The sequence below is a fragment of the Miscanthus floridulus genome, chromosome 18, assembly GCF_019320115.1.
Source record: "Miscanthus floridulus cultivar M001 chromosome 18, ASM1932011v1, whole genome shotgun sequence".
Taxonomy (NCBI): Eukaryota; Viridiplantae; Streptophyta; class Magnoliopsida; order Poales; family Poaceae; genus Miscanthus; species Miscanthus floridulus.
This window is the reverse complement of record NC_089597.1, coordinates 19,855,316-19,924,606: the sequence shown is the minus strand read 5'-3', so window position 1 is coordinate 19,924,606 and position 69,291 is coordinate 19,855,316. Positions and strand designations below refer to the sequence as shown.

Below are 69,291 nucleotides of genomic sequence, written 5' to 3'. Positions count from 1 at the left end.
AGCGACAATGATGATGACAACAAGAAGAACAAGAAGGACAAGAAGGAAAAGAAAGAGAAAAGGACAAGATGACCTTCAAGAAGAAGAAGGGTGGTTCATATATGGTCACTTGGGATAGTGATGCTTCCTCAAGTGATGATGATGATAGTGATGATGACAAGACCACCAAGAAAAAGGCACTTGCAAGCATTACAATCAATGAGAAGCCTTCTCTCTTTGACACTCCATCATGCTTCATGGCTAAGGCCACTAAGGTACAAATTTGTGATGATGGAAGTGATGAGGAACATGATAATGAAAATGAAAATGAAAGTGATAGTGATGATGATGAACCTATTAAGGATGAACTATTTGACATGCTAGATGATGCTAAAGAACACTTTTACATCAAGAGAAGGGAATCCAAAGCTTGCATAAGGAACTAAAAGCTCTTAAGCAAGCCTTTGATGAGCTCAATGCATCTTATGAGAGGCTAGAGGAAGCCCATAAGAAGCTTGGCAAGGCTCACAAAAAGCTTGAAAAGGCTCATTCCTCCTTGCTTGATGAGCAAAATAAAAAGAAACATGTTGAAACTTGCAATGTAGGCTTAACTTATGATATAATTGATGAATCATTATCTATGCCTATCATTGTTGCTCCCGCTAACCCTTCTTGTAGTACTTCTACTTCCATCTCATCTAGTAGTGATGGTTTCACTTGAGATGCCTCACTAATGGTTGAGAATGAGAACCTCAAGAAGGAGGTCAATAAACTCACTCACACCTTGGCTAAGGCCTATGGTGGTGATGACCGCTTGCTTATGTGCTTGGTAGCTAAAGAGCTTCTCTCTACAAAGAGGGATTGAGCTATATCCCCAAGAAAGACAAGACGGCCTTTGCTCCTCACAAGACTAGTTTGTGAAGAACAATGGTCGGTTTTGCACTAGTTGCAAGCAAGTTGGTTATAAAGAGCATGAGTGCAAGAACAAGAGCAAAAATGCTAATGTATCCTCAATTAAGATTAATTCTTTCTATGTGCTTACTAAGGGTACAAATAGTGTGAAGGCTAAGTTCATTGGTAAACCATGGATGGGCTCAAAGAAGAAAGCCATTTGGGTACCAAAGAGCTTAGTGACTAACCTTCAAGGACCCAAGCAAGTTTGGGTACCTAAAAAGAATTGATCTTCTTTTGTAGGTCAATTACAAAGCCGGACGAAGGCATTGGGTTCTTGATAGTGGGTGCACTCAACACATGACCGGTGATGCAAGAATGTTCAACTCAATCAACACCAATGGAAATGATGGTTATGATAGCATCACATTTAGTGACAATGGAAAAGGCAAGGTCAAAGGGCTTGGTAAGATTGCAATATCCAATGACATGAGCATATCCAATGTGTTGATAGTAGAGAGCTTGAACTTCAATTTGCTATCCGTGGCTCAATTATGTGATCTTGGATTCAAATGCATATTTAGGGTAGATGATGTAGAGATCATAAGCGTAGATGGCTCTAATTTGATCTTCAAAGGATTTAGATATGAGAATCTATACTTGGTTGATTTCAATGCTAGTGAAGCTAAATTATCTACATGCTTGTTCACTAAGTCTAGCATGGGTTGGTTATGGCATAGAAGGCTTCGTCATGTTGGAATGAAACAATTGAATAGATTGGTTAAGCATGATTTGGTTAGAGGCTTGAAAGATATTGTGTTTGAAAAGGATAAGCTTTGTAGCTCTTGTCAAGCCGGCAAACAAGTTGGAAACACCCATCCTAAGAAAAGCATTATGAGCACTAGTAAAGCATTTGAGTTATTGCATATGGACTTGTTTGGGCCAACACAATACACTAGCATTGGTGGAAATAAATATGGCTTTATGATAGTGGATGATTATACTAGATACATATGGGTATTCTTTCTAGTGGATAAAAGTGATGTGTTTACAACATTTAAATCATTTGTCAAGGGCATTCACAATGAGTTTGAAACAACCATCAAGAGAGTTAGAAGTGACAATGGTAGTGAGTTCAAGAACACTAGAATTGATGAGTTGTGTGATGAATTTAGAATTAGACATCAATTCTTGGCCAAGTACACTCCACAATCAAATGGCCTTGTTGAGAGGAAGAATAGAACACTCATTGATATAGCAAGGTCTATACTTAGTGAGTACAATGTGAGTCAATCTTTTTGGGCCGAAGCTATAAACACGGCTTGCTATTGTAGCAACCGCCTCTATTGTCACCCATTGAAAGAGAAGACACCATATGAGCTCTTGAATGGTAGAAAGCCCAACATTGCATATTTTCAGGTCTTTGGTTGTAAATGCTATATCTTGAAGAAAGGCACTAGATTGGGCAAGTTTGACAAGAAATGTGATGAATGATTCCTACTTGGTTACTCCACTACAAGCAAAGCATATAGAGTTTGGAATTTGGATAGTGGTACTCTTGAGGAAGTTATGATGTTGAATTTGATGAAACCAAGGGTTCACAAGTAGAGAATGAGAACTTAGAAGATGTTAGAGGCATTCAACTTTCAAATGCCATGAAGAACATAAATATTGGTGAATTGAGGCCTAGGCAAGTGAATGATGATGAAGATGATCAAGTACAAGTGCTCTCTAACTCAAATATGTAAGATGATACAAATCAAGCTAGTACAAGTGGCACTCATGACAATGAACAACATCAAGTGGCTAGTACATCATCTCAACCCAATGATCAAGCAAGTGTAAGCAATCAAGTTCTAATACTCCAACCAACCAATATTGTAAGGGATCATCCATTGGACACTATAATTAGTGATATTTCTAAAGGTGTACAAACAAGATCAAGATTGGCTTCATTTTGTGAACATTTCTCATTTGTATTATCCATTGAACCAAAGAAGATAGATGAAGTATTGAAGGATGTTGATTGGGTGAATGCTATGCATAAGAATTGAACAACTTTACAAGAAATCAAGTATGGGAATTAGTAGAGAGACCAAAGGGACACAATGTGATTGGAACTAAATGGGTCTTTAGAAACAAGCAAGATCAAGATGGGATAGTAGTAAGGAACAAAGCAAGATTGGTAGCACAAGGATATACACAAGTTGAAGGTCTTGACTTTGGAGAAACATATGCCCCGGTTACTAGATTGGAAGCAATTAGAATCTTGCTAGCCTATGCTTGTGCCCACAACATCAAACTCTATCAAATGGGATGTCAAGAGTGTATTTCTCAATGGGTACATCAATGAAGAAGTATATGTTGAGCAACCTCCCGGTTTTAAAGATGACAAGAAGCCCGACCATGGGTATAAGTTGAAGAAGGCATTGTATGGCTTGAAGCAAGCACCTAGAGCATGGTATGAGAGATTGAGGGACTTCCTACTCTCTAAAGGGTTCATGATGGGCAAGGTTGACACCACTCTTTTCATCAAGAAGATTGGAAAAGATTTATTTATGTTGCAAATCTATGTTGATGACATCATATTTGGATCAACCAATCAAGACTTTTATGATGAGTTTGGAAATATGATGACTAATGAGTTTGAGATGTCCATGATTGGAGAGTTAAGTTACTTCCTTGGTCTTCAAATCAAGCAATTGAAAAATAGTACATTTGTGAGTCAAGGCAAGTATATCAAGGACATGATCAAGAAGTTTGGCATGAATGATAGTAAATCCATTAGCACGCCAATGGGAACAAATGGCAACTTGGATAGTGATGCAAGTGGCAATATGGTGGATTAAAAATTGTATCGGTCTATGATTGGAAGCCTACTTATGTGACCGCATCAAGGCCAAATGTCATGTTTAGTGTATGCATGTGTACAAAATTTTAAGCCTCACCAAGAGAAAGTCATTTGAATGCTACAAAGAGAATATTGAGGTACTTGAAGCATACACCAAATGTTGGTTTGTGGTATCCCAAAGGAGCAAAGTTTGAGCTAGTTGGTTACTCCGACTCGGATTATGCAGGATGCAAGGTTGAAAGGAAGAGCACCTCGGGCACATGTCAATTGTTGGGAAGATCACTTGTTTCATAGTCATCAAAGAAGTAAAATAGTGTTGCATTATCAACCGCCGAAGCCGAATACATATCCGCCGGTAGTTGTTGTGCACAAATACTTTAGATGAAGGCCACTTTGAGTGACTTTGGAATCAAGTTCAAGAAAGTGCTATTGCTATGTGACAATGAGAGTGCAATCAAGTTGACCAACAATCCAATTCAACATGCAAGAACAAAGCACATTGATGTCCGCCACCATTTCATAAGAGATCACCAACAAAAAGGGGACATTCGCATTGAGAGTGTAGGCACCGAAGATCAACTTGCCGATATATTCACCAAGCCATTGGATGAGAAAAGGTTTTGCAAGCTAAGGAATGAGTTGAACATATTGAATTTCTCAAATATGTGTTGATGCACCCCCCCACTCATATGACATGCCTCTCCTTCGAACAACCCAAGGTAAAAGTTGATTGGCATTGCATACATCCTTGCTAAGGACATGTTTAGTGCATCTAGACATCTTTCATATTCAATAGGCTCATTCATGAAAATCAAATGAATTTGATGATTGTATGGTACCACTATTGCTTCTATGCTTATTTTGATCTAGTGGTAGTATATGACATGTTTATGGGTTTGTAAACCTAGTGTTTAATCTAGAAAATGAGCTATAAGTGTTTAACTCAACATGGTACAAGATAACCCTTATTTGGAGGTGTGAAGAAGCTTGTCCTTGGATAAACCGAGTTAAATATCTTTGGCAAATGATGTAGATTGAACTAAATTTGGGAAAATGATCCTCACCCCATTGATTGACATTGATAATCTCAACCTATCTACTTTTTGAACCTTTGTGGTCATTGATGACAAAGGGGGAGAAAAACAAAGATATTAGTGATATTAGTACATGGGGAGAAAAACAAAGATATTAGTGATATTAGTACATGGGGAGAAAAACAAAGATATTAGTGTACTAAGATAATGAAAAGACAACAAAGGGGGAGAACTTGGCATAGGGGGAGATATATGACAAAGGAAAGGGATCAATTAAAATTTTGAGCACACAAGTAGGGGGAGCAAGCTCATGAACTTGTATGATACATTTGAATGTGCATTTCATATGTTTGCTTGCATGGCACAGGTTTTAAATTTTAATATTCATGCTTGTGTGGTGTATGCTAGTTGTAGGTTTGAAAGATGAAATGAAAATCTAGCATGCATAGGTTATCTAGTGATTTCATTTCCAAGTGTTTCCAAGTGGTATTGAGCTAACCATGGTGCTAAGGATGGTATAATGGTGCACTACGATTGGTATCACGCTTGAAAGGTCCATCTTTTATACCTTAGCATCATTGGGTAGACATTGTCTCCTATATTTCCTATCTAAGCATATGTGTAAGCTACAATCCAAACTCTTAGCACATATGAAGAGGGAGCAATTGCTACCATTTGGGGTTCATGAAACTTGTCCATATTCTTTTACACATGGTAAATATGCTTGGGCAAGCAACATGGATTCAATCAAATTTTAATTCATATCTTTATGAAAGGGTTGTCATCAATTACCAAAAAGGGGGAGATTGAAAGCTCTAGTTTGGTTTTGGTGAATTGATGAAACCCTAAGTGCTAACCTAGTTTATCAAGTGATTATGAGATAGGTAGCACATTCCAAGTGATGAAGCAAATAAAGATCATGACATGATGATGGTGATGCCATGGTGATGATCAAGCGCTTGGACTTGAAAAGAAGAAAGAGGAAAACAAAAGGCTCAAGGCAAAGGTAAAAATAGTAGGAGCTATTTTATTTTGGTGATCAAGACACTTAGAGAGTATGATCACATTTAGGTTTGATAGCCGTACTATTAAGATGGGTGAAACTCGTATCGAAATGCGGTTATCAAAGTGCCACTAGATGCTCTAACTCATTACATATGCATTTAGGATCTAGTGGAGTGTTACACCCTTGAAAATGTTTGTGAAAATATGCTAACACATGTGCACAAGGTGATACACTTGGTGGTTGGCACATTTGAGCAAGGGTTAGGAACTTCACCGATGGAGTGTCCGCCCGTAGAGTGTGGACAGTCCGACGGTGCCACCGACGCCCTAGACAGAAAAGACGGAGGTCACTGTAAGTGACCGGACTCTGGCCTCGGTTGGACCGCCGCGTTCGGTCAGTAGAAGCTGCAAAGACGCTAGTGTCGGTCTCTGACCGGATGCTGGGTCACTTAGTGACCGGACGCTGGAGGGGTGCGTCCAGTCCTGCTGACGTGGCAATGCACAGGGGAGTCACTGTGTGACCGAACGCTGGGTGTGTCCGGTCGAGCATGACCGGACGCGTCCGGTCATGAAAAGTCTTCTCTGGATGCTTACTGGAAATGACCGGATGCTGGGGTTCAGTGTCCGGTCACTTTGAGCTGCTGCGTCCTGTCGTCACTTGCCCGTTGAGATCGGGCGATCAATATTTGAAGAGAGGGGACACATGGCACGCACCACGTGATCGGACGCTGAGGTCCAGCGTCCGGTCAATATGACCGGAGCGTTCGGTCACCCCGCATTGTGCCCAGTGAAGGAGTACAACGGCTCTATTTCATGGGGGCTTCTATTTAAGCCCCATGGCCAGCTCAAGCTCACACCTTTAGCCATTTGCATTGACATAGCAACCTTGTGAGCTTAGCCAAAGCCCTCTCACTCATCTCCATCATAGATTCATCATCTTTGTAAGATTGGGAGAGAATCCAAGTGCATTGCTTGAGTGTTTGCATCTAGAGGCACTTGGTGTTCGTGTTTCGCTACGGGATTCGCTTGTTACTCTTGGTGGTTGCCGCCACCTAGACAGCTTGGAGCAGCAAGGATCGTCGAGCAGAGGTTGGTGATTATCTCAAGCTCCGATCGTGGTGATTGTGAGGGGTTCTTGACCTTTCCCCGATGGAGAGCCAAAAGGTACTCTAGTGGATTGCTCGTGGCTTATGTGATCCTCATCTTATGTTGGTTGTGTGGCACTCTATTGAGGGTTTGGCGTGTGATGCCAATTAGCACATGAACCTCTAAGTGAGTGAATCGCCACAACGAGGAGTAGCTTACCGACAAGCAAGTGAACCTCGGTAAAAATCATTATGTTCATCATTTAATTCCAAGGTGATTGGTCTTCATTGATATTGATTCTTATGATTGATTGGTTCACTCCTTGACACGGCGGTATAAACAAATTGCTCACTCTTTTTATATTACCGCAAACTAGTTGTCAAACTCTTTAGTGTAGCTAGTTGTGAGAGCTTGTTAGTTTGGTTAGTGTGGCTCTTTAGTTAGCCTTTGAGAGCACACTAACTTAGTGTAGTGACATAGCTATTGTGTAGATAGAAACTATATACACTAGAATTGTGGTAGGTGGCTTGCAATATAAGTTGGCTAGCGTAACACTTGCTTCGCCTCATAATTGTCTAACCGGTTTGTTAAGTGTTGTTGTAGAATTTTTTATTAGGCTATTCACCCCCCCCTCTAGCCATTAGGACCTTTCAAGTGGTATCAGAGCCGATGTCACCATGATTTGAGGCTTAACAACCTTCGGTGTAAAAATGGCTCAAATCAACAACATCAAGAAGCCACCCCAATTTGATGGCACAAATTATCCATATTGGAAATCAAAGATGACCACACATATCAAGTCAATTAATAGAAAAGTGTGGAAGGTGGTAGAAACCAAAATTGAGATTGGTGATCCGGAGAATCCCACCATGGCCGAAGAAGTACTTCTGCGAAACAATGACTCAAGCCCTCGCAGTGCTCTTCGCCCGCGTCTACTACCTACCCGCTTCGACCTTCGGTGGCCGTGTTTCATGACAAGATGGGCCCATCGAGGAATCGACGTAAGGATCTACTCTAGAGGTTTAGGCAAGGATAGCATACAGAAACCATCACTCAAGCCCTCGCACTAGCAGATGAAGGTGGTCATTCTATTGTAACGTGAAATTTGGTTGCTTATTTGATGGTGCAGTAGGGCATTGGTTTGATGTCACCGGATTTGGCTAAGAAATCCATTCGATCCATAGTCATCTGCTACGAGTTCACCTCATAACTTGCCCCCCAACAGTGTGGAGACTGTGGCATCTCACGGGCAACACTCTTAGCACTAAAGCTCTAGGACCAAGCCAAGAAAGAGTTAGAGAGAGGAAGAGACATACCTGATGTTGAGTGTGTGTACCCTTACTCCACCATGTCATTGTCACAGCGAATGGTCGCTCAAAGGACCCAACGAATTACTGATGCGAAGCGGCGCATCATGTCAGATTTATCATACATTGAGGTCAACAGATAAGATTGGGTGTTTGCCAAGGTGCTAAAAAAGCTTGGCAACCCCAAGGTTCAAGCTGTAGCAATTCTTAAGGCTAGTGGAATGTTAGTTGATGAACTGAAGTCTACCTGGGTAAAGCTCCTGCATGCCTAGCTTGCTCTTGATCTTCTTCGTGGCAATCGCTTGAATGGCCATAGTAAGGATTCTGTTTTGCGATCTGCACTAAGCACTCTTGATGAACTATCAAGTGCATATCCCAAGTCATTGGTTGTTGGTCTGCATTGTTCGAAGTTACTGGTTATGCTTGGGCACCTCGATACCGCTGAGAAGGAATGCTGCAGGGCACTCCACATTGATAAACCTAATGACCCAAGGGACCACGACACCCCCCTTGGGGTTCACCAAGGGTTGGAAGTATGATGATAGAGTATCACTAATGATGTACTCAATGTCGTGGTGATCATGGTGCATGAAAGGTTCAATGCTCTAACCGAAGAACAAAAGGCATATTTTCTTTCAGTAGAAGTGGACAAACTCTTGGAACTCTATGAGGATGACATGGGGAAAAGTCTATTAGCATCCATGAGGCAATCTGCTATTACAAGGCTCAGGCACACTTACCTTGGGATTTTTGGAGGTGTCCATTTGAGAGTGACTCATGTCGGCACATCATAGCTTCAAATGTTATACCATATCTATGATCATATTATTGTTGATGAGATCGTGCACAGTGTTGTTCTCGCACGACTGATGTCATGCCAATTCATTCTAGATTTTAATAATCCTTGTGAGGCTTTGTATCTTGCCAGAGATGACAAAGGCTGCGATAGACTGTGTTACACTAGTTTAGATGCTTTATTTGTTCAGATCAATTAAGTGCTTACCGGAAGAAAAAAGAAAACTATTTGCCAACTTCCTTCACTCGCCATCTTTCAAGAATGTGTTTCTCGATTTTAACTTGAGGTTAATATATGTTTTGCAATTCTTTCATGGCTTTCATTTTGGTAGTTGATTAATTACAATCACCAGATTAATACTTAAGGTTTTTTCGTTGCAGGACTTACATGCCTCAAATGCTCTCAAGAAAGCGTGGCTTTAGCTTTTGCAAAGTTTCGCTATTGATAAATGTGAATCAATGATGGTACTGGTTGCCACAACAAAATGGGTATGGTTACTCCGCTTTTAGTTTACTTTTACTCCACTTTTAGTTTACTGTAATCATATGCTTAGCCAATCGTGGAATCACATACTGTAGTTTATCTACTTACATCTCTATTGGTGTTCAACACCAAGCAAGAGAGGAGAGACGAGAGCATAAGAGGGAAGATCAAGTGAATAATGAGCCAAATCTATGAGGGAGCCAGCCCCTTCTCCCCCTCTCCCCCTTTTATGGGAAGGTGGGAGGGGAGGTTTTCATTATTTCCCCTAGTGGGGCTTGTATTTTACAAAAAAAATATAGCGGCTACAATAGGGCTACAAATGGGCCCTAAGTATTACCTTACAAGCCCAGAGCTATGTAACTGGGCCCTGTAAAACACTAATGGGGTCCCTAACATATAACACACCACAACAGTAGCACCTCAGCTATTCGGTTTTGATCAAAAGTACAACTACAAGACCCAATAGTTGAATACAACCAACTATGGCCTAATTACAACTCAGTTCCGACACACAGCTCTTGTCTATAAAGAGATATTCTATGGATGATTTATCTTTAGCTAGTCTTCAGTGTTAACCTTCACTCGAACCATCGTGACTCTGTCTTTGGCAGCTTGCTCCTTCGTATGGCCTTGAGCCCTTAATACCTTCTTTTCATAACCGAGCCTTCGCCGAAGACATAGATGTAGTCGAGGTAGGCGAAGAAGTCGATGTAGGCATGGTAGTCGTAGATGATCATGACATGTCTTCAAGCTTTCACTCATGGGCGCCAAGCAAGGCTTTTGTCTTCGGGCATACGGCTAGTCCAATGTGCCCTTTTCCAGACCCTCTTGGCTGGCGCTTGTGATAAATTCTTTGCATGCTTGAAGTAGATGACGTCGTAGGAGTGGTTGATGTCACAAAATGTCATAGGTGGAGATCCCCTCACTCAATTGACGGTGTGAAGGTGGTGTTGACTATGGTGAAAGCTGATTGGCGAAGCCCCCTTGCTCTGAAGTGTTGACTAAGGTGTAGTGCCAATGATGTGAAATAGTAGAAAGACCACTTGCCAAAATGTTGGACAAAGGCATAATCGATGACGGCCAAAGTTGGGAAAAAACCCCCGCCATAACTCGCAAAGTCTGAACAGTGGGTCACTAAGTTTCAATAGCGAAGTGGGCGATGCGATAAGCGGAGAGCGAATGATGGGATATGTTGTTGTAGTGATTAGTATGATTGCATTGGTGTCTATCATATTTTATGGGTGGGGGCGAGGGGTGAGAGATAAATCTAGAAAGATAAGCAATGTGTTGACGTTTCGTACCAGGTACCGTATCAACTAGTAAATTTAGCGTCATGTGTGGGCTTCACATGGCTTAGCACTCAGAGACTCTAGATTTATATTGTTCAGGCAATGTGTCCCACATCCAATGGTGGATGTTCGATTGTGTTCCTAAGCATGAGGGCTCGATGTTTTGTAGTAGGGTTTACAAACCAGTGGAGAAACAGAGAGGGAGAGTGACTCTAAGAAAAATCGAGAGAGTCAAGATAGAGACAAGAAGGACCCCTGTTGCCGTTTATATAACTGCGGGAGCAGGGTTACAAGGGGGAGAGAGAGAAACAACGAGAGAAATCTTCACATGGTCGTGGATCCTAGGGAATGGCATGAGTTACTTCATGGTACATTCCTTCATGGGAGTCCTTGTACCCACGACGATGTGTTGGACAACATATGGCTTTGGAAGTCTCCTCAGCCAGGCTTGCTGGTTTGAAAAGCGAGAAGCTACACTGGTCTGACCATGCTGAATAGGTGGGATAGTTTCACTACAGTAGGAGGGATGTAACTACATGTAAAGTCAACACGGTGGATGACTTCCTTACTGGTGCTGGAACGCACATAATGCATCCATGACATGACACTGGACACCTAGTGGGAACTACATACTTGGAGAAGCTCGGTAGAGGCAATAACGTCAGTGAGGATGATGTGCTCGGATGGAGGGGATCCTAAGGGCTTCGTGGATGGTGCTAAGCACAAGGCCTCAAACACCGGAGAGCGAATGACCTAGTAGGGACATGGCGTCGAACAGTTGGTGTGTGCCACGAACTCAGTAGTTTTCATAAGGTTGGTGATGGCTGTATTTGGTGGTGATGCAAAGGTCGACAAAGCCGTGGAGGATGCTGTTGTCACGGAAGACATGGGCAGCGCAAAGGAGGATGTCGGCGGCTTTGCTTGTGCTTGAGGTAGCGTCAACGTTGGCTGGGTTGTCATCTGCGCTTGGGGTAGTATCTGCAGCAACATAAGTCATTGCAGAAGATGAAATCACAATCCTGATAGTGTGTTTGACCTCACTAAATTCCAACGGATTGGAGCTGAGCTGTCATCAATGGCATGTTATATTGGAGATAGTGAATGTCACGAGGGAGTTCTGAAAGTGCTCTAGTGTCTCTTTCATGGCAGGAATTGCTTTAGTGTTTCATGGCAATTTATACAGTACCTCAGAGTTAAAAATGGACCATCTATTTAGTTTGATCCAGAGGGTAAGGATAAGTTATTACCTCCCAGGAATCGGAAGACATCGATCTATCCTATCGAGTTGAAAGTGTCCTGATATTTATTCTAGAATCAATATACTATTGACACTAGTAGAGAAATAAGTTGTAGTCTCGGTTGAAACTGGGACTACGAATCCGGGACTAAAGGTCCTGGCATTTAGTCCCGGGTCACATAACCGAGAATAAAGGTCCATCCTCAGGAGAAAAATAAACGAAATTGTAGGGAGACCTCTCTTGCGATGTGTGAGATTCGAACCCAGGACCTCTTTCCTCGCACATAAACTCTTTACCAATTCAGTTGTACACCACATGTGACAGGGTCCTGGACACTCTCCTTTTGAATTGATCTGTGGGGTACCTTTAGTCCCGGATGGGAGACCTTTAATCCGGGTTGGTGACACCAACCGGGACTAAAATGTCACCCTTTAGTCCCGGTTGGTATTACCAGCCGGGACTAAAGGTTGAAGGACCTTTAGTCCGGGTTGGTAACACCAACCGGGACTAAAGGTCGACCTTTAGTCCGGGTTGGTAACACCAACTGGGACTAAAGGTGGCCTGCTGCGAAAGCGTGCCAGGACAGGGGCCTTTAGCCTCTGTTGGTAGCTCCAATCGGGACTAATTCTTTCTTTACTCCTGGACACAAAAAATACCGAGACTAAAGCCTAAAATCAAAACAGATGAAAGATCATTTCTCTACTAATGTGATCCTTTCATCCTAAATTTTATAGTATCCACATCCCATATAAATGTTCCGTACGGTCCTCCATAAAATTTCATATTATTTTGATTCTACGATAGTTGACACTATAAAATAATTAATTTTTAAATGAATCTATTATATAAAATACTATTTCAAGACAAGAAACATTTTTTTTACAGCAAGACAAGAAACATTGAGTAACAAGAAGAGTTGCACTTAAATGTAGTAAAGGCCAATTAAACAAATCAAAATTAGGTTTAAATATTTACAGCATATTACAAATCTTTATGTACAACATATATCTATAAAATCCGGTAGAATCTTAATACGATGATTTGACGTATGGTCAGATACGGCCAGGGACAAATGATTCTAACTAGAATCCTGATTCCAAGAGCAGCTCCAACAATCGACTTTTAAGCTAGCTCTAAGCATTTTTCTCATATTTTAATAGATGAGAGAAAAACTCTTGATCAAGAGCTAAGCTCTTTTATACATTTCAAAGTTATGTGAGAATGTTATGTTGGGCTATCCATGTTAAAAACTATGTGCTAAAAGTTAGCACGTATTATTGGAGAAGTTGGCTTAGAGTTAGTAACTAGCTCTAACCATTGCGGGTGCCAAACAAACCTGGCTATCACTGCTACCACAACTTGCTTTAATGTGGGAAAATTAGTGATACCTCTATCCACAAAATTATGCAATTCTAGTTATATCTTTAATAAAACTATCTAAAATTTGACCAAATTTGTGAAAAATAACATGAATATCTTTTCCATCGTATAAGTGCATTATGAAAATATACTTATTTGATACTATAAATATTGATAAGTTTTTGATAAATTTGCCCAAACTCAAGATAGTTTGACTCAGCACTATCCTATAATTGTATTTTTTTTTTCCAATGGTCATACACATCAACAATATATACACATAACATATGTATAGATTTCAGATAGATGTTACTAATTGCGTAACATTAGATCCTTGGAGGTAGAATTTTGCGGTAGCATGTACACACGAATGTATGTATTTACAGACTTGTACTGTAGCACCGTAAAGTATATATATAGTTGTATGCAGAAATAAAGCTGCTGGACCGCCGGGGCCATGCCGGCCGGATCGGGTCTGGAGTGTGTAGTGTAGCCATGGAATGGAAACCTCGCCTTTGTGGGGGCCAGCCGGGACAGCGGCGAATCTAGACTAAACTGCTGTCGGGGTCGTACAGATTCATAAACTCAATTTGATAGGTCGTAGCTGGCCGGAATACGCGAGGTTCCACTGATTCGTACAAAGTTATCGGGGCATGACCCCGACACATATGCACTGGCTTCGCCACTGGCCGGGGAACGATCGAGCTACTAGCTTGTAGCTAGCGAACTAGGCGGCGTTGCCGAGGTTCTCGAAGCTCCAATCCCGGCGCATGCCGACGCTGCGCCGGAGCCGCGGGCCCTGGATGAGCTGCGACACCTTCAACTCATCCACCGTCGACTTGCACTTGCGCACCATCTTCTTATTATTACTCCTGATGCTGCTGCTGCTGCCGCCATTGCTGTCGCTCCTCATCATGGTCACGATGGCGCTGTCGTCGTCCTTGCCGTTATTGGAATCATCCTCATCCTCCGCTTCTTCGTCGTCGACGGTTGCTAGCGTCCGCAGCGGCGCGTACCGCGGCTGCGCGAACCCGTCGGAAGCCACGCCACGCTGCAGCGCCGTGCAGCAGGTGGCCGTCTGCGGCTGCGGGACGTCGTAGGGGTCCACCACCGCGTCTCCGGCGACGACGGCCCCGCGGCGGGGCACTTGCAGGCTGGTCAGGTGCGACGACGATAGGTTGCTCATTCTTCGACGATCTTATTGGATAGTCAATAATCTCCTTATTGTTCACTGCCTCTCCTATGTTTTAATTAATAAGCATGGCACCAGAAATCAAGCAGAGGCCAGGTTAATTTTGGTTCAACTCCTTTTATTGGCATCCCACCAAAAGTGCTAGATCTTAAATAGACATCCTTAAAATAGCTAGGTATGCTGTTTTCAATGCAATTCAGGTGATATGTGCTATGAAAAAGAAAACGAAAGCATAAACAAATTTTGACCCATTTTTTAAACGTGCAATGACTTTCGCACTTTAGTCATACATGCACGTAGCCACGTACAGTAGCTTCGTTCCACTAAAAATGCTAGCTCCTGAATAGACTCTTATAGAGCCTCTTTATATCTTTTCTAATCGATATGAATAGAAATTTCAGTAAAAAATTATCCTCCAACAGTTTTTAATGAAAAAAGTCCATATTACCCTCTCTAAATTTGGCCTATGTCCAAATAAACCATAAACTAATATTTGGTTCAATTTACTCCCTCCAACTATTTAAGTTGGTCCAACTAACACCTTAAAGAGATTATTCTTTTTTTGTTTCTCTATGTACCAATTATATTTTAGTTTGAAATTTTGTGAGGTGATAGAGGACATTGTATTTTGTGTTAGAAAAATGCACTATGAATTTTTCATCATATGTTTTCTACGATATTGTATCTCTAGTGTTAATTTATTATTAAATTTCCTAAGCTATCAAAATAGTGGCAAAAAGTTAAGATATATTTTACTAACATAACTTATGATGTTCTCTGTCAAATCACAAAAGTTGATATTAAGACTCAACTAATACGTGGAAAAACAAAACTAGCAAATCATGTTAAGGGGTAAACTAGACCAACTGAAATAGTTGGAGGAAGTAAATTGAACCAAATGTAAGTTTAGGGAGTAATCTGGACATATGCCAAACTTGAGGGGAGTAATTTGAACTTTTTCCTTTTTTTAATTGGCTCTCCAAATATTATCATAATCTATATTTTGGATTTCTGGCTAGCAAAAGATGGATGACGGAAATGACTCTCTAGATTATTGCGCACAAGTTATTGGAGGATGAAAGAACACATAGGCCTCGTTCCCTTCGCTGAAAAAACAAGCCGAAACATTGTTCCGGCTAATTTGTTGTGAGAGAAAAACACGGTTCCGAATGAAAAAATAAGTTGAAAAGTATGAATTATAAGACAAGCAAACATGACCATAGAGAACAATTTTTATTCAATTGACTGTTTAAGAGCAACTCCAAGAGAGTCTTATATCCTTCTTAATCGATAGGAGGCATGTGAAGCAATAGATGGAGCGTCTGGAAAAGCAGGGCAGTCAAGCGGCGCAACAAGGAAAAGGAATGGAACGGAGGAGCTGCCTGGTTTTTCCTGCAGGGTGCAGTGCGTTTCGCCGCTGCAGGGTGCAACTAACTAGGCGACAAGCTGACAATCCTACCCGTTCCTGCGTCCATCGCGGCCGTACATCATATCAGGCTGCGCGTCCCGCGCTCGCGCCGCAGACGGCGCCGATATTCCGCCTTGCCGGGGCCGCCGCAACCCAGCCTGGTGCCCTCCAAGCTAGGCGCTTCGGTGGCCACATCCAACTTCCCCTTCAGTAGTCCAGTAGATAAGCCTAGCGCAGTCAGTCGAGCGGCGCGGGACGCGGTGGCCACGTGCGAGGCTGCGACGGCGAGGAGCTGTCTTGTCCATTGGGGCTGTGCGCGAGGCCAGCCACGCAGCGGCGGCGTTAAGCGGCGCAGGACACCGGCGGCGGCAAGAACGGTCGAGGCGCGGGCAGGTAATGCCCGTCCTCTTCCCAAGTTCGAGTCGCTGTCATGGCCGTCGACGTCCACTCCTGCATCCAACTCCTCCGCTCCTGTGGCGCGGCCGCCGGCCGGCAGCTCCACCAGCTCCTCCTCAAATCCGGCCACGTCCCATCCTCCCTCCCACCCACCAACTCCGTCCTCCTCATGTACGTGCGCGGCTCTCCGCTCCAATCCCGCGACGTCCGCCGCCTGTTCGACGAAATGCCCACGAAGAACTGCTTCTCCTACAACTCCCTCATCACCGCCCTCTTCAAATCCGGAGACCACCACGCGGCGCTCCGCGTGTTCCGCTCCATGCCTGACAGGAACACCTTCTCCTGGAATGCGGTGATAACTGGCTTGGCTGGTGTTGGGGATCTTGTCACTGCGCGCGACTTGCTGGAAGAAATGCCCGTGAAGGATGCTGTGGCTTGCCACGCTGTCTTGCATAGGTATGTCCGCTGTGGCCGAGTGGATGAGGCATTTGCTCTGCTCAAGAGGATAGGTTCGCAGTGCAATCCAGATGTGATCTCGCCATGGAATGATCCCTTCGTGCTTACCACAGTGGTTGGCGCCTGTGCTGATCGGATGAAGTATGAGATTGGGAGGCAAGCTCATGCCCGGTTGGTGGTTGCCGAGACAGAAATCGATTCGGTATTGGCTTGCGCATTGATTGACATGTATTGCAAGTGTGGGGATTTGGACTCTGCTCACCTTGTTCTTGATAGGTTAAAGCATGTCGATGAAGTTTCACTGTCCACACTGGTCTATGGATATGCATCTTATGGACACTTGCACAAGGCATTATGCCTTTTTGACAAGGTGGAGAACCCCAGCATTGCTCTATGGAATTCTCTTATCAGTGGTTGTGTCCCTGCCTATCACGGAGATAGTGCTTTTGTTCCTTTTGTCAGGATGTTGCGGTCAGACATGTTGCCTAATTCTTCAATTTATGCCATTGTTCTGAATATGTGTGGATTTTTAGGCATGCTGAAACCTGGGCAGCAGACGCATGCTTGTGCTTTAAAGAGTGGGGCTGTCAATGACTTGATAGCAGCAAGTGCTCTCATTGACTTCTACTCGAAATGCAGCCTCTGGGCAGATGCCTGCAAAGCTTTCGGTGAACTTAAGCATCATGACACCATTGTGCTCAACTCAATGATCACTGTATACTCAAACTGTGGCCAAACAGATGAGGCTAGAATAGTTTTTGATATGATCCCTAGCAAGAGTGTCATCTCATGGAATTCTATGATTGTCGGGTTCAGCCAAAACGGGCATGCTCTTAATGCAATGGAGCTGTTCTGTGAGATGCATCGGCTTGGTTTGCAGCTTGACAATGTAGCTATATCCAGTGTTCTGAGTGCATCAGGCAGCATCTGCTCTATAAGTTTTGGGGAGCAGATTTTTGCTCTTGCTATTGCACTTGGCCTGCAGTCTGACCATATTGTAGCCTCCTCGCTCATTGACCTGTACTGCAAATGTGGCAACTTGGCCAATGGATGCAGGATCTTCAGTGGTATTGACAATCCAGACGAAGTCTTGTGGAACTCAATGCTTATAGGTTATGCTTCTAACGGGTATGGACTTGAGGCACTGAAACTTCTAAATTTAATGCAAAGTAGGGGTCTGAAGCCAAGTGAACGGACATTTGTTGGTGTCCTTTCTGCATGCTGCCATTCTGGGCTTGTGGAAGAGGGACTGAGATGGTTTTACCGGATGAAGGAAGATTTTGGTGTGAGTCCATCAGCTGAGCATTATGCGTGTGTGACTGACCTGTTGGTCCGAGCAGGTCGACTGGATGAAGCAGTTGAGTTCATAGAGAACATGCCTTTCAAAGCTGATTCAATTTGTTGGACTTCTATTATTGGAGCATGCAAAGCCCAGGGCAATGGGACTCTGTTGCACAAGGTTGCAAACAAATTGATGGAAACAGAAGTGTCACCACATTCTAGTTTGTATGTGCAGCTGTCGAGCACACTTGCAGCTCTTGGGGATTGGGACAAATCAGCAGAGATTAGGAGTATGATGCATGACAGAAGAATTTCGAAGAACGCTGGCTGCAGTTGGATTGACAGGGCATAGAGGAAATTGCCAATGTCACATCCCACAGGCATCTCGGTCCCTTTCCTATGGGCCCTTCCCTATTGGCTTTGGTTTCTTCGATTTGTTCTTCTGCTAATCAGGAAGTGGTAACAAATAACGATCCTGCTATATATGCTTTTGATCATAGCTTTATATCTGACCTTTTGCTTCTTTTTTCATTTTGTTATGTTGCAGTGACATATGAGTTACTAAACTTTCAGAGGTACATTACCCCTCCCGCTGATCTCACCCTCCGTTACTGATCTGGTCTAGTCTAAGTTGATCTAAAACCAATCACCAGCTTTGGCAGCACAACTTTCAGTGGTACATTACCAGCTTTGGACATATCATATTGTATCATTTCTAAGTTGATCTAAAACCAATCACCAGTAGTCGTATTTTGTTTAGATAGCCATCTAGACATGGTCAGAACATTAAAAGAATTATCTGTTTGCATTCAGAAAATCTGTAGATCTGAAGAAAAGTAACGACAATCTCTGAAGTTGAACAAAGAACCTGGTCTAGACCAGGTAAGCTGTACTTTGAAGAGCACTCTTTTCATTTTGGTGGACCCAGCAAATGCTAAGTATGGATGTTCTCCATCGTTTTTCCTTTGGTCTTTTAGCTGGACCATAGTAGTTCGACAAGGATTGGAAATTATGTTACATCTCTAATTATTTGCTTGTATTGTACTGTCATAATTTTGAGCATATACTTCTTTCTATCATATTTTATTACAGTGAAATTAGACCATTAACTTTCAAAATTATTTCTGCAATCTGCGTAGGAGAGGAAACAGAATATCTTACTAGCAACACAGATAGAACCTACCCAGCTGCCTGGAGTTCTGTATAGTCGAACTGTTACCAGATAGTGACCTATATGATGGTATTGATGCAATGATGAAGTGTATTGCTGGGTACTGATGGATATCACAATACAACTTCATACTGAGGAACACTTGTACAGCGTCATGTTTGATATTGTTTGCTCGAAATATTCAGTGTTATAGAAAGGGTCATATGCCCTGTCTACTTCTTATGCATGCGCAAAGGAGGCTCTTGTGTTTACTCAATCACAGTTCTACAATTCTATTTGGGTCATGGATGCTTCAGAAGAGTTGTTTTGTGGAATATGTTATTTGTGAATAACATAGAGGTCTCGATCCACTCTGCAGAAGAGTTGTTCTGTGAACAATTCAGCCATTTATGTGAACGTGAATCCAAGTTTTTTGTTCAGGATCAAGCAAATAGACCAGGATGCTCGCCGTACTACGCCGTCCCCCCCTCATAAGAGACGCAAGCCACATGGGACTATGGGAGACGTCAAATGAAGGTACACGCTACACATGAGGTGCTCCATTTTCATGTGCTAGAACTTTAGCTTTAAGAAGTGCCTGATGTTTTTGTAAGACACACGAGGCGCTCCATTTTCATACTTATGCAATTAGTTCACATTTGATCCTTCTAAATAGCATATAAACGTAGTGCTAATTTTTAGTACTAAAGATCCAAACAGGCCCTAAGCCCGCCCTAGGTCATTTTTCGGGCTGGATTCGCCACTGAATACTACTGACATATTGGGGCTGTTGTTTGTATGAGAAATTGCCTGGCTCAGGTAATTGATCCCAGTCCTAGACGTACGATTTGTTTTGTCTGCGTCCCGCATTGCTACCTGGCCTCCATAGCCAGAGCTAGCTAGGTAGCACGTTTGGTCATGGAACACCCTATGATTTGGCTAATATTAGAACTATAATGATGTGCTATGCAATATCATGAAAATTACATATTGAAACCCTATCATTTAGCTTATTATATCTAGATGGACCACCCTTGCTTAAATCTTAGCTACACCACGGCTGACCTCTGCTCCCTAGGCCAGGTATGGAAGCCAACATTCCCACTGTGCTTATCAAGTTCTTTTGCCATTCGCTCTTCAGAGGGACTAATAGCTAGTTGGTTTGGACTATCGGTCTATCTTTGGATGACATAGGGCTAAACTTTACAGGGACTAACAACTAGTTGGGTTGGACTTAGGTCCACCTTTGGACGTGTAAGACTAAACTTTAGGTGGTCTATTTGGATCATCTAAAACTAAAATTTAGCAAACTAAAGTTTTGAATTGAAGTTTAGTCACCTAAAGTTTACTCAATTCATTCTCTTTTATAAGACACATGCATATTAGGATTCAAACTTTAAAATATTTGACCAATAAATTGGCTAGTAATTTTATTATTATAATACAAACTTGATATATTGTTAGATTTGTAATTAAATACTATCCAATTATCATAAGTTTATAAGTATAATAATATAATATAAAATAATTAAATGATCAAAATGTAATTTAGAAGATTGTGTCATGTTAAACTATGACTTATAAAAGAGGGAGTAGTTGGGTGGTGTTTAGAAATGACTATCAAGTAACACATGCTTTTTCCCTATGACACTGATAAATGTGTATTTTTGGCTGATTTTGGTGCACATTCCCTCTTCCATGCCCACGACGCACATCTTTTCCTTGAGGCCTTGTTTGGATGCGCATGTATTCATCCCAATCCACATGTGTTGAAGTGAATTGGAGTGTAATTAAACTAAACTCCATTCTATTTCACTCCAACACATGTGGATTGAGGTGGATACACATGCATCTAAACAAGGCCTTAGGTGGATTATTTTAATCTTAAATAAAAATGGCTACTAACTGAAAATTGCACACATGGAACAAAAGCCTTTAAACTTGTGGAACAATGAGCTATACTCCTAGAGAGATGCTTAGCAAAATTATTCAGGTCGAACAATAGATCAAATACAAATTCATACAAGAGAGATAAAAAAAAACTATCAAGCAAGCTCATTGAACGCTTCATGGATATGCAACCAATATTATAAAATGACAGAGAAAAATCTTAGTATGAAATTAATTACAACGTTGAATTGTTAGCGGAAGGGCGTGTTAAAATCAGAGAAAAAATAATGAACCAGCAAACATGAACCAGCAAACATAGGCTGAAAATTAATTGTTAGCGGGTTTAAAATTAGCTTGGACGAGTTGATGTCTCCAGTGAACCTATTTGACTGCCACATCTTCAGAAATCCCAATATCTCATCAATCGTCATGGTGTCGTGGCGCCCTGAAGTCAATGCTGTTCCCTTTCCAAAAAAAAAAAGAGTCAACGCTGTGGCAATAGAAGAGGCGGAGCGAGGTATTCCTTGCTCTGAAACAAAAATGCCAAAACGAAAGGAGAAAATGTTCACGAAATGCATGGGCGGGCTCAGCCGCTCAGTTGCCGTCTCGGCCCACGCCGTGGAATCTTCTCGCCTCATCATCTCCCTCCCCAGCCTGTGGCCGTGGTTCAAAATTCGAATCCAGAAAGATTTCCCCAAGCATTTCCGTTTCTTTAATTAAACCGTCCGCTGCCCACCCATCGTGCTCGCCTCGCTCGTTGCGCGTTCAAATTTCGAACCACCTCCTCCGCCCCGAACCCTAGTCAGATCCCTCCTCCGCCTCTGCCACCGCGCACCATGAGCTCCGCCGCCGCGCCAGCTGCCGTCGGCAGCGGCAAGGAGCTTGCCAACCCGCCCGCCGACGGGATCTCCAACCTTCGCTTCTCCAACCACAGCAACAACCTCCTCGTCTCCTCATGGGACAAGGTCGGTCAGTGGTGGTCAGCCGCCTCCTCTCCCGTTCCCCCGCTCGTAATTAAACCCTAGCTACCTCTTTGATCCCGCGGATCTGATCTGGTTTGGTTTGGTCTGGGCTTGCAGACGGTGCGGCTCTACGACGCCGACGCCAACGTGCTCAAGGGGGAGTTCGTGCACCCCGGGGCCGTCCTCGACTGCTGCTTCCACGACGACTCCTCGGGGTTTAGCGCCGGAGCCGACCACACCGTTCGGAGGTGAGCGGGTTTTTTTATGTGTTGTTATCTTTGTCTCTTCTCTTCCACTCCTGCCTTATTGCACACCTTGCTCTGCGTCGAATTTGGGGATCGGGTTGCTGATGTGGAGACAAGTACTGCAGCTGCAAAATTGCATGTGGCTGTGTGCTTTGAGATCACACTTTTGTTATCCATTTGGTGAGACTAATGCTATAGGTTTGCTTTGTCACATGTAGTTAGAGAATAATATTATTTGCTGCTATTGAAATGTCTTTTGTGGTGCATATGATTTCGAAAATAGATCCACTATTTTCTGCGAGTTGCTGCACAGTAGATTTTTATGTTTCTTTTCTTTCACATAAAGGAGAAAAGATGGAGACTTGCTGTGCTCTCTGATTTTTTTTCCACTGAGGATTGTCCATAGCAATAATTAACCAAAGAATTTTATAGTGGAAGAGAAATCTGTCAATTTTGTACTGACAGGATTCTGTTCTAGAATTACAGTTGTGTGGTGGAAGAGAAATCTGTCAATTTTGTACTGACAGGATTCTGTTCTAGAATTACAGTTGTGTGGTGTTTATATTTAAGTTGGGAAATATCTGGACCTGCCCTTCTAAATTTTTCCAACTGTTCATGAAACCAAATGTAAGTGTTTAGTTTTATGTTTATTGTTTGATGTGAATGGAGTTCTTCATGTAAGGTGGACTATCATTGTGCCCAGTTTGTTTCATTGAATGTTACTAGTTCCATAATTGGTAGCTTGTAAACAAACTTACATTTGCATTGTCTGGGATCCACTTAAATGTAAATCTGAATATCTGATTAATGAATGTTACTCGTTCCATAATTAGTTTGCATGCAAATACGCTTAGATTGGCCTTTCTTGTATGTATGTGATTGCAAGGACAAGTAATGGGCCCAAATTATCTATTTCAGGTTGGTATTTAGCTCGAACAAGGAAGATGTTTTGGGGCGGCATGATGGTCCGGTTCGTTGCGTGGAATACTCTTATGCTGCAGGTGCTTTTATTCCTATATTGAATTGCTTTTGGATTTCTGTTCTAGCTTTTACTTTTCTTCTGCAAGGTACTTGTGCAGCCTGATGCAGTCAAACCTTATGTTTTCTATAAATAGCGCACATTGATAACTATTTTCGTACTTGAATTCCGAAAACACTATATATAGTTATGCAGTTATGATTTTGAAAGTATTTAATCCTAGTCCAAGATAGAAGTTATTTTCCTATTACTTGATCTGCTTCATTGATTTGGTTCTGCACAGTTTACAATGCCACAATGCAATAAAACCTTTGTCTCTCAGTTTGTGTTGAGGATTGTACAGATGTCCTTGTCAGAATCATGTCTTTGGTACCTAGTTTTTTTTTTCTTTTTTGGTCTTGGAATATTTTGTAGTATTTCAGGTCTCAGCAAATTAACTATGCACGGTCTTCTATTTAATCACAATCTCTGTCCAATCGTGGCATGTCTTTGTTCTATGATGATTATGGTCATGTGAGAGTAGTTGTTCCCTTGCTATTGAAGGAATTATGTTACTAAATTAAATGAAATTTTCTAAGCTGATGAAATGCTCTTTTGTAATTTCAATAAATCTCTGGTGGCTGACGTTAAATAATGAAAAACCCTTTCATGCACTTGGTGTTCTTTTATCTACTGTACTTGATCTGTTGTGCTTTATCAGTGACTACCTAATGAGTCTGAATTAAACTGTTTGTTTTGTTTTATTTAGGTCAAGTCATCACTGGCAGCTGGGATAAAACTGTAAAATGCTGGGATCCAAGAGGAGTGAGTGGGCCAGAGCGTACCCTTGTTGGGACATATGCTCAACCTGAACGTGTATATTCTCTTTCATTAGTAGGAAATAGGTTGGTTGTTGCAACAGCAGGAAGGCATGTAAATATTTATGATCTGCGCAATATGTCTCAACCTGAGCAAAAAAGAGATTCTTCTTTGAAATACCAAACACGATGCGTTCGATGTTACCCCAACGGAACAGGTAATTGCTTCCATCTTGATTAGGTTGCTAGTTGACAACACTTATCCATTTATTTTAATTGTATATACTGTTTATATAGTAGAGGAACGGTAAATATATCAATTTGCATCCATGGATTTCCTTCAGCTCTTTTTTAGTCTACAAGTGCTACATTTCTCTTGATAGTAGTTTGGTTCTATTTATTTGTGATGGGGGCATTCATCTAGGATAAAGATTAAGATTCTGTCATGGGCTAGCAAGGCCATGGACCATACAAGCCCATGACAGGTTCCATAAGTACAGTTCAATCTTTATTTGTGAGTTTGAGTTGAGGATTATTGGGTAGGCTCCTCCAATGGACCATTGAATTTCCTCTGCATGTTTAATTACAAAGTCAAATGATCTAAATGTGGACAGCATATGGTTAGGGTCCTTTAAGTTGTTACATACCATGGATGACAAGGAAACCTATTAAATGTAGCATTAACATTTGTTTCTGTAATTTTTATAGTATGGTTTTCATCACATATTAAGCTGGGGCATTAGAATTTTATCTGTTGATTTAACTTCGGTGAATACAGTTTTCTGGTGCTGTCTCTGTCCACGCCTTTCAAATTTCAAGTCGCAACTTAACTTCTTTGTTTATTTTTTCACTTCTAGTTATCTTTTATAGTAGTTTTTCGTGATCTATCTTCCAAATCAGTAGCAGTATGGAAGTAATAATCCAGAGTAACTATGCCACTCTTGGCACCGTGCTGTGAGAGCTTATTCTTGTATTAGAAATTTGAATATTCTTCCATTGCATTGGTTTAGTGGAGTTGAACAATAATTACTTATTTACTCCCTTCATTCCAAATTATAAGACGTTTTGGCTTTTTTAGATACATAGCTTTTGCAATGCATTTAGATATATAAATATGTCTAGATACATAGTAAAATTAATGTATCTAGAAAAGCCAAAACATCATAATTTGGAATGGAGGGAGTACATTCTATTGAAATTGTAAACTAGTGCCTGGATAATTAATTCCTATATTGATTGTTTGATGTACTGTCTGTACTTAACCTTTTCTTAAAAGGGCATCACATTCCTTAGTTCTGTCAATAATGGAATGTGTAGTAAGCTACAGATTACCCTGATTACTCCACTACAAAGGGCTTGTTCTGTTTAGTTATTATTACTTGAAACATGTGTATATTCAAGATAATGCTTACTATAGGTGGTAGATTAGAGTATTTGAGAAAGTGTTACCCCTGTTTTGAAAAGTCATATGTTTGACCCTCTTTGCAAATATTCCTCGAGGATTGGGTGGCCAATTCAAGTGAGTCTTGTTTACAGGAAACCTACTGATTCAACTACAGTTTGATTGCTGTTAGCTGCTCTGTAATGGTCCAAGTAGTATGGTGTGGGCATACTGGTCAGCTTTTCAGTTTTAGTTTTTCCAGGTTGGACGACTGATCTGGCCTTTTCTTAATAATTATAGGCATATAGTATGCTGTTCAAGCTGCCTGTATTTGGTACATTTATTGTTCAATGTTGTTTATTTGTTTTCAAATTATTGTATGATGTATATAAACCAAATATGCATGCTGTATGCTGATCTCAGTCTTCTGTGTCTTGCTTCAGGATATGCTCTAAGTTCTGTTGAAGGCCGAGTTTCCATGGAATTCTTTGATCTATCCGAGTCTGCTCAGTCTAAAAAGTATGTTTTCTGCACCTTAGCTGCCAAAAGATGGGCGCATGTCTGGCGTCTTATAATTCCTCAATACTATGACTCAAATGTACATGTGGTTCCTGTATCATCAATTGAAACAATGGATAGTGAAACTTCATTTGCAAACACACTTTCACAATTCCCCATATATATTTTTTGAAGCTTATAGCAATCTGTGATCGTACTTACATGCAAACATGCTGACACTTCAGTTGGAATGCAGGTCAATTTGTTTATGTTTTATCAAATTCAAACAAAGATTGGGGCAATCTATGTAGTGTCTGTGTCAACATTTTATAATGCCAATTCAAACTCAAAAGCTGTTAGAACAATGAAAACAAAATTGCCTGCAAATAGTAACCTTGTTATTTCTTTTTCCTGTTATTTTGAGTCTTTTTAGAAATTTGTGTTTTTCTTATCTCTCAAAAGAGAGTATCACTTAGGAAGTAAATTGAGGTTTTTTCCCTCGCATTTTCTAGTTGTTTCCTAAACTAAATTGGATTGTATGATCCATAGTTATTAAGGCGGTAAGGCGAGGCGTGGCGACCCACCCCCTTCCAGACGCCTAGGCGAATAAGGCGCGCGGCGAGGCGACGCCATACACATACCCTCACTTACATTAGGGCTGGACAAACATACATTGATACACACCTTTTTGCTGCCAATTTTAGAGCCTATGCACAGGCAGCCAGCACCACTAGCCAGAGCAGTTTATACCGTATCCAATTATCTAATCACAAACAGCATAACACATCACAGGAGACTGGAGTATATCCATATCCAAGTCCAAGATCCAAAGCATAAGCAAAGAGGCAATATAGTCCAGACTTTTGAACAGAGGAAGGACATAATAGGAAAAACAGAGAAAAGAAGAGCCTACGTGAAGGACTGAAGGTGCTGGGCCTGGCCTGCTGGCAGGGAAGCAAGTAGATGAAGGAGAGCCCATGTAGAAGCGGAAGCAGGCAGTCCTCGACGGGGCATAGGTCCGACCGTCGGAGGCGCGGATCCACGGGCGAGGACGCGAGGTTCGATGTCGGAGGCATCAGCTGACGGAGCGGAGATCGGGAGGCCGTGGAGCAGTAGCAGGTGCCGCGAATCGGCGGAGCAGAAGGGGCGAGAGCGGCTGGATGGGACGGGCCGCGTTCCAGGTGCTTCCACAGCCATCTTCTCTTCCCCAATCTCCTCTGTTTCCCTCCCCTCTCTCAATTGATGAGCTGCAGGGTGGGGCGCGCCCCTGGGGAAAGTATAGGCGCCCAATTTCCCCTGTGCGCGCACCTTCTTTCGTCCTCCCGCGCGATTTCACCTACGCACACAGCTGCCTCTCGTTTTTTTGTCCGCCCGCGCGTCGCTCCGCGCACTTCTCCCTGCGCCTGCAGCCGCCTTTTCGCTCTTGCGGCGTCGGTCGGACGCCTTGGCGACGCCTTTCCGCGTGAGGCGACGCCATATGCAGGGAGGTCGCGGCGGGCACGACGCCTCGATTGGAAAAGCGCCCAGACGCCTAGGCGACGCCTTAATAAGTATGGTATGATCGTGCGGTCGTGCCTGGTTACAGATTGGAGATTGCACTGCATATGTACAAGTACAAACTACCTGTTTTGTGCACTTACCTTCTTCTGGAAACCTAGACTGAACAGTAATGCCTAGGGATGTATGTTCCGTTCCACTTGTTTTGGGTCATTGGGTCGACCGTCGTGCAAAACTTGTCAAAATGAACTAGAGTGGCATGCTAGGTAATTAATTTAAAGGGGGCAATGAACTAAACTAGCTGACCACAAAATACAATTTGGTACCCTCTTTCATCTCTAGTGGCATTGATTGTGGGCAATTTTTCATGCAGGTATGCTTTCAAGTGTCACCGGAAATCTGAAGCTGGCAGGGACACCGTATATCCTGTCAATGCAATTGCTTTCCATCCCATGTAAAGCCTTGATGTTCCAGTTTCTTGTAGTTTGATATCTCACTGGATTATTAGTTCTCATTTTCTTGTCCTTGTGCAGATATGGAACATTTGCCACTGGAGGGTGCGATGGATTTGTGAATGTGTGGGATGGCATTAACAAGAAAAGACTATATCAGGTAAACCAAGTGAAGAGTTTTGCTTCATTGGGATGCTACTGTCTGTAACGTCTCTTGTATTCATGATTTCCTTACTTTTGGTTGCAGTACTCAAAGTACGCATCAAGCATCGCTGCTCTATCATTCAGTAAGGATGGCCATCTGCTTGCTGTGGCATCCAGCTACACCTACGAAGAGGGAGAAAAATCGTAATGCTGAACTTTGTCTGACAAATCTCTGTTTACATAAGACTAAGAAAGAAAAATAAGGTAGACTCACCAGTGTTTTTGTGCATTTCAGGCATGAACCCGATGCTATATTTATCAGGACAGTGAATGAAGTCGAGGTGAAGCCGAAGCCCAAGGCATTAGCCGCCCCCCAGTAGTGTTGTGACCTGTTGGCGGTAGTATCAGTCACGTGGTTAGATGACCCGTGCTTCTCTAAGTTGATGTCAATTACATTAGTTGACCTGTTGCCTGTTTGTGGTGAAAGAAGTGAAACGCCTGTTTCTCAGTCTGGGCCCTCATCTTTTGTGTTACTTGTCCGGGGAAACATTTCATGTTCCAGCTGATTGTAAATTGTGAGACAGATTATGTTTTAGTTTATTCGATCTTTCGTTGACTTGAGCTTATTTATGTATTATTTAAGTATCGTAAATCTGGAACCTGGAGGGAAGAACTATACTGGCGGGGAGTATTTGGTAATTTCTGGCTTTGTTGTAACGATGCCAATTTCAATTTATAGGAGGAATTGAAGTTTGGAAAGTGGAGGGAAGGACTTGTGCCGTGCAGCGTGCAGGCGCAGCTTGTCCTTATTGAATTCCATCAAGGCCTTGTTCGGGTATCACGGAATGAACTCTCTGGAAAGATTTCAGCCGGAACACTAGCATAATTTGTATAAGCATGTAACCCGATCGCTTGAACTGTTTATCAGTTATGGTACAGTATTTTTCTCTTACAATAAATTAACATCAGCTGGCTTATTAGCCGTAGAAATCATTAGCTGAACAGGAAATAGTTTCCCCATAATGATGAAAGAATAAGGAAATTGGCATCTGAAAATTAGAGAACAATCGGCCTGTTCGTTCGTTGGTTTCTGGGCTGGTTTGGGAAAAATACTGTTTGACTGATTTGGGCTGGCTGAAACCAACAAGCGAACATGCTGAATATTAACAAAAACATCTTTTAGCAATATGCAATCATCGATATATACTTCGAAATAAAAAATTTAAACCAACTACTGTATGGGCTAAGAATAGACCGTATATAAAGCATGTAGGTGTAATGGGGGAAGATGGGACCTAAGTGACTAAAATCATCAGGTGATAATTAATCATTTATTTAAAAAAAGACTAACCATTCAGCAACGGAAAAAAGGATCAGACACCTAGAATTAAAACTGCCCATTCAGCAGCTGAAAAAGGATCAGACACTTAGATTTTTTTTTTCGAGAACACGCATTCACGTGAATTTCATTAAGAAGTTAGAGTGCCGAAAGAACGGCGTCATGAGCGACCATGGGAGAACCCATAGCGTAGGATATAAAACCACAGAGCAAGTGGTTTAGAACGAAAAACACAAGAGAAAACAAGAAGTGCGGCAGGTGATGGGCCCTCCACCACAACCTAGCTGACTAGTCCTGCAACTAAAGATAACGACGCGAAGGCTGCTACCAAGGGAGATGAAGCCACGGTGGCAAAGCATCCACCGGGAAGAACACGGCAAAGCATCCACAGGCAGCTGGTAGCGACTATGGCAGCAAAGCACCTGCCCAGGATCCGCAAGCGACCAGGTAGCCGCTGCGAAGAAGACGATCAACGACGGCAAAGCATCCGTCGAGTATCCGCAAGCGGCCAGGTAGCTGCTGCGAAGAAGACGACTGCGGTAACACCAACATCCGAGGTGGACAGACCAAAGCGAAGAAGAAGCTAAAATGCAGGCAGACACAACACATCTAAGGAGCAAAACCGACAAGGAAAGCAGGAGATGGGCTGCAGCAGTGCACCCAACGAAGTCTTAGAAAGGATATAGACATCCGCAGACGCCAACGACGCTGGAAGAAGCACAAGTAGGACTTTCGACCCCAGACTGCCGTGGATGAACAGAAGCGGGGAGGAGCGCCCAGCAAGTACACGGACCGGTCATACTGCGCCCCCCCCCCCCCCCCCCCCCACTTTACATGGCCGAACCGTGCGGCGACGCCCAAACCGACGCGCCAGCTGCAGATCCGACGGTGGAAAGGTCAGATGCGCGTCGGTTTGGGCGTCGCCGCACGGTTCGGCCATGTAAAGTGGGGTGGGGGGGGGGGGGGGGTAGAGATGAATAAGGAAAGCATGTTTTTTCTGCCACGTGAACTGTGAACTGAAGACCTTTTGGGCGTGTTGGGAAAACGGTGACCTTGATGTCCATGGAGTGACGTGGAGCTCCATGACTCAAGTAGTCATCCTCCTTCCTCCGTGTGGTCGCCGGTCAGCATATCTTTTGGGCTGCTGATTCGGTCTGGTTACTGAGTGAACCGATGAATAGGTCTAGACGAAGCTTTTTCACGTGACGACTGCCTCTAGCGGCGTGTTGGACATTGGGCTTTCGTTTGAACTGCATCAGCGTCTGCGTCAGCTGATCAGTACTCACGGCTACAGTTCTCATACTAGTTCTACACCAGCGACTTCAATTTGAAGTCAGTCACCCCCTTCTCTTCTAGAGCACGGTAATAGACGGCGGCTTGCGCCTTTATAAATGTTACTCCAGAAGAACAGCTAGACTTGATCACTAGAACCAGACTCAAGTAGCTAGTACATAGCTAATTAAGGAGCTCTCTGTCTTTTGTCTTCTCAAATTAGCTACTCATATATACACATGTGGATACCATCAATCAATGAATATATATACGAAGGCATATACAAAGGGCAACCAAACACGACGAGATTCATGGCGTCAAAGTTATGTGAAGGTAAGATTGAGTTTCTTTTTTACTCTCTCTCTCTCTCTCTCTCTCCCTCTCCAGCCAATTAAGGACAATTATTGATGGTTTAGCATTTTCCCATCTACAGTCTACAGATAGCATGTAAATCGTCATTGCTCAGTCCTTCAATCAATTGTACAAGGTCCCGTACTCTCTCGTATTATACTGTAGAGGCTGCTGGCGCCAAAGCAAACAAATCGTAAACCAAATTAATTAATCGACCCAACTTATTAGTTAGCAAACAGCACTAAAAGCCGAATTAATCACTCATGGTACTAATAAATTAAACAGAAAATACACATATTTTTTACTCTTGATTTCTGTTTTGGTTCTAATATATGCACAAATAACCATGATTAATACTTTTGTTAACGGGCTAATTAATCAAACAACTTGCACATATTAGCACAGGCGGATCTGGGCCTAAGGCCCCTAGGGCCCAGGCCTAGTCGTTGGCCCAGTAAAACTTATAGTCCTATATAGTTTTTCGGCCCACAAGTGAGTCCCATTAGGAAAAACACAAGGGCATGCTTCCCTTCTGAATTATGCTTCTCGAGCGTCAGCGACCACGACTCCGTGAGCGAGACCGTCAGCGCCGCCCGCCAGCCCTCCACCGCGCCGGCCAACGTCCGACCGGCGACCACCCCTCCCCTGTGGCCCCTGCCAACCTCCCAGGCGCGGGGCGCCCAGCAGCCCATGGACGGACAGCCCACCGGCCACCGCGTCGTCACGCCGGGCGCCGGCTGGCGGCTGCGGATGCCGGACGGCCAGGGGCCCAGGGCGCGGCCCCGTCCTCCACTCCTCCCTCCTTGGCTCTTCCGAGGGCAGAGGCCCGAGCAGCCGAGCCCGAGGCTCAGGCTCTGGCGCTCAGCTGACCGCGGCTAGCCTCTAGCCTGGTACTGCTCCCTTCCCCTGAATCAATTCCTACTTAATTAGATTGAAAACTGAAATTAGAAACAATGAAACATCATATCGACGAGATGTTAGGTATTTATTTTTACCTCATCATGTGTGTCGTGCAATGTTGTTAGCAATTTTAGTTCAATCATCAAATCAAATAGAAGCTTTATTTGTGTCTTAGTTATTTATGCGTGTGGCTCGATGGCTGTAGTAAATCCCTAGTCGTCAGTAGTAATTTCACCGCTAGATAGAGGCCCTAGTCGTCAGTAAATCCCGGGTCCACCACTGAGACCCATAGTGTAAGGCGCCTGGCTTGGGGTTCAATGAAAGAGTATATGCTTAGGAGCCTGGCTTGGGGTTCAGGAGGTGGTGCTGCGAACTCTAGTTCGGGTGCTATGTCTTTCTTCGGGGTCTCCTCATTCACTTCGGGTGTGTTTGGTTTGTGGAGTCACCCCATGCTTCATGAGGTGTTCCATCATGAGTTCATCACTTCATCCCATGATTTTTTGTTGGAATCAACCCATTCCTCATGCATATACTAATTATTAGCTTGTGAGGAATGAGCTGATGATAGATCAACTCATTCCATTCCACAAAACCAAATAAAAAAAGTGAGGCGTGAGAAGAAGATGGACCACCTCATTCCTCAAACCAAACACACCCTTCCTATCCTATATAGAGAGCAGATTTATTAGTTGTATGTACTAAATTTATCTAAGACCTTTTTATTAGTAGTTATATAACATGATATTCTTGACTGTTTAGTTGAAGCACGAGTTGACGGGGACTTGATGATTACTTATACAGGTAAAAGGTTGTTACTACTGCTTATGGGGGCTATCCTAATCCTGCCGCATAGTACTACAGTTCATGGGGCCAGTGCCGGGAACTTCAGCCTAGCTCTGCCCAATTGCCCAGAGAAGTGTGGCAACATGAGCATCCCTTACCCGTTCGGCATTGGGAAAGACAGCCTAGGCAAAGACTGCTTCCTGAAGAAAGATTTTGAAGTCATATGCAATACCAGCCAGCAAGCTCCAACTATCTATATCTATACGGGGGGAGAATCAGTACCGTACTCCAAGGTGTTGAATTTCAGTCTTCTTGATGGTGAGGCACGCATTCAGAATAGAATACACTGGAGCTGCAAATACCAGAACAGCAGCAATATCACAAATGAATACCCAGCATTATCACTAAATCTCGGGAATTCTTTGAAGGTTTCCTACACTAAGAACAAATTTACAGCAATCGGGTGTGCAACCATTGCAAACATAGTGGGTTCTACAGATGAAATCATTGATTTAAACAACTTGCACTACACCAGCGCTTGTTCATCGTTCTGCGACAGTGAAGTGAGAATCAGTAGGGGCCCCAACTGTGATGGCTTGGGTTGTTGTCAGACTTCACTTCCACCACGTCTGTCGGCCTTCTATTTCGGATTTTTTTACTACGATGATTTACTACATAATCCCTTCGCCCAAGGTTTCAGCCCTTGCAGCTACGCATTCGTCGTCGAGGTCAGCGAATTCAAATTCGACCGTTCCTATGCTGAATATTCAAATTTCCAGAAACAAGACGGTGTCCCTTTGGTCCTTGATTGGAGTGTTGGTTCTGAAACTTGCGAGGAAGCCAAGAAGAACTCATCATCTTTTGCCTGTCGCGCCTTGAACAGTGTATGCATCAACGCGGCAAATGGTTCAGGGTACCACTGCATCTGCACTCAAGGTTACCAAGGCAATCCCTACCTAGACGAAGGGTGCCAAGGTCAGCATGCATATACTTCATAACCACTTCTTTGTTTTCTCTCTCTTTGTACTGATTGGTCTTGTCTTTGCCATCGGTTCGTGTACTGATTCTACTCGCCTATTTATTCGAACAGACATCAATGAGTGTGATTACCCATCTATATATCCTTGCATTAATGGTAACTGCATCAACACCATTGGGAGCTACAATTGTTCATGCCCAGGAGGAACTGAGAGCAAGGATCCCAAGAATATAGCCTGCACTCCAGTTTCTGACACGAACAAGCAGCCTCAAGTGAAGGTGGTCATAGGTATATATATTCTGCACGATATATATTTTCTAAAGGGAAGGCATGAAAGTGATTAAAATACATGGTAATAAACTGATAAAAACGAACACACATTGCTGCACCATTAATGTTTCACGCCGAAACTGTCCACCTCTGACATGCATGTGCTATGTGCTAAACACCTAAAAACACTTGGGTTTTGTTCTAAGAGGAAGTTGCATGCATATTCACAAAATTTTGTGCAAGTCAATACCTTGGTATTGAGTAGACAGCAATATAATAACCTGAAACTGGATGGCAAACTTTCTTTTAATGTCTTTTTAGAAGGTATATGTACAAATTAACATGGCTGCAGCTGGTCCCTTTTCTTTTTGTAAAATGTGCCCAGTTGAACTGATCATAAGCTGATGACAATGTATTTTCAGGTGTTTCTGTCAGCTTCGTATTCCTCATCGTTTGTATCTCTTCTCTGCTGATCATGTGTCAAAAAAGGAAATTAGCGAAAGAAAAGGAGACGTTCTTCAGACAAAATGGTGGTCCTATACTATACCAAAACATCCTCAATAAAAGAATTGACACAGTGAGAATATTCACAATAGAAGATTTGAAAAAGGCGACGAGCAATTTTGACAGAAGCAGAGAACTAGGCAAAGGAGGCCACGGCACTGTGTACAAGGGCATTCTAGAGGACAACAAGGAAGTTGCCGTGAAGCGCTCAAAGAACACGAATCTAATGCAAACCGAAGAATTTGTGCAGGAGATTATTATACTTTCACAGGTCAACCATAAAAACGTGATCAGGCTTCTAGGTTGCTGCTTGGAAGTTGAAGTGCCCATCTTGGTGTATGAATTCATCCCAAATGGAACTCTCTTTCAATTGATCCATGAGAACCACGACAGGCAACCTGTTTCTTTAGAAGACCGTCTTAGGATCGCTCAAGAATCTGCTGAAGCATTGGAGTATCTACATCTTTCCATCAACCGTCCTATTGTTCATGGAGATGTGAAGTCTCTCAACATTCTTTTGGACAACAACTGCATGGCAAAAGTGACGGACTTTGGGGCATCAAGGATGCTTCCTAAGGATGCAGTTCAGTTCATGACAGTGGTGCAAGGAACTCTAGGTTACCTAGATCCTGAGTACTTGCAAGAGCGAAAACTAACAGAGAAAAGCGATGTTTATAGCTTCGGAGTCGTGCTTCTAGAGTTGATCACAAGGAAGACGGCGATATATTTCGAAGGCGACGAGATGGGAAAAAACCTCGCAACATCGTTCCTGAAAACGCTAAAGGATGACAGAGTGCAAAGTATGTTGGACACTAGCATAATGTATGCTGGAACAGAGGAATTGTTCCAGGAGGTTGCTGAGCTTGCTAGCCAGTGCTTGAGTATGAAAGGGAGCGAGAGGCCTTCCATGACCCAAGTGGCTGACAAGCTGAAGGCTATACGAAGTACCTGGAGTGGTATACTGTTGCTGAAGCATGAAGAAACTCAGCGTCTTGCTGAGCAACTGGGCACGGATTCGGTTGTTGGTGAACTATCCCCTAGCATGTACTGGACGGCAAGACATCTGGGGTTGGATATTGAGACACCACGTGTAGATCATGCTGGTAGTACCAACATGCTATAACATGGATGCTACGTACATGTAGTCGTTTTGATCACACCAGGCTTTAGCATGTACGGAGTAGACATCACATAATCTTTTTCTTGTAGATGATCGGTAGTGTAAAGGATAGGCAGTTACCCATGTCTGCATTGGTCTTGAGATGTTTCTTATTTTTCCTTATTCTCTATATTGGTGTTGAGATAGTTCAGTATTTTCCATTATTATAATTGAGGACTTATTATCCAAAGTGATGGGACATAATTATTATGGAGAATCCGCGTGGCCCAACGATGTTTTATACATTTTTCCAGTAGTAATTCTAAGTACTATTGCATGTAATGTAGGATTAGCAGTTCTAGAGCCGTCAATGATTGGTGTCCGTTTGCAACTCCTTTGAAATATGACGACTGGGAAGAGTTTGTTTGTTTTTTCTTCTCCCGCCTGTTCCAAAGAATGGGGTCTCGCTCCGAATTTTTGTATAGAATCAAACGTGCCAGAGCGCAGCCAACAGCCACTTGTGCATGAAGTAGTCACTGATTCAGGACCTATTTGTTTGTGCGTCCAGGCAACGTTGCCTGAGCATGCAACAATCCAGGCTGTTGATTTTTGAGTGCTGTGGAGATTGCTATCTAGCTAGCATCCTGCCTATTAGGACGCGCGACCATACGGTGTGCGTGTTGGGATAGTTCAGCTCCAAACAACGACTAACCACTGAGGCTCATGTATTCACTTCAATCCATATGCGTTGGAGTGGAATTGAATGGAACTTAGTTTAATTTCACTCCAATCCACTTCAACACATGTGGATTGAGATAATACACGCGCATCAAACAAGGCCTAAAGGCATGAGTATAGATTTTTTTTTTTTAGCAACAGGCATGAATACATGCGCGTGTATGAAGTGGTCTATATAGGTGTGTCATTTGCCAGTAATCTATAATTGTTCCATCGCCTTGACAATGTTGGACCTAAATATGAGCCTACCTCGTCGACAATTAATCACCCATGAGTTAATCACGAAGGGGTTTATAACCCAGTGATTATAAGAGCCTCAGTTACCACTGAAAAACCAAATTGAAAGTATTTTTTTCTGACGTCGTCACTGACCTCACCAGAAAGCTCCTCACATGGAATTTTATTTTATTTTTATCTCCACGCATGGAATTTTCAATTGGTGGAATGTGACGTCACCTCAATAGATGTTTGAATTGGTGAAAACTGAAAAGCGACGCGATGTTGACGGATTTTTCGATTGGTGGAATGCAACCCAAAAGCGGCTCTGCTGGGCGACCGGTACGTCGTGCGCTCGCCTTCACGGGTGGCCAGCCTCCTACCGTATGTAGTTGGTTGGGAGGACGAAGTGGGACGGAGGGATGGACCTGTTTTCGTGGTGTTTGGTTGGGAGGCATCAGCGCCGGCCCTGAGTTTTCACGGACCTGGAGCGAAACTGGCAAGCAGGGCCTTTCAACATAAACATAGTAGTAGTAATAATACTTATTAGATTTGTAAGCTTGTTGGAGTTTGGCTTAAGACGAACTAAAAACAACTTACAACAGAGCAAAAACCTGCAACTTAATGACGAGGAAACACTATGAATCACATAAACATCCTCGTACGATTAGGCTTGCTTTGGCCTTTGGCTGTACCAATCCTTGATCTTGCAATAAACACTAGAAATGACTCGTGGATCCCAAATCTCAGTTCTAAAGATTGAAAGATTAGAAGATAGATTATAGTATAGTAGGGCAAGTCGGCAACCCGCATGTATCTACCAGTACAAGCAATATTGAGTATTGATGGGCGGTGGGTGAAATATATATATACAGAACACATACCTGCTGGCCGCTAATGGGCCCCTTGGCGTCAGGGCCTGGAGCGTGTGCCCCGCTCGCCCTGCCCCAGGGCCGGGCCTGAGATGCATTAAGGACGGGGATAACTCCAGGGAGGAATATTCGTAGAGATTTGGGGACGCCCCCGTCCCTCGAAATCGGTGGGACTGGGTGGGACGAGCGGAGATGCGCTAGCGGCGTTCTTTCCTTGTTTCACGCGACGCCCGCTCCTTCCTCAGCGACGACAGCTTCCTCAGCGGCGACGCTCGTCATCCCCGGCGCGAGCCCTCCTCCCAATGGCGTGACCAGCCCAGCTGTAAACGTGATTAGAATGCATTGTCATTCATATATTATACATGTGTACATATAGCCGGGGTGGCATGTAGCCAACCACACAGGTAAGATTACAGGCACAATCAATCAAGGGCAGCCTACCATAAATACATCAGCTTACTATAATTACATTGTGCTAACAGACACAATCGATCAAGAGCAGCCTACCATAAATACATCAGCCTACTATAATTACATTGTGCTAACACTCCCCCGCAGTGGGAACAGGAGCACAACGAACGTTCAGGCTGGATCGAAACTTCTGAAACACAGAGGTTGGGAGACCCTTGGTGGAGACGTCGGCGTACTGAGATGTCGTTGGGACATGAAGAACCTGAACTTGGCCAAGGGCAACTCGCTCCCGAACAAAATGGAGATCAATCTCAACATGCTTCGTGCGCTGATGCTGGACTGGGTTGGTGGAAAGGTAGACAACACTAATGTTATCACAATAGACCAACATGGCTCGGCGAGGTGGGTGGCGAAGCTCCATGAGTAACTGACGTAGCCAAGAAGCTTCAGCGACACCATTTGCCACAACGCGATACTCGGCCTCTACACTCGACCGAGAGACTGTGTGTTGACGCTTGGAGGACCAGGACACCAGATTATCCCCGAGGAACACTACATAGCCAGAGGTCGATCGGCGAGTGTCGGGGCAGCCGGCCTAGTCAACATCAGTATAGACAACAAGCTTAGCAGGTGACGAGGGGCGCAGAGTCAAGCCAAGTGACAGAGTGCCCTGTAAGTAGCGTAAGATCCGTTTGAGAGCAGCAAGGTGTGGTTCTTGAGGATCATGCATATAGAGACAGATCTGCTGTACGGCATAGGCAATGTCTGGATGAGTGAATGTCAGATACTGGAGAGCACCAGCTAAACTACGGTAGTGTGTGGAGTCAGCAACTGGAGGACCATCTGCAGACAATTTGGAGTGCAGGCCGATGGGGTGCTGCAAGGCTTGCAAGCACTCATCCCGGCGCGCTCCAAAATATTCAGAGTATACTGCCGCTAAGAGAGGAATAAACCATCATCACAGTGCGCGATGGAAACACCAAGAAAATGATGAAGCTGGCCCATGTCTGTCATAGCAAACTCACGCTGTAAGGCGGCAATGATATGTTGAAGAAACCCAACTGAGGAGGCAGTGAGAACAATGTCATCAACATATAATAGTAGATAGACGGTGTCGGAGCCCCGATGATATGTAAACAACGAAGTATCTGACTTGGTCTCAACAAACCCAAGGGACAGGAGGTGTGTGGCAAACCTGGTATGCCAAGCACGAGGAGCCTGCTTCAGACCATAAAGAGATTTGTTGAGTCGACAGACAAAATCCAGACGGGACGAGTCAACGAAACCAGAAGGTTGAACACAGTAGACTGTCTCTGTCAGAGTGCCATGTAAAAACGCATTCTTGACATCAAGCTGATGAATGGGCCAATGCTGAGAGATGGCCAAGGACAGAACCACCCGAACTGTCGCTGGCTTGACCACTGGACTGAAAGTTTCATCATAATCAATACCGAGGCGCTGTGTGAAACCCCGTAGAACCCAACGAGCCTTGTAGCGATCAAGAGAACCATCGGCGAGCAGCTTATGACGATAAATCCACTTGTCGGTTACCAGATTGACGCCAGGGGGCCGAGGAACAAGACTCTAGGTGTCATTAGCGAGAAGTGCATCATACTCAGCTTGCATAGCAGCACGCCAATTGGGATCTGGCAGAGCATCCCGAACAGAGCGCGGCAATGGCGACATGGGCATAGCGTGGAGGTTTAGACGATCCACGGGCTGCGCAATGCCAGCCTTGCCACGCGTGCGCATGGAATGCGCATTGGTGACCGAGGTGATGGAGATCGGCCTAGTGGCAGCAGTGCGGCCAGTGCCACTAGCAACAACCTACGCAAGAGCGTCAGGGGCAGCAGAACCGGTAGCACTCGGAGACGCTGTGGAGGACGAGGCGCCAGCGCGGCTGGCAACAGCATGTGCGGGATGCATAGGGGCAGCAGCGCTGGTCGGCTGGGGCAGCACAGTAGAACTAGGCAGTTGTGGCCCAGGCGACTACGGCATAGGGGCATGCTCCGGAGCGGCTACAAGACCATGCACGTGCACAGGGCCATGCACCGATGGTGGTGAACCTGCAGGTGCGGCTACAGGGCCGTGCACGTGCACAGGGCCATGCACAGCATGCGGCACGACGGCAGCTGACGGTGGAAGACCTGCAAGCACAGCACGGGCTCCAGGGAAGAGAGCGGTAAAATCATGTTCATCAACTAAAAAATCCAGGGCGGAGGATGCCATGGGCGTGGTGGACGTGGCAGAGAAAGGAAAAAAAGATTCATCAAAAACGACATGTCGAGAGATGAGAATGGGATTGGATTGGAGTTCAAGACACCGATAGCCCTTGTGTTCCGAGGAATACCCAAGGAAAACACATAAATAGGAATGGGGGCGAGTTTGTGAGGTGCTGTGGATGACGTGTTGGGATAGCAGGCACAGCCGAAAACCCGAAGATCGGCGTAAGAGGGCTGAGTGGAATAAAGAGAGGTGTGAGGGGTCAAAAAAGCGAGGGTTTTAGTGGGGAGCCGGTTCATAAGATATGTCGCAGTGTGAAGGGCCTCAACCCAGTAAACCGGAGGGAGGCTCGTCTGAAACAAAAGGGAACGTAGAATGTTATTGATGGTGCGAATAGAACGTTCCACTTTTCCGTTTTGTTGGGATGTATATGGACACGACATGCGGAGTGCAACATCGTGGGAGAAGAAGAGCGGGCGGGCCTGAGAATTGTTGAATTCTCGGCCATTGTCGCACTGGACGCTCTTGGTGGTGGTGCCGAACTACGTGCGAATATGAGCAAAAAATTAGAAAGAATAGAAAAAGTCTCGGATTTGAGGCGAAGAGGAAAGGTCCACATGTAGTGTGAGTAGTCATCAAGAATAACAAGGTAATACTTATAGCCTGACACACTAACAATAGGAGATGTCCAGAGATCACAGTGTATTAAATCAAAATTCTGAACAGCCCGAGAGCTGGAGGAACTGAAAGGAAGTCGCACATGACGACCAAGTTGGCACGCATGACATATGTGGTCTAGATCATCCTTATTACAAGAAATAACACTGGAACTGATAAGTTTGGACAGAGCTTCACGCCCAAGATGCCTGAGACGATGATGCCAAAGGGAAGTGGGAGCGGCGAGGAACACGGTGGCGCTGGTGGAGGTGGGGTAGAACGAGTAGAGGTCGCCAGAGCTATTGCACCTGGCAATCACGTTCCTGGTGTTCAAGTCCTTCACAGAAAGGCCAAAAGGATCAAATTCGGTGGAACAATTATTATCGGTGGTAAAACGACGGATAGAAATTAGATTCTTAATAATGTTGGGAGACACCAAAACATCGTTAAGAACAAGATTGCGACCCGAGAAAGAAAAAGTGTGTGATCCAGTGGCAGTGACAGGAAGTAGTGCACCATTTCCCACAACGATAGATGAAGGAGTAGATGAAAAAGGTGGGGAAATGGTAGAGAGTTTACCAGCGTCCGCGGTCATGTGGGAACCAGCCCCTAAATCGGCGTACCACTCGGGTGATGCTGGTGGGTGGAGCATCATGGTGTTGAAGGAGTGCGCCAGGGAGTCCTGATGCCATGAGCCCCCGTGGGTAGGATTCCAGGGCGCCGCTGGAGTGACCTAGTGGGCCGGTGAGGGCGCTTGGAAGGCCGACAGTGCCGGTGGTGGAGGCGCGGCTCCCCCATAGTACGAGCCGGCGCTCCCGAAGGATGGGCCATACTAAGGAGGCGGAGGGTCGTAGGTACCACCATATGTGCCACCAAAACCACCATACTGAGGAACGGCGGTGAACGCTGGAGGCGCCGATGGAGGGCGCCCAGACCGGTCGTAGGGCCACATCTATACGGTGCCGGCCCACGGGTGCACGAAGGATGGGTGCATGCTGCTGTGCACGCCTGGGGGCGCACCACCAGGGGGGTGCTGATGGGCCGCCGCGTCCACCACGTCCGCAACGGCGGTCGTTGCGCTGGCCACCAATGGGTGCACCAGGAGGGCGCGCAGGGGGGACGTCCCCGGGCATGGAGGCGCTGGTGCCCCAGGCACCATCGGCCGCGGAGTGGCAGCAACGAGAGCGGATGGCGGCGATGGTGGCCGGGCGTCGATCTACATCTCCTCCAGCAGGAGGTGTGTCCAGGCCTCTGTAAACATCGGGAACGAGCGATGCATCTTGAGGATGGACACCATATGGCGGAACTTGCCACTCAAGCCACGGAGGAGCGTGAGCACCAGCTGCCGATCGCCGATGGGGTCACCGAACTTGGCGAGAGAGGTGGCCATCGACTCTGTTGTAACACGGCCTCTGAGAGTGGCGGAGACCTACACGGCCAGCAGTTCGTAAAGACGTCTTTGACCAACTACCTAAGCAAAGGCCTAGCTACCACGCCTCCAGACCCAGAAAGATGACAGTTTCTCAGACTGCTTGCAGGACGCTGCCGGTGACCCTGGCGCAGCCTCCACCCGGTTAGCTCGTAGGCGTCTCCGGGCGGAGGGGGCGGAGGCCGCCCTGCTGCAAGGCTAATCAAGTGCCAACATTACCTATGTGTGTGTGCAAGTAACCAGAGAAAGGCGCTCATGGACGGCGCGGGCACGCCGGTTCGGCCTCCGCTCGTAGGGGCAGAGACCCAAGCAGGAGGACGGCAATACTGGGCGTCGGGGGTCTACGGCCTCGGCGTCCCAGAGGCGGAGACCGACGACGGAGGTCCAAAGGCCCATTGCCAAATCCTAAGGCCTTATCGGGCGGAGACTGACGGCGGAGGTCCAAAGGCCCATCGCCGAATCCTGAGGCCTGATGGGCCGGCTGATCGCGCAGGCCCAGTACTTGAGGGCGGCATGACAAGATTACCCCCGAGAGGAAAGGCGAGTAGTGGAATATTCCGAGAATGTACTGTAGCAGTTGAAGGGTACTATTGTAAACTCTATAAAAGTTGTAGTTGAGCCCTATAAATAGGGAACACTTGTAACAGTACCGGTGGTTGGAAAATGAATTAATGAAACCCTAGTTTTACGTGCCGTTTCCCTACACGCCCACTTGTCGTGCCTGTTTCTCGAGGCTCCGCCTAAGGGCAGCGCTTGGCGGGTAGAGGCCTCTACCTCCTCCGCACTGTCTGAGATCGCAAGTCTCAACATTGGCGCCCACCGTGGTTTGGCCAAGGCAAACCAACGATGGTAGGGAAAAGAAAAATCACCACCAGAGCAGCAACGACCACGGGTCAGAGAGGAAGGCCTAGGCGCACCACTCGTAGCACCTATGCAACCTCGCCAGCGGAGGATGACACCAGAGCAGATGCCCAGGGTCAACCACCGGAACCCCAAGATCTAGAGATTCAAGATCCAGAGGCCCAACCAAATTCAGGCACAACACTCGAGCAAGAACTGCAACAGCTGCAAGCACAGTTGCAAAGAGCGCAACAAGAGAGGGACAGAATGGCAATAGCATTCACAGCTAATCAGCAAGCTACTCAAGCGTCAGCACAAGAAGCAGAAATAAGGCAGCAGTTGGCAGTCCTACTTGCTGAGATGCTAAGTATGCAGCATGCAATACCAGCGTCAACCTTCACAATCCCAGCCTCCGTAGCAACACTAACTACAACCATACCACAAGGGCCTCTGCCAGTGATCAGCGCGCCCACGATGCCATCTCAGGTGATGCGGAGGCCTATCGATCCCAAGTCCCCACTCTCTGAAGGCATACAACAGTTGCCATGGCCAACGGCGTATAAGCCAATCACACTACCAAAGTTCAACGGAAAGACAGACCCCCATCAGTTCATTATGAGTTACGAGGCAGCAGTAGCCTCCGCCGGTGGAGACGACGCCGTCTTGGCAAAGTCATTTGTCATTGCAGCCGAAGGTGACGCGTTGGCTTGGTATTCTATGCTCAAACCAAGCACAGTCTATTCTTGGAAAAACATCTGGGACAAGATATTGGCAAATTTCAAGGGGCTAACAGCACAGTCGCTGACTTCCACAGATCTGTTCTAGTGCAAGCAAATGCAGGGAGAGACACTATACGACTACTTCCAGAAATTCGTGCAACTAAAGGCGAAGGCACCAGACGAGATCGCCATTGAAGCAGCGATCAAAGGCCTCCGAATCGGGCCGTTCGCAGCACACCTAGCAAGAAAGAAACCAACTTCCATACAGTAGTTGTATGACGAGTTTGAGAAATACTGTAGATCAGACAATGACCACCGGAAAAGGCTGGAGGAGCAGGGTCAAAACAGACAGCAAAACAGCAGCAAAAACTCCCAGAAGACCTATACGAACTAGAATGCATCAAATCAGAAACCAGGCCAGGGGCAAGTGCTCAGCATCGAGGGTCAACCTTACCCCGAGCAAGGGCAACTGGCAGCGCCAGCAGGGCTAGAGACCCAGACCAGGAACCAAGGTCGGCAAGGTTACCAAGGCAAAAACTGGAACAAAAACCACAAGCAGAAACAACACAGGCCATATTGTGTTTTTCATGGTGAAAGCGCAGGGCATAGCACCAAAGATTGTTCGGAGACAAAAGAGACACAGGAAAGGATGAAGAACAAACAGACTACCCAACCTCCGACATAGCAGAGCGCAAGAGAGGTCAACACCACCTACACAACTGGCCACCAGCAGTACTGCCCAATGTACCTAGCGCTAAACGCAAACCAAATACATCCCTCCACACTGGCCTCTGCCTATTACCCAAACTTCCTACTAGCATGGCGGCCAGTGCCTTCGCAGCAGCCTCCGGCGGATAACTATAGGTCGGAGGCAAGCTTGACCTACATAAACCCAAAACCTCCTCACATAACCTACCTCGAAATAAACCTATCGTCACAAAACCAAAGCAGGTTCGAGCCTCCGCCGCAACAGCAACATATGCAGCAATTACCTCCGCAGCCACCTCACAACCAACCCCCAACACCAAAAAATGAGCCAAATCTAGAAAACCAAGTCAACCCTCATAGAGCACTACCAACAATAGGCATCATACTACCAATCACCGAAGGATCATCAATGGAGTTCCAAACGAAAAAGCAGAAAAAGGATCACCTCTGCCTGGTAAACAACGTAGCAGTTCAAGGCCCAACAAAATACACAGATTGGTCCAGAGTCCCAATCACCTTCACAGAAGAAGATCTCCAGCTAGAAAGCTACCCTCACACAGACGCAATGGTAATCAAGACAAACATAGCAGCATGGGAGATAAGCAGAGTGTTGATTGACACCGGTAGTTCAGCAGACATCATCTTTGCAAATACCTTTGACCAAATAAAGCTCAACAGGAATCAACTACAGCCCTCCGAATCCCCTTTGATAGGATTCAGAGGCAAGCAGATATAAGCACTAGGAAAGATATCACTCCCAGTGTCGTTTGGAACCCAAGCAAATGCTAGAACTGAGTACATAACCTTCGACGTCGTCGATCTATATTACCCATACAATGCCATCTTGGGCAGAGGATTCACAACCAAATTCAACGTAGCCCTGTATATGGCCTACCTGTGCATGAAAATACCAGCACTCCATGGTATTATCACAGTCCAAGGCAGCCAGAAAGAAGCAAGAAACATAGAAAAAGCAATCTACAGAGCCCAAAGAAACATCAATGCAGTCGAGTCGGCAGACAAAGAACTAGAGCCTCCGGATATGCCCAGAGGAAAAACAGATATGGCAGGTCAAGAAGAGACAAAGGTGACCCCTCTAGAAAAGGAGTTACTAGACAGAAAAGTAACAATCAGCTCAGAATTAAGCAAAGTAGAGGAGGAAGAGCTCATGGAAACTCTAGTAAAAAACAAAGACATCTTCGCCTGGTCAGCCTCCGACCTACAGGGAGTCAGCAGGGACATCATACAGCATGAACTGGATATCAATGAAAACATGAGACCAAGAAAGCAGAAACATAGAAAAATGTCGAAGGACAGAATCCTGGCAGCAAAGGCGGAGGTGCAAAGGTTGCTAGATGCAAAAGTCATCAGGGAAGTCAAGTATTCAGAATGGCTTGTAAACGTAGTACTGGTACCAAAGAAGAATGGCAAAATGAGAATGTGCATAGATTTCACAGATCTGAATAAAGCTTGCAAAAAAGACCCTTTCCCATTGCCAAGAATAGATGCCTCTGTCGACAAGGCAGCCAGATGTCAGAGGTTTTCTCTCCTCGACTGTTTCTCTGGGTATCACCAAATCTGGATGAAAAAAGAAGATGAAGACAAGACAAGTTTCACCACTCCATTCGGGACATATTGCTACACCAGAATGCCGGAGGGCCTCAAAAATGCCGAAGCAACCTTTGCCAGAATGACAAAGGACATTTTGGGCTCACAACTAGATAGAAACATCATAGCCTACGTCGATGACATAGTGGTCATGAGCAAGAACAAGGATGATCATGTCTCCGACTTACAGGAGACCTTCGCCAACCTCAGGATAGCTGGCCTCCGCCTCAACCCAGAAAAATGTATATTTGGAGTTACAAAAGGGAAGATGCTCGGATACATCATAAGCAGCGAAGGCATCAAAGCGAACCCAGACAAAACCAGAGCAATAATGACAATGACAGAACCCAAAAACAAGAAAGAAGTGCAAAAGTTGACGGGAAGAATAGCAGCGCTCAACAGATTCATCTCAAAATCAGCAAAACGCAGCCTCCCCTTCTTCCAAGCCCTGAGGGGCGGAGACAACTTTGATTGGGGGTCCAAGCAGTCAAAGGCATTTCATAACTTGAAAGAGTATCTGGCAAACTCACTGGTGGTCTCCGTCCCAGAATCGGTCAGCCACCTATTGCTATATGTGGTGGCCTTCGACCATGCAGTCAGCGCAGTCTTAGTTCACGAGCTAGAAAAAGAATCAGGCAAAACTCAAAAGCCAGTTTATTTTATCTTAGAAGCACTGTCCGGAGCCAAGCTAAACTACACTGAGGTAGAAAAAGTTGCCTACGCAGTGTTGATGGCATCAAGAAAACTAAAGCATTATTTCCAAGCTCACGAAATCTCAGTTCCAACATCACTGCCACTGCAAGACTTGCTTAGAAACAAAGAAGCCTCCGGCAGAATAGGCAAATGGGCTACAGAGCTAAGAGTGGCGGAGACCTATGCGGCCAGCAGTTCGCAAAGACGTCTCCGACCAACTACCTAAGCAAAGGCCCAGCTACCACGCCTCCAGACCCAGAAAGATGACGCTTTCTCAGACTGCTTGCAGGACGCTGCCGGTGACCCTAGCGCAGCCTCCGCCCGGTTAGCTCGTAGGTGTCTCCGGGCGGAGGGGGCGGAGGCCGCCCCGCTGGAAGGCTAATCAAGTGCCAACGTTACCTATGTGTGTGTGCAGGTAACCAGAGGAAGGCGCTGGTGGACGGCGCGGGCGCGCCGATTCGGCCTCCGCTCGTAGGGGCAGAGACCCAAGTAGGAGGACGGCAATACTGGGTGTCGGGGGTCTGCGGCCTTGGCGTCCTAGGGGCGGAGACCGACGGCAGAGGTCCAAAGGCCCATCGCCGAATCCTGAGGCCTGATGGGGCGGAGACCGACGGCGGAGGTCCAAAGGCCCATCGCCGAATCCTGAGGCCTGATGGGCTAGCTGATCGCGCAGGCCCAGTACCTGAGGGCGGCATGACAAGATTACCCCCGAGAGGAAAGGCGAGTAGTGGAATATTCCGAGAATGTACTGTAGCAGTTGAAGGGTACTATTGTAAACTCTGTAAAAATGGTAGTTGAGCCCTATAAATAGGGAACACTTGTAACAGTACCGGTGGTTGGAAAATGAATTAATGAAACCCTAGTTTTATGTGTCGTTTCCCTACACGCCCACTTATCGTGCCTGTTTCCTGAGCCTCCGCCTAAGGGCAGCGCTTGGCGGGCGGAGGCCTCTACCTCCTCCACACTGTCTAAGACTGCAAGTCTCAATAGACTCGAGACGGCGACAGTAGTCGGTGATGCTCAGGGCGTCTTGGCGGAAGTTGCGGAACTACGTTTCGAGGAGGAGCGCGCGAGACTCCCGCTAGCCGAGGAACTCGTCCTCGAGGTAGCACCAGGCACCGCGAGCGGGTTGCTGCTGCATCATCAGGGACTGTTGCAGATCGTTGGAGATAGTGCCATAGATCCACGTCAAGACGACGCAATCTGCCTGCACCCATGCCGGGCGCGAGGGGAAGACCTCGTCATCGATAACGTGGCGAGTCAGAGCATATTTGCCAAGGACGGTGAGGAACATGCCGCGCCACTTGCTGTAGGTGTTCGTGGTGTGATCGAGGACGACGGGGATGAGGGCCTTGATGTTGACGACGACAGTGGCCTATGCCCAAAGGGCCTCGTGGGCGCTCTCGTACGCGTCCAGCGCGGCGCCGCAGAGACGGGCCTCCTCGGCACGGCGTGCTTCTTCAGCGCGGGCTTCGGCCTCAATCACGAGGCGACGTTCTTCGGTGACCGCGGCGAGACGGCGATCTTTGGCTTCCTTGGCGGCGACGGCGGCCGCCGCCGTAGCAGCGTCGGCGTCATCCGCCATCGGGAAACCAATGGGGCAGGCGAGCAGACCAGCGGCGGCACCCGGTGACGAGGTCAACGACGGGGGCCGACGATCTGGTGGAGGCGCAGGCGAAGGGACCTGCCATGCGCCCAGCGACGGTGTCAGCGGTGGGGGCAGCGATCAGATCGGCAGCTGGCGAGGGTTGCGAAAGAGTAGCGGATCGTAATCGCGATTGATACCATGTAAACGTGATTAGAATACATTGTCATTCATATCTCGTACAGGTGTACATATAGCCGGGGTGGCATGCAGCCAACCACACAGGCAAGATTACATGCACAATCAATCAAGGGCAGCCTACCATAAATACATTAGCCTACTATAATTACATTGTGCTAACAGGCACAATCAATCAAGAGCAGCCTACTATAATTACATTGTGCTAACACCAGCCCCCAGAAGCCAGGCGCGGCGGCCAAGCTGGCCGGCAGCCAGGCCCGGTGGCCAAGCAGGCAAGCGGCCCCAGCCCTCTCTCCTTCCCAGCCTTCCCTCTCGCTCACCCCCCAAGATCCCATAGATCCGTGTGTGCTGGTGGCCGCACGCTGCCGGATCTAGCACCAAGCGGACAGAGCCATGAGCGCCACCTCCAGCCTTCCGCCAGGGCGGCCCACTCGCGTGAGCGCCCGTGCACGGGAGAAGATGGAGGACGTCGGGAGGAGATAAGGGAGACGAAAAAAATGAGGATGACAAGTGGGGCTTTCTAAAACAGAGTGGGACCCACAGTTACGTACTTTTTTAACGGTGTCAATCCACCATCTATCTCATTCCTATTTATCCCTTCAACCAAACATGAAATAGGTCGTTCCCGTCTCTTATCAACCAAACATAATATGGAGCCGTGTCATCCCAAAAATTAGAGACGGGACCGTCCCACTCCACCAAATGCTACATTAGTCCCAAGGTTAAAGCCGGAAGCAATCACGTCCTAGGACTGAGGGGGACGTACGAACGTGTAAGCGACCCAAGACTGAGGGACTTCGTCGTTGCTCCGTTGTTGTATCCAGTGGCGGAGCTCGCATCCAAATATAGGGGGGGGGGGGTTGCAATGTCGAATCTCCTAGGAATTTAACTCCCCTAAACACAGAAAATGTATATTGTTGTTGTTCTTTGTGTTGTTCCAATCCAGTTCAGAGAGTAAGAACCAGAGATCGTTTGTAAAATGAAATACATAGGAACTAGGAAATTTGGTATGAGAAAGAAGCACACCATCTTAATTTCTCATAAAAAATAATATCAATCAGAAGTAATTAACCTTGAAATTGCTAGATATACTACCATCTAATTCTATTTAGCATTCAAAATTCAGAAATATGGAAGCAAATAAACAGCATTGAATCTTCCTACCTACACACCGTAAGTGACCAGCAGAACAGGTCAGTAGATAGGATTGAGTCATTGCAGGGGACGGGGAACTGGGGAGCATGGCAGGTACATAGTTTCAAGCCAGCTACGCAAGCGCGAGAAGCTAGAGGGTGAACTAGTGGAGGCTCTTGTGCCAGGCCCAGGCGACAACGGGGCTGTGTGCGCTGCTGGCCTGCTGCAGTTGTTGTTCGTTTAGCGTTGCAGCCTGCAGGCCAAAGCCGTAGCTCCGCCAGTGGCTGTATCCAAGTCCGTCTTCTTCCTCGGGGCGCAACTACTGCACGAGAGGGCCGTGCCCCAAGTCCCACCTCTACTTTCAATGATTGCATCGCTGAGACGGCGAGAAGACCTTTGGCTTCATTCCGGCGTTGACCACTACTGCATAAACATTTTTTCAGAGGTGGCTCGTAACTCTTCGTAGGGACGGTGTGGCCAGTCGTTTCTACCAAACCATATCTACAAACCATATATTTGTAGCAGCGGTTCTCAGACCGTCCCTATAAATTGATCTGTAGGGACGGCTGTAGTACCAGCCGTCCCTATAAACTGATTTATAGGGACGGCTGGCACTACAGTCACCCCTACAAATCGATTTGCTGGGGCGGCTGTAGTGTCAGCCGCCCCTATAATATCTATTTGTAAGGGTGGTTTAGTCTAGAACCGTCCCTACAGTACGTTTTCTCGTCAAAAAAATTAAATTTATAATTCAAATTCGACCAGAACACTGTTTGTTTCCGCGTATTCCATCCAGCATTCGCGTTGCCGAACGCCCCGCGACTAACGTTCCGAACCGCGTTCGCGTTACCGAACGTCCCGCGATCAACGTTCCGAACCGTGTTTGCGTTGCCGAACGCCCCACGACCAGCGTTCCGAACCCCTTAGCAAGCACAAGAGTATTATATAAACTACAATTAATACTTTTAACAAGCTTCTGCTTGGGGCACTGTGTTTTGTATATAAAAATGTTAAGTAATATTTTTAACAGCCATGTAATGGAGTACTGAAGAAGTAAGTTACACTTACCGCACATAGTGTTTTTATAGCCAGCTTTTCCTTCCTTGTTGGATCATGTCTTCTGTGATGTGTAGTGACATAGAACCTAAATGCCCTGTTCGAATTATTTTAACAAATACAACCTGTTAGTATCCAAAAGTGAATGTTACGAGTATGTATACAAACATATAAGTTAATGAGGATTGTCGATATGTATACGTCTTGAGAATCGATATGAAGTCTTTGTATGTAACCGGGCCCCTATCTATTGAATCAAAGACATATGCCATACTCCTCCCGACATCGACGGCCATACAAATTCAGTGGTTGCTGCATGGATTTAATCATAGAACTAGATAAGCTCTTTTACATCGAATAAAATATATCCCCGACACGTGCTCCACTATCATTATTGGCACCACCTTCGTCGTTACCATCCCAACCACCAGCATCACCACCTTATTCATTGCCAAACTCCGAATCTATTCGCGCATCAAGCTCTAGGGTTTCGTCGTCGTATTTCTCCTCATCCTCATCGTTAGCAATAATCGTTTCACCATGATAAATCCACACTGTGTAGTCCTCAATAAATCCTCGCATAATCAAATGTGATCTGATGATAGTCACATCTGTCCATGCCATACGGTTCTTGCAATCTTTATATGGACAAATAATTGTATCCTTATTCTCTGTCAATTTCGTTGCATGCTTCTTTGCGGTCTCAATAAATTTATCCACATCTTCACGGAAACCCGCCTTGAATCTTAACAAACCATACATCCAAGAATTCATGTACTCCATCTTTTACAACAATAACAAAACAAACATAAATGACTACTTATTCAGATATATATAAAAATGAATCAAATTAATAATTACTTGAGAATAATTGTATATATTTCAGATATATATGAATATAAATCAAATATAATTACATGAAGCATACAAACACATTATGGTAGAAGAAAATTAATTAATGGACCATTTATCCATAAATAATTAAAATACATATTTGTTGATTACAATAAACAATTTCAAAGACAACAATTAGCAACCATTATATTTTATCCAATATCTTTCATGCAAACCCTAGTCTAATTTCATCAAACACAAATTTACAAAACCGAAATTAATAAAAAAACCAAACCCTAGATCTAGATCTATATGCACATGAAACATCCATAAAACTAACTAATTGCTCACTAAAATCAAGAAACATGGACCAAATAAGGGTATGATCTTGTTCCCCTTCCTAATTTACCCTAGTACATTCAAAATTTGGGTCTAATTTGCTTCATAAGTAGCTCAAGCACCATAGAAGAGAGAGAAAAGCAAAACTCTAATTACTCACGAACCAACCATTAAAACTTTTTTAAAAATGTGGAATAGCATTTTCTTACCGTCTACCGTCTCTCCACTAAAGGATTTGAGACTAAAACCTTCCTCCTTAATAAAGCAATTTTTGGGAGGTGCCCAAGACCTCCCCACCTTTCTTTCACGGGTTGAAGTGAGTGACTCGAGGAGAAAGAATATGTTGCAGCTTGCTTTATATGTGGGTCATTTGTAGGGGCGATTGGTGATTGAGCCGCCCCTACAAATAGCAATACCGGGGGCGGCTGGTGAGTGAACAGTCCCGACAAATCCGATCCATTTATAGGGACGGCTCGTATCACCAGCCGCCCCTGTTGTTTTATTTGTAGGGACGACTAATCTCATGGCTCCTGAACACGCTACTGTAGAAACGGCTTTATTCCGACCAACTGTTTTCACGTGGTAGACTTGCCATGGTCAGTCTCCGGACCACGACCCACCAACCACTGGAGGTGGGTGGTATGGCAATCTAATCCTGCGTTTATATAAGCCTTTAGCGGCGTCCGCGTGTAGTAACCAACACCAGCAAGGAGATCGATCGAAACCCAGGTGCTGCACTGCTGGTGCTGCCTCGCTGCCGGCAGCTCTCCACAGCTAGGTACTACTCTTCTCTTCTCGTGCACTGGCTGAGAAACTGCACATCCACGAGATTCACGAATGGGTTGGCCATTGCCTACAGGTATGCATGTTTTCCTTATTTCAATTACCCGACCCCTAAAGTTAAAGACTAGCTAAGTACGTACTAGAGTTTGTATTCTTGGGATGTGTTTAATTTCAGTAATGCGTACTTTTTTAAATTAAAAAAAACAAATATCAGCTGAATAACTCTGCAACTCTGGCCCTTCATTTGAATACAGAGATGTATTTCCACATATACTATATACTTCTTCAACAGGAATAAATACAAGGCCAGCTAGGCCATCTGACGTTGTTCATCCACTGTTCGGCACTTGCTTATTTATACTCTATATGTCTGACGTTGTCCATCTGACTGTGCACAACACTATTTCAAACACTGCTTCCTACTGTTTCCTCCTGTTCCTGAATACTGTCTAGCGGCCTAGTATATATATAACTCTATGCCCGTAAGAATCTCAATTGTGTTTCCTAGCATTCTATTATTTACAAGATTATACTCCTTCCGTCCTAAAATACAACAAGATCCAAGCAATTTTAGGATCAACTAATGAGTCTGGCGAAATCATTAACTTCTTGTCCCTCGTTAATTAGTTAGGTTGGATGTCAACTTGCTTAATTTTCTAGTAATGCATATTTTAAAAAGATGTGCATGCGTGTCATTGATTTCGCTACCAATTTTGGTGTTTAAAAGGCATGTATGGATGGGGTTTAAAAGGCAGGCGACATGTATGGATGAGGGTTTCAATTTGGGAATTGGAGTGATCGCACGGGAGAATTTAGTCTTGAATTATTAAAGGTGCGACTTAAACATTTGGCATGTCATCCTATTTCAAATTTCCCATAGGTTCTGTTCTTGATTCCTAAACTATGCAACCAGCGAATTAGTACATACTTACATATTAGGTTACTAATGACAGGTCAATTAATGGAACGATTTTACAAAAAGAAAGCACCAGAGCTGGATAGTGGCAATAATGCTAAAAATTCACGTTTGGATGATATCAACTGGGAGGAGGAGATTAAGTTTGATCTAGGATTAAGGAAACAAATTGATGATTATCATCCTAATGTTAGAGAGAGGGTGAGAAGAAAGTACTTGGAGAATGGGCCTTGCCAACCTTGCACAGTTCATTTTCCTGTGACAAATATTGGAGGAATTCCAAGAAGGTTTGTTCCAGAATGGTTCGATGAGTTTGGAGGTTGGCTTGAATATAGTGAGTCCAAAGACAGAGCATATTGTTTTTATTGTTTCTTGTTTAGAGAAAAGAAGGATGGCGGATATGAAACATTTGTTAAAAATGGTTGGAATGGCTATCATAGAAAGGAAAGGCTACTATTGATGCTAGAATATTGGTGAAGAAAGGATTGCCGTTTCGAGGCCACGACGAGTCGAAGAAGTCCTTAAATAAAGGGAACTTCAGGGAATTTCGTAATTTTGCAGAGGAGCAAAATCCGACCTTAAGAAAGACAGTAGATAAAAAGAATTCAGATAACAACCTTTTGATTGCTCCTAAAATACAAAAGGATATTGTGCATTGTTTTGCAAAGGAAGTGCTACACTCTATTCTAGAAGAAATTGGGGATGATGTTTTTTGCTTGCTAGTTGATGAGTCGAGAGATGTTTCTTGGAAAGAACAAATGGCAGTGGTCTTAAGATATGTAGATAAATGTGGAATTGTTAAAGAGAGATTTGTTGGTCTTGTTCATGTGAAAGAAACAAATTCTGCAAGTCTCAAGTCTGCTATTGATGCATTATTTGCTAATCTTAAGTTAAGCCTAAAGCAAGTTAGAGGCCAAGGATATGATGGTGCTAGCAATATGCGAGGTGAGTTCAACGGCTTGCAATCATTGATCATGAAAGAAAATAGTTCAGCTTATTATGTTCACTGTTTTGCTCACCAACTTCAATTAGTCCTTGTGTCCATTGCGAGAAAGCATAAAGGGGTTAGTGAATTTTTTACTATGATTTCTATGTTATTGAATGTGGTGGGTGGATCATCTAAGAGAAGGGACATGATTAGAGATATTAATCTTGAAGAAATAAGTAAAGCATTAGGCTGCGGGCAACTTCAGATTGGGACAGGGTTAAATCAAGAGCAAAGTCTTCAAAGACCTGGAGATACTCGTTGGAGTTCCCATTATAAATCTCTCAAAAGTTTGGTTGACATGTTTCCTACAATAGTCAAGGTACTAGAAATTGTGGAAAAAAGATAATAAGGATTGGAAAATTAGAGATCAAGCATCAAACCTTCTACGATACTTCCCGTCTTTTGACTTTGTCTTCTATTTGCATCTCATATTAACTTTGCATCTCATATTAACTATATTAGGAATCACAAATACCTTGTCATTAGCATTGCAACAGAAGGATCAGGACATAGTGAATGCTATTAAATGTGTGAAAGCAACGAAATGCCAATTGGATGAACTTAGAAAAGAAAAGTGGGTGAAACTATTAGATGATGTGCATGGATTTTGTGACAAGAATGATATTTGCAAATTGGAAATGAAAGATGAATATATTGATCCAAAGAAGCGGAGGCATAAATCTGGAATTACAAACAAGCATTATCATCAAGTAGATTGTTTTAATGATGTTATTGATTGGCTACTTCAAGAGCTTGACAGCCGCTTCAATGAGACAGGCTCTCAATTGCTTGTCAGCTTTTAGTCCAAGACACTCATTCCATGATTTTAGTATAGAAAATTTGATGAGCCTAGCGAAGCTTTATCCACATGATTTTGATTCTGGGAATTTGAGGGATCTTAACCACGAGCTTGGCCTCTACATATATGATGTGAGAGATGATGAAAGGTTCTCCAACCTACAAACTGTTGCCGAGCTTTCTCAAACAATGGTGAAGACTAGAAAACACGAACGTTATCCAATGGTTTACCGACTTTTGAAGCTTGTGCTAGTGCTACCTGTTGCTACTACTACAGTTGAGAGGTGTTTCTCAGCCATGAAAATTGTGAAAACAGAATTGCGCAATCGCATTGGTGATATATATATGAGCAATAGCCTTATTTGCTATGTGGAGAAAGAAGAGCTGTTGAAAGTCACCAATGAGGCCGAATGCAAGGTCGTAGATTTGATGATGAAGGTTAAAGGTAATATTTGTATTTTTTTCATTGGTTCATTTTTTGGTCTTAAAATATTATTCGTGGAATTCTTCGGTTTGGTAATTATATTTTATCGCTTCTTTATTCTTGCACCCCCCTCCATTTCGCTCTAGCTTCGCCACTGTTCTCGGGGATAACTGAGAAGTAGCTGTGAAGCGCTCAAAGACACCCAAACCGAAGAATTCGTGCAAGAGATTATCATACTTTCACAGATCAATCATAGGAATGTGGTCAGGCTTCTAGGTTTTTGCCTAGAAGTGGAAGTGCCCATATTAGTATATGAATTCATCCCAAATGGAACTCTCTTTCAACTCATCCATGATAACCAAGATGGATCGCTGGTTTCACTAGAAGTTCGTCTTCGGATCGCCCAAGAGTCTGCTGAAGCACTAGCATATATGCACCTCTCCATTAGTCGCCCCATAGTCCATGGAGATGTGAAGTCTCTCACTGTACTCCTAGGTGACAACCACATGGCAAAAGTGACTGACTTTGGGGCATCAAAGAATGCTCCCAAAGGATGCAGTTCAATTCATGACAATGGTGCAAGGAACTCTAGGCTACCTAGACCCTGAGTACTTGCAAGAGCGCCGATTGACAGAAAAGAGTGATGTTTATAGCTTTGGAGTTGTGCTTCTAGAGCTAATCACAAGAAAGACAGCAATATACTTTGAGGGCCCTAAGGAAGGAAAACACCTCGCATCATCTTTCCAGCAAGCAATGAAGGAAAATAGAGTTGAAGGTATGTTAGACACTAGCATAATGGGTGTGGGAATGGAGGAACTTCTCCAAGAAGTTGCCGAGCTGGCCAGCCTATGCTTGAGTTCCAAAGGGGAGGAGAGGCCTTCCATGACACAAGTGGCCGACAAACTAAAAGCACTACGAAGAACATGGAGAGGGAAATTGTTGCTGCAGCATGAAGAAACGAAACATCTAGGTGAGATGTTGGATGCGACATCGACTTGTCGCCTTTCTTCAAGCTTGTACTGGACGGCGCAAATGATGGGGATGGATATTGAAGCACCACAGGTAGACCATGCTGGTACTACCAACATGGGCTAGGATGTAGTCGTACTAGCTGCCTCTCTATATTGAATATATGATATGTATGTTTGGACTCTGTCTTGGTTGTATACCCGTATACATATAGTTGACTCTTGTAGAGTCTATCTACACTAATAATGCACATTGTTTTCATTCCTACAGCCACCCCACCAAATGTCTCCCTCTGAGAGTCTTTTGATCCATCCACCCCAAATTGTGCACCCAAGAAAACAACTCTAGGCCAGCCATGGCGGCCTGGATCTGCGTCCCCCTGCTAGGCGCTGGAGATCGCGCCCCGCCACCTCATGGAGAGAATCGCGCCCCCTTGCCATAGATCGAACCCTTGCAGACACACAGAGAGGTAGCGCACTGTCGCCTGCTCACCGAAGATCGAGGACAACCTCGCCCGCGCCGCTATTGTGGACAATAATTATATAGCCGTAAAGTAGGCTACATATATTGTTACACACTTCTACCGCTATTTGTTCATGCTACTCCATCCAAATGGTTCGATTGGCTCCACTTAGCGTAGTTCCGGTACAATTCAAGCTGGCATTCATCGCTGGACCGTTCCCCATTTGAAGTACTATACGGTTACACCCCTCAGCACTTCGGTATTCAGTCCAGCGATGCTTGTCCATCTCCAGTGTTGGCTGATTGGTTGTAGGAGAAGCAAGTGATGCAAGCCCTCATCCAACAGCACCTCCTTCGCGCTCAACGTCGCATGAAGATCAAGCCGACAAGAAGATGGGTCAAGTACTGTAGCCCGTCCGGCAACTGTCATCAGACAGAGCAAACGCGAACGTCGCCCAAGTGGTCTGGTGTCTGGGCCGCATTGGGCTTGATCCTTAGGCCGTAGAGACAGCTTGCGCTGTCTGGGACAAGCCACCAGATGTGCTGGGTTTATAAGAAGGAGAGAGAGCCTTGGGAAGAAGGCAAGGTTTTTTTTTGGGGGGGAGGGGGGGACAAGAGTCTGTGTTGAACACATGAAACCTGAACTAATCTGTCCTCGTCGCCTATCTTGCGTGCTCTGCTTCTCTAATGAAGAGCTAGCCATTTTTAGAAATTGGAATTTTACATTAAAAATTAGAATAAAAAACTTAGGCCCCGTTTAGATGTCACCCAAAAGCCAAAATTTTTTGCATAGTACCCGTCACATCGAATCTTGCGGCACATGCATGGAGTACTAAATGTAGACGAAAAAAAAAACTAATTGCACAGTTGGGTGAGAAATCGCGAGACGAACCTTTCGAACCTAATTAGTCCATAATTAGACACTAATTGCCAAATAAAAACGAAAGTGCTACAGTAGCCAAAATCCAAAAAAATTTTGATCTAAACGGGGCCTTAGCATCGTATTATGTGCATAACCATTGATGGCATTCCAGTTTCTGCCACGCCTGCATCCCAATCTTCAGTGCTGCAACTGTGCCAGTCAGAGTGCAACTGAACTTGGCTTTGCCGAGGTCTGCTGCGCCTTCGTTTCAATGGTAAATGGTTGCACTTTGCAGTACAGTTTGTTAGACTGAAACCACACACCAGTCACCACACCATGAAGGCAAGAAGCCACTGCCACAGTACCACTCCACTCTTAGGCAGTCCAGTCGCAGCATCCTGGTGGAGTCGGGAGTCCTGAATGGCTGATCCATCGCTACGGAATTGCCGCGCGCGGCGCGACACAGCAACGTGCGCAGTGCGCTACCGGCCGGACAGGTAGGAGAGCGCGAACGAATCGCCCATGCTCATCGCCGACGACGCGGCCGTCCCCGCGGAGCCCGGTCCCGGTGGCAGCGCGGGGAGCCCGAATGGTCCGGTCGTCTGCGTGGGGTCGAGCGCGAGCAGGTCCACCAGGACCATGTCGGACGGCGGCGGCGGGTCCACGCTCGCGGCGCCGCCCCTGGCCTCGAGCATCTCCACCACGCGCGCCATGGTGGGGCGCGCCCCGGGCTTCTCCTGCGCGCACCACAGCGCCACGTGCGCGAGCCGCCTCACGCTGTCCTCGTCCACCGCGGAGGAGACGAGGCGCCGGTCGAGCACCTCGACCACGCGCCCCTCCCGCGCCCTCTCGGCGACCAGCTTCGGGAAGTAGGACCACCGGCGGGAGGACCCACCGCTGGGGCCAGGCTCGGCCTGCAGGTTCCGCCGCCCGCCGAGGAGCTCCATCAGCACCATCCCGTAGCCGTACACGTCCGACTTCTCCGTGACGCCGGCGCCCAGGAGCCACTCCGGGGCCAGGTACCCCGTGGTGCCGCGCACCGTGGTCACCACCCGGCTCTGCTCCTTCCCCATCAGCGTGGACAGCCCGAAGTCCGACAGCATCCCGCGGAGGCGGTCGTCGAGGAGGATGTTCTCCGGTTTCACGTCCAGGTGGACAACCTTGGCGCGGCAGTCGTGGTGCAGGTACGCCAGCGCCTTGGCCACGTCCACGGCCACCTGGTACCGCTGCACCCACGTCAGGCACCGCCCGCCGGCGCCGTGCTGCGGGAAGATCCACCTGTCCAGGGACCCGTTCTCCATGTACTCGTACACGAGGAAGCGCGGGCCGTTCCGGACGAGGCAGAAGCCGAGGAGGCGGACAAGGCTCACGTGCTGCACGCTGCCGATGGCCGACACCTCCGACCTGAACTCCTTGTCCACGTGCGCCGACCCGTCGATCCGCTTCACCGCCACGGGCGTGCTGTCGTCGAGGATGCCCTTGAACACCGTCCCCGACGAGCCCCGCCCCACCACGTACTGGAAGCCGTCCGTCGCCGCCGACAGCGCCTCCAGTGAGAACCGACTGGGCAGTCCGGCGACCTTGCGGAAGTAGCTGTACTCCACGCGCACCGACACCTCCTCGCCGCCGTCCAGCACCGGGCGCCTCGCCATGCGCTCGGCCCGTCCACGGGGGCTCAGCGCGTGGCACAGCAGCACCGTGACGGTGCCCGCCAGCGCGGCCGACAGGATGACCGCCGTCGAGAGGTAGAATGGCCTCGACAGGCGGAAGCAGAGGAACAAAGTGAGCTCGAGTGCCACAAGCACGACGGCCGCCGCGCCGGCGAGGATCTTGGCCTTCTTGCCCTCCATGGATCACGCCAGTGCCATCAATGCCAGGCGGCGCCGCGCCACTGCCACTGCCTCTGCCTCTGCCTCTGCCTTGACCTTGCGTTCTTTCACTTCGTCGTCGTGTTCCGAGCTAGCTTCGATGTGATGCTTGGTAAATATAGACATGAGACCAATACTTTGACGAATTTAACGACAGTGATGTCTCAACCAACCCAATGAGGTTTGGTTCTTTAACAGTGGCCTTTGTCTTGGAGTTGCAAACTACTGACTCGATCAGACAAAGGATAGTGGTAGCCTGGTAGGTAGAAGAACGGTTCATGTGAGGAATTGGGTTAAATGTCAGTGCTGATGGTACCTCGTCATGGCGAATTAATCCTAAATTTCGTTTTGCAAAGAAGAAACCATCACTTGATTCACTTCCATGGTCAAGTTGAGGAAAGAGCACACTGATTCAACGGCAAGAATGACATCAGTGTATAGCGATTTGTGTGGTGTCGGCGTCTGTAGTTTAGCCAAATCCAAAGTTGAATGTTTCATACGTTAAAAAAAAAGTTGAATGTTTCATCCATAACGATTCAACATTTAAGCAACATCACTGATTCAGCCACGTTGACATTTGGAAACTAGTACAGATCAAGGAGAAACAATATTGGTCTTTAGAAAAAAGGCGAAACAAATATTATCTCGACCGTTTCGCTGAAGCCACTGCTTACATTCTCGACTGCAGCTGCAATTTCAATAGATCATGGTGTGAGCAATATTCAGACAACAAATCTTCCACCAGCAGATTTGGCAAGGGCGACGGGGGAATATATATAGAATCATCCAGATAAATAAGTTTTTTTTTTAAATCTCATTTCAACGGAACTTGTGTTGAATAGCAAAAGTGCACTTTGTGTAATGAATCCAATTATTTATATAGCCGAGTTTCTGTATGGATCATGTAACAAAAACTACGTGTTCCAGCTTCCTAGCTGTGTGGCAATTGGCAAACAGGTTAACATGGTCAGATCTACTGAACACTACAAGGCCAAGAGGCTGAAGTTTTGCACAGCTTCAAAACGCTGTGACAAAAATGGTATTGGCACCGCGTTTTATTGCCATACCCTGCAGAACCTTAATGATGGTGGTGGTGGTCATCGTCATCATCGTGTCCATCAGGAGATCCTCCTTCCCCAATCACATCAAGCTGTGGAAATAAGATGAAGATTGTACCTCAGTGAAAGTGAGGGTGCATTCATCACAACAGGTACATCATCTCATCATGCTAAAAACTACTCTTGGAATGCAAGCACCTTATGTTGAGAGTAAACAGCATACCGAGAAATATTGAGTACAGACGGGGCATTCATGTGGCTTGCCTTTCTCCAACCAAAACCACACCACATCATGTTCATCTTCTGTAAAAGGTTAACAAGTGCAGCATAGGCCAATTAGACAAGTTAGATACCATTTAGAAAAATGGATATTTTTTCCTTGATAAGATACAGGCAAGGATTCGAATTCTGGAAAAGACTAGGGGGGGATATTTAGCAGAGCAGTAGTGTACCTCCTTTGCCACCAGGGCAACCAACAATCCTTTTGTTGTAGTATGACTGAATCACAGCAGGAGTTTCCTATGGATGGAACAACATATATGGATATTAGTCCAGATGAACCACACAAGAATCAAAATGAATTTATAAATGAACAACGATGCAAAAGACACATGTAAGCAAAATCATGATTCATATAGCACTCTATAAAGTGATTCATCGACAGGCCAAAGCTAAATGGAACCTGGTATCAGTTGGTCAGCTGCAAAGCTCACTGAATTCCAAACTGATGTAATCAAAGGACAAAGTCACTACAATAATAAAACATAAAGCTAATAAAAAGCACTGGATTACTAATTGTATCTTCTGCTGCTCTTTGGGTATTTTGGAAATCTCGTAATGAAATTTGTTTTCAGGGTTCGGTTTGGACAGGGTTGAGGAAAGTGCTGGTAAAGATTGCAAAAATGTTAAGAAGATGGCTGCCTATGATCAAGATGGAGGCGCAGGAGAAGCTGGAATGGATTATTCAACAGGTGGAACACGAAGCAGAATCACCACCACAAATCAGGTGGAGAGTGGATATGTTAGAGTTGGCACAATCAGATGCTCGGCCTTTGGTGGTCTCCAGCGCTGCAACGTTGGATCAATGTAATGGGGTTACGTGTTAGACTTTGTCTGAGTCTTTGTGTTCTGGTGTTGGCCTTGAGGCTTTTCTGTGCGAGCATGCGATTTTTAAACGCTGAACTTAAATGTTGTTGCTTTATTACTTAATAAAGCAGGGAGACCTTTTATTCAAAAAATAATAATAATAAAACACAAAGATTCAGTCATACAAAGACCAGCTACACTGTGTGGTTGGTTATCCTGATTTTGGGCAATGTGCTGACCAACCACAGAGTCTGAGAATGAAAAAGAAAGCCAACTAAGAAATGACAAATTCCACTTGAAGCAGAGCAACTTATATATTGTGTATTCCACCATAACGAACAGGACAACAATATGGGTGGTTCACTAGAGCTCTTCATAACAGCAAGGCTCACATGGACATGGAAGTTCTTCATAACCGCAAGGCTCACATGGACATGGAACACACTGAAGAATCATATATAACTTTCAGCCAGAGAGCTTTTCCAAATTATTTAAGCAACAACGACAACGGAAACATAAACAGGAGTAAGCAGAAAAAAATCAGAAGATAATTAAATCAAATAGCAAAATCAAGATGCCTGCAAGTACTTTTGCAAAAAAGATTGCCTGCAGTATCGGAATTTCAATAGGTGTGCCATAATCAGTGTTTCAAAATCAGTATGTCGCAGAGAACCTAAAAAAATGATCTAATATGCTAATATAATTGATGTACTAAAAGTACTGCAGATTCAAAAGGAATAAGACCTCATTTTAAGAAAAACACATTTGATAAAAGTGTGTAAGCACGAAAAAGGGTCCCAAGCTAGAAACTTTTCTGTGACCAGAAAGTTGTAGCAAGAGGAACTTTGACTTGGGACGCAGCCTACAAACTCAGTTGCCAAACCCAATCCACAACTATGGCTCTATGAGCACGAATTTAATCACCAAGCAGTACTTAATAGACCAAAATGATTCGTTGGCCTCGAAACTACTGCCATGACTGAAGAAACACCATCTAAAGATGTGAGTTGTGACATATTTTCCCCAAAGAAACAAAACAACTCCACTGACTTTTCAGCTCTTATTATCCCAACATCTGAAAATATAATCCGTGTCTTCTCCAATTCTACGGTCTATGTTCAAACAGCATTTCAGTTCACGTAGACAAACAAATAAATCTAAACAAAAATGTCATCCACGAGTGCAAGTCAGATGACCACACATTGACATTTCAGCACACTCTCAGTCTCTCACGAGTTACAATCCCATCCTGAACAATCAATTCAGTAGTCCAAAACTCCCAATTGCTCACGCGCCAAATGAAATGTAGAAGGTACCAAACCGAAATCACCCACCTTGGTGCCAAAGGGACCGACAGGCGCGTCCATGTCAAACCTCTTTTTCCCCTGAACAGAAAAACGAACCAAATCCAAGAAATTTAATATTTTGGACCAACAAATAACTCGTACAAAGAAATGAAGCGGCGGCAAAGCAGCCATGCGCGGGACCTGGAGCTCGGCCTCGATCTCCTCTCGCTCGAGCGAGAAAATTGGCTATTTGCCATTCCAAACAATGGGCTTCGCAAAATTGCCATCCAAAAGATTGACTTCGCAAAATTGCCAACCTAAATATGTATACTTTGTTTTTGTTGCCATAATCCATATTTAGCTCATTTGTTTCTTTTTTTTTGGATTCGTCCTCCACGCGAAAAGACATTTCTGCCCTTGGTTGCCGGGAGACGTCGGGCGGATCACCCTTCGCACCTTGGCTGCGTCAGACGTCAGGCAAATCAGCTGATATCCGAATCTAATGGCCTGCATGCTTCAGTACGAGCTACTGTGCATGCATTTGGCCGGTTTTAAAAAAAAACAATCAGGTGGACAATATAATTAGAATACATGCACGCCTATGTCTGTCACACAAATTCATAAATTGAGAATAAAATGAGTTCACATCCGAATCCATAAGCTGAGTATAAATAAGTTCATCTCACACATGCATAAATTGAGCCTAAAAACACAGATATTTGATTTTCACTCAAAAGTTCAATTCTTCCTTCCTCATCGTGTGACTCTACTATCAGCAAGTTATCCCAGTCAACTTGTGGTATAGGATCATCAACCTCCATATCAAACCTAAACCAAATATCGTTTGCAGTTTACAGTCGACGCCGGTGCGTCCACCACGAGGGACGGACTTGGACCCCGTGGGGCGCGGGACGTTGGGGCTGCATCTAGCCTGCCGAGCGTGTCGGCCGCCTACAGCAAGATGAGCGCGCTTGCTGTCGGGGCCGCGACGAGGGGCGGCGAGGTCGCTCTGAGTTCCACCGTGGTCGTGCCGACGGCCGCCGAGGTCGCTCCGAGTTCCTCCATGGTCGTGCCGACGGCCACCGTGGTCGCGGCAAGCGCGGGTGGACGGCGTGGCGGCGCTGAGCATGGGTGGTTGTGTGGCGGCGGCGAGCGCGTCCGCCGGCGGTGCCGCGTCGCGGCTGCCCTGCATCGTGGATGTCTAGGGCACGCGAGCAGCGGTTCTTCGTTTGCGAGTGCTTTCGTACGATGCGAATAGTCTCGATCTCATCTCTTCACGTCAATTAAGCAGAAGGGCAACAATGTCTTTTCGCGTGAAAGGGATTCCAAAAAAATATTAACAAAGCAACTAAATAGGGAGTATGGCAACAAAATCAAGGTAAACTTGTTTAGATTGGTAATTTTACGAAGTCAATCTCTTGGATGGCAATTTTACGAAGCCCGTTGTTTGCAATGGCAAATAGCCAATTTTCTCCGCTCGGAGCCCCGTGGCGATCGGCATCACGTCCTCCACCCTCGTCCTCGTCCCCGTCCCCGCTGCATCTGACGGGAAACACAAGCCTTTGCATCAAATCGGGGCTACCGCCTAAGCTTGTGACTTGTGAGGAACAAAGGAAGAGTCGTTACCGAGAGTGGAGAAGAAGAGGGGCGCCGGCGCCGGCGTGCGGCGGAGGCCTGCTGCGGCAGCAGCGGAGGCTGACGGGGAGCGGGGTCCCAGGGCGGAGCGGTGGTGGCGGAGGAGGAGGGAGATAGCGCGCTTCCACATGGCGGGCCGGTGGAGGCAGCGGCGGCACGAGCGGGCGGTAGAGATGGTAGTTAAGACAGAATCCGGCCAACTTGGGTGTTTCCGGCCTATAGACCGCCGGTGTAGAGGGACCCACTTTTGTGGTGTAAAATTTTGCAAATTCAGCAAAGTGTCTAGAAAAAAAAGCCCTAAAATTTTATTGCAACAATTTTGGACTGCTCCGAAACAGCAATTTATTGGCGACCAGTTTGCATTTGCAAGTCGCTAAATGATAATGATATTTTGAAAAAAAAAATTGCGACTGATGACTGGACTTTTGAAATAATTAGAATATTCTACGGAGTGGACAAACGGCGATGCCGAGGTCTTGTGTTCAACTCAAAATACCACCATAAGATGGCACATGGTTTTGGCCCAAATACCATGGGCTTCCAAAGACCTTTTTTATATCATATTAGAGCAACTCCAAGGGTTCCTTATAACTTCCCAATTGATGAAAATAGAGATTTTTGTAAGAAAATATCCTCCAATAATTTCTTTAATTAGATTTTCAAATACATTTATCATCTATTTTGAATTCTCGCTAGATGAAGAGCAAAATTGGTTCTCTAAAGTGTGCACAAGATATAGTGAGCCTGTTGGAAGGTGGAAAGATATGTTGTGTGATTTTATTCAAACGGCTCTCCAAAATCTGAATGATAATTTAGAGAGCGAGTTAAAAAAACATTTGAATATACTCTTATTGGATTTGTCTAGTGAAAATATGCACACAAAAATTACCGCTTATATCGACCAACTTCAAATGAGCAGTAATAACTATATATATTGTTGGCACTTACAAATCAACTACTGTATCATAATTTAATAAAACATTTTTTTGAAAAGGCTTGATAAATTAGGTTAACACAACAAAAGAACTCAATAGCTCATTTACATTAAAGATAAGTATTCTGGTTATATTTGGAACCAATAATATAAAGCATAAAGGTTTACTAGAAGTTTGAGACATATTCATACCAACATTTTTTTATGAGAAAGGACTCTAAACTTTGCCCATATATATAGGTGATAATCATTAATCTTTCTTTTTCCTTTTTCAGGATGGGACATGACAAGTACCCAAAACATTATGATGTCACCAATGTAGTTTGTTACTACTCCAAAAGTGAAAACTGTAATGGGTTACTGACATTGGGGGCACTCGAGATGTGTAAGACTCTCTCCAACAGAGTTGGCAAAACACGACGCAAACGCAAAATGCGTCCTCCACAGTGTTTTAGGTGAAAGAAACAGGCTCCAACAGAAGACGCAAACAGAGCCCTCCATAGTGTTTTAGATGAAAGAAACAGGCTCCAACAGAAGACGCAAACAGAGCACCCATTTTGCGTACCAAGCGAACCAGAACGCAAATAAGCATCGCCTCTCTCCACGACGCAAATTTCCGGGTGGAGCAACAGGCGTCGGGGCCCGACGCAGGGCTTCTCGGCGTGGTACGAGCCCTTCCCGCCGGCGCTCGGCGGCGACCCCGACGAACGCTACTCGCTTGACGAGGTCGTCTACCGCTCCAGCTCGGGAGGTCGGAGCGGAGGGAGGAGAGGAGGAGCGCGCGGAGGAGGTTCGGCGGCAGCGGGAGCGTGCGGAGGAGGTCCAGCGGCCCGCGGACGACGACGGCGAGGCAGGACCGCCGCGGTCCTGTTCCACGACACAAATCTCTGGCGAGGTCGTGCGCTCCTCTCTTCCTCCTCTTCTTGGTTGGCGGCGGTAGGGGCAGAGGCCGCGCCGTGGGGCTGGAGGACGAGCTTGCGGTGGGGTTGGTGGACCAGCTCGTCGTGGTGAGGCTGGGGCCGGAGCTCGCCCGCACGGTGGCGGTGGGTCCAGATCTCGCCGGGCACAGCGACGCTAGGTCCGAAGTCGCGCGATGAGGCTGGGGCCAGATCTAGAGCTCGCGTTGTGAAGCTAGCTCGCACGGCGACGGCCGCCCCGGACCCGCTCCTCTTCTTCCTCAACGCCGGCAGCCACTCCCTTCTTCCTCAAGCTCCTCCTCGGACGACGACGAGGCGGGCCCACGGCGGGGCGCGCGCTAGGCGGGACCGCGGCGGGGAGCCGCCGGCGCGGCGAGGAGTGAGCGGCGCTTGGCTAGGCGGCCTTCTGCGTTGGACTTTTGCATCCGTTGTTGGAAATGTGAAGTTTTGGGTGCGCGACATTTTTCTTGTGCGCGACCTAAACCAACGAATAAGTCTCCTATTTGGGTTCGGGCGGTAGCCGTCTAAATGAAAAGTTCAAAAAGTAGACCGAATGATTGTCCTGCGTCAGCTTCCAAATTTAGCAACAATCAACTGGAGCACGAAACTCAAACAAGATCCAATGGCTGGCATTCATCGAAATCGCCCTCTAAAACGCACAACTCCATAAACCCTAGCGGACAAAGCAACCCTCTCTCTCACCAAAACCCCCTCTCGCTCCCGCTTCCACCCAATGGCGTCCCTCCCTAACGGCGCCGGCGCCGCCGCCTCTGGTTCCTCCGGCGCGCGCCCAGTGGACAAGGAGGTGGACTTCGCCAACTACTTCTGCACCTACGCCTACATCTACCACCAGAAGGAGATGCTCTGCGACCGCGTCCGCATGGACGCCTACCACTCTGCCGTCTTCCGCAACGCGCCGCACTTCCAGGGCAAGGTGGGGAACCCCATGAACTGAAACCCCTCAAAAAATCCATTTTCTCCAGCAATTTTGGGGCCCGGTTTGGTTGATTCGGTGGATGTGGATCTGTCAGGTGGTCCTTGACGTGGGCACCGGGAGCGGCATCCTTGCCATCTGGAGCGCGCAGGCCGGGGCCAGGAAGGTGTACGCCGTCGAGGCGACTAACATGGCGGAGCACGCGCGCGAGCTTGCGCGCGCCAACGGCGTCTCGGACATCGTCGAGGTGATACAGGGCACCGTGGAAGACGTTGAGCTTCCAGAGAAAGGTGAGACTGATTTCCTTGATGCTCGTCTTGTGATTACTGAATCGATGGTAAAAGCTAAAAGGAATGAATTTCTGTTGCAATTGGAATGCTACTCCAACCATGTGAGTGTATTGGATTTTATATATCATATCAAGAGAAAAGTTGAAATTTTTAATCTGAACATGGAAGTTATGATGTGCAGAGTACTGACTACTCTGTTTCTATCTGTTGTTTGTGATGGCAGTTGATGTCATTATCTCAGAGTGGATGGGCTACTTTCTTTTGAGAGAGTCCATGTTTGATTCCGTCATTTGTGCACGTGACCGCTGGTTGAAGCCAGATGGTGTAATGTAAGTCCATCCCGCAAGTTACGTTAAGAAGCACTTTCTTTGTTGCAAGCAGAACACAGATTTACTTAGCCTAAGATCATTCTTTTGCAGGTATCCTAGCCATGCTAGGATGTGGCTAGCACCCATAAGAACTGGTTTGGGTGACAAAAAGAGGGAAGATTTTGATATTGCTATGGATGACTGGAGTCTGTTTGTTCAGGACACTCAAACTTATTATGGGGTCAACATGAATGCTTTGACAAAGGCATATCGTTCAGAACATGAAAAATACTATTTGAAGGTATGCCATCCTTATTTATCTTCTAGTTCATGACTGTAGTCTTGGAATGTAAAATTCAGGTTATTTCAGCTTATGAATGACTTGTATTTTGTTATTATGGTAACGTATATGACTTGTCCTTTGGTGCACTTTCCTAAGAAATTACAGTACTCAATTTAGAGAAACAATGATCCTTTGAACCTGTAGCAGTATTTTGGATGAACTGTTGCTTACAAAGTTGTACAGCCTACATTTATCTCCACTGAAATTGGAACTCTATTAATTTAGCCTACACATTGAAGCAAACCCAAGATTGTTTATCCTAAAGTCTGGGTATACTTTCAGTGGCTAGTTCTGCACTTGCTCGAGGGAATCAATAGATTCTTGCTGGGAAATCAGCTTGCAAGAGTTTTGAATGACAAAGCCTATGTATTTCATGTTCCTTTTCCACACACTTAAATGTACACATGTTTTTATTCTGCTGCAGTCTTCAATATGGAACAATCTTCATCCAAACCAAGTTATCGGTCAACCTGCAGCTATCAAGGAAATTGATTGCTTGACAGCCACTGTTGATGAGATCCGAGAAGTCAGAGCACAAGTTACATTGCCAATCAGAATGGATGCTAGATTATCAGCACTGGCTGGATGGTTTGATGTTCATTTTCGAGTATGTCAGACTTAACT

General features: G+C 45.4%; 8 protein-coding genes across 13 annotated transcripts in view; 5 read left to right on the top strand and 3 right to left on the bottom strand.

The window, feature by feature from the left end:
- Positions 1–13,774: 13,774 nt before the first annotated feature.
- LOC136520047 (uncharacterized) lies at positions 13,775–14,504 on the bottom strand. Its single transcript, XM_066513448.1, has one exon. It carries the CDS (start codon positions 14,502–14,504, stop codon positions 14,046–14,048), a length of 459 nt encoding a protein of 152 aa, XP_066369545.1. The 3' UTR covers positions 13,775–14,045.
- A 1,419-nt stretch (positions 14,505–15,923) lies between these two features.
- Positions 15,924–21,632, top strand: LOC136523093 (putative pentatricopeptide repeat-containing protein At1g77010, mitochondrial). 4 transcript variants are annotated; one of them, XM_066516876.1, is made up of 5 exons: positions 15,924–18,510; positions 18,599–18,727; positions 18,865–18,933; positions 19,643–19,738; positions 21,496–21,632. In XM_066516876.1, the coding sequence occupies exon 1, from the start codon at positions 16,349–16,351 to the stop codon at positions 18,401–18,403; it is 2,055 nt and encodes a 684-aa protein (XP_066372973.1). In that variant the 5' UTR covers positions 15,924–16,348; the 3' UTR covers positions 18,404–18,510; positions 18,599–18,727; positions 18,865–18,933; positions 19,643–19,738; positions 21,496–21,632. The 4 variants fall into 4 exon arrangements, with proteins under 4 accessions (XP_066372973.1, XP_066372972.1, XP_066372974.1 ...); XM_066516875.1 differs by adding an exon at positions 19,191–19,561 and having other exon boundaries at positions 19,643–21,524; XM_066516877.1 differs by having other exon boundaries at positions 18,599–18,626; positions 19,643–21,524.
- Positions 21,633–21,717: 85 nt separating this feature from the next.
- LOC136523094 (mitotic checkpoint protein BUB3.1-like) lies at positions 21,718–28,667 on the top strand. The gene is made up of 9 exons (XM_066516878.1): positions 21,718–22,056; positions 22,171–22,301; positions 23,217–23,299; positions 24,026–24,292; positions 25,899–25,974; positions 27,824–27,904; positions 27,984–28,062; positions 28,150–28,250; positions 28,342–28,667. The coding sequence occupies exons 1-9, from the start codon at positions 21,928–21,930 to the stop codon at positions 28,424–28,426; spliced, it is 1,032 nt and encodes a 343-aa protein (XP_066372975.1). The 5' UTR covers positions 21,718–21,927; the 3' UTR covers positions 28,427–28,667.
- Positions 28,668–30,828: 2,161 nt separating this feature from the next.
- LOC136523092 (wall-associated receptor kinase 2-like) lies at positions 30,829–35,839 on the top strand. Of its 3 annotated transcripts, none has more exons than XM_066516871.1 (4): positions 30,829–30,990; positions 32,710–33,666; positions 33,782–33,958; positions 34,363–35,839. In XM_066516871.1, exons 1-4 carry the CDS (start codon positions 30,897–30,899, stop codon positions 35,565–35,567), a joined length of 2,433 nt encoding a protein of 810 aa, XP_066372968.1. In that variant the 5' UTR covers positions 30,829–30,896; the 3' UTR covers positions 35,568–35,839. The 3 variants fall into 3 exon arrangements, with proteins under 3 accessions (XP_066372968.1, XP_066372967.1, XP_066372969.1); XM_066516870.1 differs by having other exon boundaries at positions 32,668–33,666; XM_066516872.1 differs by lacking the exon at positions 30,829–30,990 and adding an exon at positions 31,538–31,898.
- A 17,711-nt stretch (positions 35,840–53,550) lies between these two features.
- LOC136523413 (uncharacterized) lies at positions 53,551–55,296 on the top strand. The gene is made up of 3 exons (XM_066517102.1): positions 53,551–53,706; positions 53,946–54,450; positions 54,956–55,296. Exons 1-3 carry the CDS (start codon positions 53,551–53,553, stop codon positions 55,294–55,296), a joined length of 1,002 nt encoding a protein of 333 aa, XP_066373199.1.
- Positions 55,297–57,892: 2,596 nt separating this feature from the next.
- On the bottom strand, positions 57,893–60,143 carry LOC136522587 (probable receptor-like protein kinase At5g20050). Its single transcript, XM_066516393.1, has one exon. The coding sequence runs from the start codon at positions 59,856–59,858 to the stop codon at positions 58,491–58,493; it is 1,368 nt and encodes a 455-aa protein (XP_066372490.1). The 5' UTR covers positions 59,859–60,143; the 3' UTR covers positions 57,893–58,490.
- Positions 60,144–60,602: 459 nt separating this feature from the next.
- LOC136520729 (putative cytochrome c oxidase subunit 5b-like) lies at positions 60,603–65,149 on the bottom strand. The gene is made up of 7 exons (XM_066514376.1): positions 64,933–65,149; positions 64,784–64,848; positions 63,508–63,534; positions 63,355–63,405; positions 61,387–61,453; positions 61,158–61,237; positions 60,603–61,026 (listed from the first exon to the last, which is right to left on the bottom strand). The coding sequence occupies exons 1-7, from the start codon at positions 65,069–65,071 to the stop codon at positions 60,955–60,957; spliced, it is 501 nt and encodes a 166-aa protein (XP_066370473.1). The 5' UTR covers positions 65,072–65,149; the 3' UTR covers positions 60,603–60,954.
- Positions 65,150–67,490: 2,341 nt separating this feature from the next.
- Positions 67,491–69,291, top strand: part of LOC136522322 (protein arginine N-methyltransferase PRMT10) — a 2,919-nt gene continuing 1,118 nt past the window's right edge. Inside the window, exons 1-5 of the mRNA XM_066516154.1 lie at positions 67,491–67,726; positions 67,824–68,016; positions 68,240–68,345; positions 68,436–68,625; positions 69,092–69,274. Of these exons, the coding sequence (XP_066372251.1) occupies positions 67,526–67,726; positions 67,824–68,016; positions 68,240–68,345; positions 68,436–68,625; positions 69,092–69,274 (873 nt within the window). The 5' untranslated portion in view covers positions 67,491–67,525. The remainder of the gene's footprint in view (positions 67,727–67,823; positions 68,017–68,239; positions 68,346–68,435; positions 68,626–69,091; positions 69,275–69,291) is intronic.

What these genes read in the sequence shown, in the direction of transcription:
- LOC136523413 (XM_066517102.1), top strand. Translation starts at nt 53,551, where the DNA reads ATGGAACGATTTTACAAAAAGAAAGCACCAGAGCTGGATAGTGGCAAT. An exon ending in ATCCTAATGTTAGAGAGAGG is followed by an intron (nt 53,707 to 53,945) that starts GTGAGAAGAAAG and finishes TGGCTATCATAG; the next exon opens with AAAGGAAAGGCTACTATTGA. An exon ending in TGGTGCTAGCAATATGCGAG is followed by an intron (nt 54,451 to 54,955) that starts GTGAGTTCAACG and finishes TAACTATATTAG; the next exon opens with GAATCACAAATACCTTGTCA.
- LOC136520047 (XM_066513448.1), bottom strand. Translation starts at nt 14,504, where the DNA reads ATGAGCAACCTATCGTCGTCGCACCTGACCAGCCTGCAAGTGCCCCGC.
- LOC136520729 (XM_066514376.1), bottom strand. Translation starts at nt 65,071, where the DNA reads ATGTGGAAGCGCGCTATCTCCCTCCTCCTCCGCCACCACCGCTCCGCC. An exon ending in CCTCTTCTTCTCCACTCTCG is followed by an intron (nt 64,849 to 64,932) that starts GTAACGACTCTT and finishes GTTTCCCGTCAG; the next exon opens with ATGCAGCGGGGACGGGGACG. An exon ending in TCGGTCCCTTTGGCACCAAG is followed by an intron (nt 61,454 to 63,354) that starts GTGGGTGATTTC and finishes TTCCATCCATAG; the next exon opens with GAAACTCCTGCTGTGATTCA.
- LOC136523092 (XM_066516870.1), top strand. Translation starts at nt 30,897, where the DNA reads ATGTGGATACCATCAATCAATGAATATATATACGAAGGCATATACAAA. An exon ending in CCTAGACGAAGGGTGCCAAG is followed by an intron (nt 33,667 to 33,781) that starts GTCAGCATGCAT and finishes TTATTCGAACAG; the next exon opens with ACATCAATGAGTGTGATTAC. An exon ending in TCAAGTGAAGGTGGTCATAG is followed by an intron (nt 33,959 to 34,362) that starts GTATATATATTC and finishes ATGTATTTTCAG; the next exon opens with GTGTTTCTGTCAGCTTCGTA.
- LOC136523093 (XM_066516876.1), top strand. Translation starts at nt 16,349, where the DNA reads ATGGCCGTCGACGTCCACTCCTGCATCCAACTCCTCCGCTCCTGTGGC.
- LOC136523094 (XM_066516878.1), top strand. Translation starts at nt 21,928, where the DNA reads ATGAGCTCCGCCGCCGCGCCAGCTGCCGTCGGCAGCGGCAAGGAGCTT. An exon ending in GCCGACCACACCGTTCGGAG is followed by an intron (nt 22,302 to 23,216) that starts GTGAGCGGGTTT and finishes TATCTATTTCAG; the next exon opens with GTTGGTATTTAGCTCGAACA. An exon ending in GGAATACTCTTATGCTGCAG is followed by an intron (nt 23,300 to 24,025) that starts GTGCTTTTATTC and finishes TGTTTTATTTAG; the next exon opens with GTCAAGTCATCACTGGCAGC.
- LOC136522587 (XM_066516393.1), bottom strand. Translation starts at nt 59,858, where the DNA reads ATGGAGGGCAAGAAGGCCAAGATCCTCGCCGGCGCGGCGGCCGTCGTG.